The sequence below is a fragment of the Hordeum vulgare genome, chromosome 2H (assembly GCF_904849725.1).
Source record: "Hordeum vulgare subsp. vulgare chromosome 2H, MorexV3_pseudomolecules_assembly, whole genome shotgun sequence".
Lineage (NCBI taxonomy): Eukaryota > Viridiplantae > Streptophyta > Magnoliopsida > Poales > Poaceae > Hordeum > Hordeum vulgare.
In genome coordinates, this window is record NC_058519.1 from 622463766 (window position 1) to 622535026 (window position 71261).

The 71261-nt window shown below is 46.5% G+C and overlaps 5 protein-coding genes across 6 annotated transcripts in view; all 5 read left to right on the forward strand.

Moving 5' to 3' along the window:
• LOC123427974 (organic cation/carnitine transporter 4-like) overlaps window positions 1-2906 on the forward strand; it is an 8153-nt gene extending 5247 nt beyond the window's left edge. The window contains exons 2-3 of the mRNA XM_045112121.1: window positions 1514-2339; window positions 2428-2906. Coding sequence (XP_044968056.1) covers window positions 1514-2339; window positions 2428-2779 — 1178 coding nt within the window. The 3' untranslated portion in view covers window positions 2780-2906. The remainder of the gene's footprint in view (window positions 1-1513; window positions 2340-2427) is intronic.
• A 6167-nt stretch (window positions 2907-9073) lies between these two features.
• On the forward strand, window positions 9074-11958 carry LOC123427975 (organic cation/carnitine transporter 4-like). The gene is made up of 3 exons (XM_045112122.1): window positions 9074-9512; window positions 10599-11421; window positions 11501-11958. Exons 1-3 carry the CDS (start codon window positions 9137-9139, stop codon window positions 11850-11852), a joined length of 1551 nt encoding a protein of 516 aa, XP_044968057.1. The 5' UTR covers window positions 9074-9136; the 3' UTR covers window positions 11853-11958.
• Window positions 11959-19963: 8005 nt separating this feature from the next.
• Window positions 19964-36461, forward strand: LOC123427976 (organic cation/carnitine transporter 4-like). The gene is made up of 3 exons (XM_045112123.1): window positions 19964-20429; window positions 34992-35814; window positions 35906-36461. The coding sequence occupies exons 1-3, from the start codon at window positions 20060-20062 to the stop codon at window positions 36255-36257; spliced, it is 1545 nt and encodes a 514-aa protein (XP_044968058.1). The 5' UTR covers window positions 19964-20059; the 3' UTR covers window positions 36258-36461.
• A 20543-nt stretch (window positions 36462-57004) lies between these two features.
• LOC123427978 (xyloglucan endotransglucosylase/hydrolase protein 9-like) lies at window positions 57005-58849 on the forward strand. Of its 2 annotated transcripts, none has more exons than XM_045112124.1 (3): window positions 57005-57272; window positions 57378-57482; window positions 57933-58849. In XM_045112124.1, exons 1-3 carry the CDS (start codon window positions 57095-57097, stop codon window positions 58661-58663), a joined length of 1014 nt encoding a protein of 337 aa, XP_044968059.1. In that variant the 5' UTR covers window positions 57005-57094; the 3' UTR covers window positions 58664-58849. The 2 variants fall into 2 exon arrangements, with proteins under 2 accessions (XP_044968059.1, XP_044968060.1); XM_045112125.1 differs by having other exon boundaries at window positions 57378-57478.
• A 1980-nt stretch (window positions 58850-60829) lies between these two features.
• LOC123428800 lies at window positions 60830-62814 on the forward strand. The gene is made up of 4 exons (XM_045112943.1): window positions 60830-61047; window positions 61241-61574; window positions 61665-62415; window positions 62551-62814. Exons 1-3 carry the CDS (start codon window positions 60830-60832, stop codon window positions 62223-62225), a joined length of 1113 nt encoding a protein of 370 aa, XP_044968878.1. The 3' UTR covers window positions 62226-62415; window positions 62551-62814.
• The last annotated feature ends 8447 nt before the right edge of the window (window positions 62815-71261 follow it).

The window sequence follows — 71261 nt, forward strand, 5'->3', positions numbered from 1 at the left end:
TGTCTCAGTGGTCCAATGGAGTAGTCGAGCAACTCGCTTACGTACTTCTAGACGAGATCAACCCATATCCATGTGAAGCAATATTTTCCCTCTCTTTTGTGTGGATCACAATATATATACACACAATATATGATGTGAGCGACACTAGAGGAGTTGAATTGTGCAAATTATCTGAAAATAGATCAAGATGTATTTTTGTTATATTTGTACTTTTCCACGGTTGGTGCGGATGTAAAACTCTCGCTTTGGATTTCATTCTGTGTGCGATATATGCTTATCAACAGGGCGTCAACAGCCACAAAGCAGCACAGGGCATGTATCTTCGATGTTGGTGGTGTAGCTACCGGAATGAGCAGAAGTTGCACTCCTTCGTCGAGATGATTCGTCGAACAGGGCCGGCTGCATTGGCCGTGGGGAGCTCATGGCGTAGCTAACAAAGGCTAGATGAGAGCTCGGCAAGGGCTACGGAGTCCCAAACTTTTGACACGCTTCGCTGACGTGGGTTCATAACTAAGAGGACCTATAACTAGTTAGGGAGAAGAATTGGAAGTGAATGTATTTTGAGAAACAAAGAGGCTACCCAACACTAGTTTATATAAGCCAAACTTAGTGTTGGAGCTCACGAACAACGGATGACGACACTACATAATATATCATGGCGTCGTAGGACATCTAACACCAGCAATATATTTCGACTGGTCAGCTCAGCACGATCCACATTGTTGTGGCGTTACACTTTAAATCCACACCAGCACTAATTACACAAAGTTGGCGTACCAATTTAACCAACGCCATCGCTATTTGAAAAAATTAGTGTTGGCATCGCGTCAAATTTGCGCGTCACCAACGTAAGTTGTGGCTAGCCATCTCCACTAGTGTTCCTTGTCCATCAAAACCATGCCTCTCAGCCTAGCCGAGAGGCTTGCAGTCCTATCCGGCGTCATGCTTTCTACCGAGGACCTAGAAGATCCCTTCCTTTCCTGGTTGTCCGACATTCATTCCGTCGCCATGGTTGCCTTGTTCGCCAGAGTCGCTGCCGTCTTCCCGTTCGTCCTCTCCGCCATGGCTCCGCCCGTTGGAAGAGAAAGGACAATCGTTCCATGACCAGGGAGACACTGTTGTCGCCCTACTCACCACTGAATCCACACCACCCCATCCAGGAAACCCTAACCCTAGTGAAGGTCACCAATCGCCTCGTGATCACCTCCTTGTCGCCTTAGCGCTTCCTTACGTGACCCCCCGTCCAACGATGAAGCACAACCACACAATTATTAATGCTCATAATCTGAGCATTGACCTATAGTACCTTGCATCAATTTCAGCTCTGGTAAAAAAAAGAGCTACTCCCTTTGTTTTTAAATACTTGTTGTTGGAAAGAACTAGATTAGTTCTTTCCAACAACAAATATTATGGTACAGAGGGGGTAGATTACAATCCAAAATATAGTCTGGTCAAACTGTTTATTTACACATTATTGTTTCATGTACTTGACCACATCGTTGGCTTGTTGCAGGTGCCGGCGTCTTTGGACACTTGTCAGACTCTTTTCTGGGTCGGAAGGGGTCCCTCCTGGTGGTGTGCTCCCTCAATGCCATTTTCGGCCTCCTCACTGCGATCTCTCCCAACTATTGGGTCTACGTGGCATTGCGCATCCTCACAGGCTTCAGCGCTGGCAGCATTTGCCTTTGCTCCTTCGTCCTTGCCACAGAGCCCGTAGGGCCCTCCTATCGTGGCGTTGTTGGCATGTCCACTTGTTATTTCTTCTCCGGTGGCATCGCGATCCTCGCCGGCATTGCCGCGATGTTCCAGTCCTCCTGGCGCCTCCTCTATGTTGTCACCTCCATGCCCTCCCTCGCCTTCATGCTCACCATCATGCCATTTGTGTCTGAGTCTCCACGTTGGTACCTTGTGCGGAGGCGCACCAAGGATGCAATGCGTATTCTACGAGATATTGCGTCCACCAATAGAAAGAGCATCCCAGATGGCATCACACTCAAGCTCGACGATGAGGATGACATCGAGAAGAAGATCGAGGAGTCATCATCGTCAATCCTAGACGTGTTTAGGTCAGGAACGACGCGGAGCAGGCTGGTGCTCTCAGTGCTCATCAGCTTCCTTTGCTCAGTGGTATACTACGGGTTGAGCCTCAATGTGGTCAATCTAAAGATTAACATTTACATCAGTGTGGCTGTTAACTCTCTCGCCGAGATGCCCGCATTTCTGCTCACCACGGTGCTCCTCCAACACTTGGGTCGGAAGCCGCTCGCCATTGGCTCGATGCTTCTCAGCGGTGTTTTCTGTACATCTGCCAGTCTTATTACCGGCGTTGGTTCCATGAGGTAATTAAATCCTTCCTGTTTATGCATGTATATGACATAATGGGTTAGAAGTTTTTCTTTAACCGTACACAATTGCATGTCATTGTAGGGCAGTGAGGATGGCATGTGGGGTGGTAGGAATATTTGGAATGGCGGCGACATATAATCTATTGGTTGTATACACAGCAGAGTTGTTCCCTACGACTGTGCGTACCGCGGCGATGGGATGTACATTACAAGCTTCCAAGATGGGTGCCATACTAGCACCCATGGTAGTGTTACTCGGGGAGCGGATGCCTTTTGCGGTGTTTGGCATGTTGGGTATCATGGGTGGGCTACTCGTGTTCTTCCTCCCAGAGACTATGAACAAGCCATTGTATGACACTATGTTCGGATTGGAGAAAGGCGAAGGAGACTTGGTAATTAGAGGGGAAATTACAAGCGGAAACTCTGAAATTTGACAAGTTTTTATAAGCACTTCCTCTGTAAGTATTGTTGTACCCAAGGATGTTACATATGGAACCACGTTGCAGACAAATGGCGAGGCATGTTGGTTTTCTCATTTGTATTACTATTTTTGCATGTGCTAACGGATATACTCTTACTTTCAAAGATTTTAGTAGAGATTTTTTATTTGTAGAATATTTTTACTTTTGTGTGCACGCACACACTATTTTGTGGGTCTTTTTCTTTGTGTGCTAACATCACCTCACACTAATTTGTTGTTGGAAAAGGCTAGCTTCCAAAATCTGGCAAGCAAGGAGTCTTGCAATCACCCTGGGCATTTGGGTACCCTAACCCGCTACCCGAACCATAACCGAAAGGAATTACCCGAATTGTCGGGTAATACGGGTATCGTGTTCGTGTTCGGTTCTCATTTTCTGTCTATTCGGTTTTCGGGTTCCACTCTGGAAAACCCGAAATACCCATACTATCTGAATTATTCATACTAGCCAAATTATTCATGATATTATTACACTTACATGTTACCCATACTAATTAAAATACCCATACTATCCAATATACTCACATTATTCGAATTATTCAAACCAAATGTTGATGTGTGCTCCGAATATTTTGGGTTTTCTAGGTACCCGAATTACCCGAACTGAATTTTTGGGTAATTTGGGTTCGGTTCTTTTTCTGACAAAAAAAAATTTTGATTCCCATTTTTGAAAACCCGAATTATCCATAACCTGAACTACCCGAACCCAAATAACCAAAATACCCAAACGCCCAGGCTGACTTGGCAAGCAACATATTAGCTCAACAGTAAAATCATTCGATTTGTCAAATTAGAAAAAATAAATATGCTTAGGTTTATTGTCTACATAATACATGTCAAACAAATGTCATGATGCATTCATTTGTCTATGTGCTTATGTGTGACACGAAATTACAATATTTTATCAGTTAACCAAAAGGGTACTCGTGATGACTAAAAACATACTTTGTTCCATATTGATCTCCAGAGACAATTTCTGCTTCAATTTGTAGCACACTTTAAAATAAGGAAATAGGGTTTTTTAATGGAGTTTCTTTATGTCTGTAAGGATTTATGTTCAACATATTAGGGTGTTGGGAAGATGTTCTACTTGTTACGATCATAGGAATTTCCAAACCAACAACATATTATTGGACACCAAAATGAATGCTAAAATAACATATTGCAATAATACAAGGATCATTGATGAAAACAATGAAAAGAAATGTAACAAGGGTGTTGATATTTAGAAGGTACCTAAGGGCATCTATATCATATCCAAAAATAATAATCCTCATCTTGTTCCCCATCCTCTAAAATGTTATTTTTAGGGGACTAAATTTTTTTTCATTTACCAGATTCTCTCAAAGCGGCATGTGTGTGTGTGTGTGTGCGTGTGTGTGTGTGTGTGCGTGTGTGTGTGTGTGTGTGTGTGTGTGTGTGTGTGTGTGTGTGTGATAGTTACTTGTGGGCACCGGCGATTCACTCTGAATCGTATGCAAGCGTTTCGCAATCGACGTCTCTCCACATGACCCTCACTGGTCCTAGACGTCTACGGCGCCATTCGCTCCATCCTCATGTCTTGGTCCCTTCAATGGCCGAACTGTGACTCTGTTAGCATGGCGTCCTCAAGGCCAACTCCGACATGCCTAGGGTGGTGGGTATCATAACGGGGAAGATGGTCGTGTCCTGTGTTCGCGGTGACACGATCTATTCCCTCACCCACTGGTGCCTCATCCCTACACCCACCAAAAAATTACCTGGACAGATCACACCTTCAAGGAGAAGGTCAGTGACCTTTGTCACGTGGTCGACGACGCCTTCACAACCCTCAAGAGCCGATGGCATTCCTGCAAAAGTGCATGGAGGTGAAGCTCTGGGACCCCCTGGTGCTTGGTGTCAGTTGCGTGTTGCACAAAATCTATAAGGCCAAAGGGGAGACCATGTCGTCGGAGCCAAATACATCGCCATTGACAGGATTCCGGCATCGGTGAGGGTGGCCGAATGTGTGGGATCCATTTTCTCGGTCTTTGGAGCGGTGAACCTCCGACAACGTGGGTTGAGCTATGACGGCATGGTTAGACGGGAATCAAAGTTTTGGTGATTGGCAGTGTGAGTGTATCCTTCACTTTTAATGAGATGTGTCTCTCACAACAAATATAGGCAAGAGGTGGAATTTTTGGGGGACAGAAGGCAACATTTTTAGGGGGATTAAAGATTTTTGGGATATGCTAGCTGGTGCTTAATTTTTCAAAGAAAAGAATCCCCCAGCATATAAAGCTTGTGGGGCATCCACTAGAGATTCCCTAATATACTAGCCAGCCCTTAACAACTTTTTTAATGACAAGGATTAATACAAAAAAATTGGTCCTTCCTATCAAAGTTATCTAAACATTATTTATATGTTTCCAAACATGTGATAAAAAGTTATGGCCTACTTAATCGGACATATATATATAGTTTATGCATGTGTTCTTATATTATACATACTAAGCAGCTTGGAGTTCAGTTCATCATTACCAGGGTGGGGCAATGTACTATGATCTCCCCTCTCCACCCCACTCCATTGAAGCCTCGCCTAACATTTGGTATCATCTGAATTTTCAGCGATCCATTTTAATGTTGCCATTAGTTCTTCCAATTTTGTTGTGGAGAGTGGGAGAAGCATATGCCTATTGTGTTTCAATGCCCATGGCTCACATGCTACTTAGGGCTTGAGCTATGGAGGCATCATCATCCAACAGATGCACTAGTATTGTTCCCATGTTTTAAAACTTTTGACTTTTACGATTAGGTAGTGTTTTCCTATTAAAGTAATCAATGGTGTTGTTTAACCCTCCCTCATTGGATGCCTCGACACTCGTCAAGGGGGAACGAGTCTCTTATGCATGATCCATCTCCCTCTAGAAGCATCACCTTTTGCCAAGCTAAACTATCATAACCTACGTCGCATGTTGGGGAAGCCATCCATCCTGGAGTGTTGTCCAGGCCCTTAGAGAAACTCTAGCAAAGTGGTCATATATCGACCTCATAATAACGGTCACTATGGCGATTTTCATTAAAAGACCGCTCTAGCAGAATCGTCATCACACCCTCCATTGCCATATTTTTTGGAGGGCGCTACAAACTGAGTATCCGAACCTCCAGATTTTGCGGTTGGGAAGGGGGTATATGCAACACACCCCTTTTGGAAAACAGATTGGTGCGAGCGACATTTTCCCTTCCCTCTACTCTTTTTATATGCGGCCACCTCTCCTCTCTATCCATATTGCTTCCTTCAACCTCTTACTCTCGCCAAGTCCTCTCCAGCAATGGCATGGATGCCACCTCCACCACTCTCTCCGAGGATTTGCTTCTTCTCCTCATGTGCTTTCGATGGTCGACCACTACCGCCTAGGTCATAACCTCGTCCATCCTGCTGATGAAGAGTCTGGCGTAGAGGTGGCAGACCATAAGCCACCACGTGCAGGCAATGTCCTCCCCAAATTGGGACCACGTAATAAGACACGGAAGGGTCACGACGTTGCCCGTACTCGATTTGTCCCTGCAGCATGAATAACTGGGACTCCTTCCCGTATGTCAGACTAGAAATGACAATGGGTAAAAAATGCCATCATTTTCCTTGTATTTCAAGTGTGAGGTAACCATCGGTAATTGTTGGAGAATGTGCAATGGTTGTGATTTCACGATGACTTGTGATTTCGGGCAATTGGCCTTAGATGGTATATCATCTCTCTATGATATGATGAGTGATTCTAGGACAGTTCATGTCGATCTCGAGGGTGCATCATTGTCACTTTTTGATCATGTGTTCGGTCAATCCAAGGAATTTGATTAATTCGAACCCTCTGACTCATGCAGGAAGGTTGCAATTCGGGGAGCAAACTTCAAGCCCAATGAGCATATTTCTCTTGTCATGGCAAGGGAAGATATGTTTCGATGTGGTCGGAAATATCCAATGAGTGCAAAGAATTGGAAGTGCATCGAGGGGCGTTTCAAACATCATCTTGGGCGGAGAACAAATCGTACCCTCAAATCTCTCACAACCGATGAGGTACAATTCAAGAGATGTGCAATCATTGGTCGGTTTGTTTGGGGTAAGCGAACAAAAATCCTCCTAGCGGTGTCACCATTGAACAATAAGTAAGCAATATTGTTTCTTTTTTATTCCCACATTTGTATTATTTTGAGCATTCTCATCAATTTGCGCATTTGTTTGTTGTAGGTTAACATAGCCCTAGAGAAGTACCAACAAACAAGTCAAAGGGCATTTTTTTGGCCTCCAACATTGTTGTAATTTGGTTGGAAGGCCAAGAGAAGCGGAAGATGAGGAATGACGACGACAGTCCAAAAACTGAAAAGTAGAACAATTCATCTCTAGATATGGATAAAGGAGAAGATGATGCTTGTGATGAAGAGAAAAGGAAAGATGTGTCTAGAAGTCCAACTCGAGCGTCTATCATTGGTCGGCCCGTCAGGGGGAAGAAAGCAAAGGAAAAGCTCAAGAGATAAGGAGCGGTGGAGGTGACCAAAAAAATCATGAGTTGTTAAAGACAAGAAACGAGTATGTCGAGAAGAGCAAGTAAGAAAATCTAGAGATGAAGGAGAAGAAGAACAAAAAAGGGGGCGAAATAATATACTATGTAGGAGAGGAGACGACGCAGGATGAGATGGAGGGACGTAGGCTCAAAATTCCAAAGTGTTGGATGAAAACTGAGCACATAACCGAGGAGAATCGGTTCATCATGTTTGATTCGAACCCAATGGATAATGTGGCGCGAGCATTTTGGGAGAAGGCTTGAGAGGTGTTCATGCGCTTCATGAATTTCAAAGGAGGGAATAATGCACACGCCAGAGAAAGGAACGGTGAATAGGCCGGTAACTTGTGATTTGTAAGTGGTGTCGGTTAAATATTTGTGTTCATGCAACTTTGTAAAAAACTATTTGCATGTTTGCTTGATACGCTAAGCATTTGAAATTTAAAGGAATTCAAAGTGTTTGAATGGATAAACAATTTTATTTTATAAAGACTTGGATACGTCAACATTGAGTTCTTCAAATGAATGTGGAGGGCTCCATGTGCATTGTGACGGGTGATGATATGATAACTTTGCTAGAGTTGTTCTTATGATTGAATATCCAACGGCTTACTCAACTTTTATTAATGACATTGGTAAAACATAACCATAATTTGGATCTTCTGCAATCCCCAGCCCCAAGAATCCATTGTTGAGGGACGGTTATGTCGCTCCTGCATCCCCTTCATTCATTTTTCATCTTACAGCTTGGTCATTCTGCTCACGCATCTTAGATCCGGGAGACTTGCTTCCTAAATACACTACGCACAATGGGACCAAATTTACTGTTTTGACCTTTTTCGTAATGTTTAGCCAGATCTAACCACGGTGGGGGAAAAAATTAGATTTAATCCTTTTGCTAACGCCGTACCCTTTGACGATAAGGTATGACAGTCTACAGCCGAGGTCCCTCGCGGTAGGAAAAGGGAAAAAATTGGATTTAATCCTTTTGCTACCGCCGTACCCTTTGACGATAAGGTATGACAGTCTACCGCCGAGGTCCCTCGCGGTAGGAAAATGGCCTACCGGCGTAGGGGCTGGCGGTAGCGTGTATAATCCTACCGCCAAAGGATCTGCGGTAGGCACGCACTCGCACTGTTTCTGCAATTTATAATTTTTTTGCCATAGACGTGTAACCCTACTGTCAGGGGCCTTGATGTAAGTCGGCTGTAGATTGTTATACCCTATCGTCAAAGGGTCCAGGGGTAGCAAAAGGATCAGATTCAGAAAAAAAACCTCAGCTTAACGTTATGAAAAGGATCAAAACAGTAAATTTTGCCGCACAGTGGATCTGACAACTGCCATGGCAGCGGGCTCTAATGCCGGACCACGTTGCAGCAGATGGTAGATCTGGATGAGAGAGAACTTAACTGATTCTTCGATCTAGTTTCAGGAACAATGGTTGAACAAGATGTTCCTGCCTTAGGCATGGTTCCCGATATAGTTCGTGTCCTGCCAAAACGCCACTGGCGTCGTGATGCCTACAACTTGTTTATTTACACTGTACTTGCAGCGAGTCAAATCTGTGAAGTTGATTACTTGCCAAACGGATGAATATTTCGCTTCTTGTCTAATCCGCAAGATACACGCGATGAGGGCGACCGCGCCACAGTGGACTGTTGTGTGGGGCAGTTGCCTCGCTCCGCCTACTCGGCTACAAAACCAGCACGCGGCCCAGCTCACGACGAGCCCCAAGGAAGGGAAGTGAACCAGAGTACAACCAAATACCACGGTCGCTCCGCGACGTACGCGCGGCCATGTCGACGACCACCGAGGCGCTCCTCGCCGGCTCGGGCAGCGGCGGCGGCGGCGAGCGCTTGAGCATCGACGACGCGCTGGCGCTACACGCGGGGGAGTTCGGGCTGTGGCAGCTGTGGCACTTCCTGCTGGTGACGGCGGCGTGGACGCTGGAGGCGATGCACACCATGGTGATGATCTTCGCGGACCGCGAGCCGGCCATGTGGTGCCCCGCGGGGGACGGGCGGTGCGGCGACCGCTGCGCCGGCGCCGCGGCCGGGTGGGAGTGGGAGCAGGGGAGCGGCTCGTCGACGGTGGCCGAGTGGGGCCTCGTCTGCGACGAGCGCTACAAGGTCGGCCTCGTCCAGGCCTTGTTCTTCGCCGGCTCCATGATCGGTGAGTACGTCAGTGCTCCGCGCCCGTCGGTCAGCTTTGAGCGATTCCGCCGTCCCGACGGTTCGTCCATGCTATCTTAGCCGTCTTGATAGCGATCCGTGATTACTCTCTAGCCGCTTACATCACAAGCGTTGTACACCTCTTGTGGTTGTGGACTTGCTAGCCATGCATTTTGTAGCTATATTTTAGGGAGTTCAGCCCTTGTTGCACTCTCTCTGCATATTTTTCTACTACTGAACTGCAGCGGAATCTGTCAGCCCATAACGTAGTATAAGCAGGTAATGTTAACTGTCATCTAGAGTAGTAGTGTCGGCATTAGATTATTTTAGATTACTAGCAAGTTGGTGTTCCCAGTTACGGCATCATTAACTACTCATAGTCTGCTCATTGGGTTATAGGCCCTGTTTGGATCCATGGGCTAGAGTTAGTTTGAGCTAGTTTGGGTTCAACTAGCCCGGCTAGTATCCAAACATAAGGGTTAGATTGGAGCTAGTTGCATCTAACCCATCTAAAAAAATTATCCCATCCAAGAGGTGCTAATTGGAGCTAGTTTTCATGGGGTTCATTAAAAAATATTTTTTCTCTCTCTCTCCCACCAGCCAAGAGATGCTAATTGGAGCTAGTTCTCATGGGATCCTTTAAAAATCATTTTTCTCTTTTCATAAAGTGCATCTATTGTCAATCTAACTGTTCCATCCAAACACCTATTTGGCTAGAGTTAATTTAGGGTTAGACATGAGCTAGAAACTAACTCTAACCACTAGCTAAGCTAGAGTATCCAAACAGGGCCATACTATGAACACCAAGTTAGGTGACATGGCAGTGGATGGCATTTGAGTCTACATGTTAGTTGGCCCACATGTTAAGACTAACAAAGCATGTCACCTACTTTGAGTTAGAGAGGATCCCAGTCGCTCTATCTGCATGGGCTCTGACTCTTGTTCTCTAAGATTTGGCCTAACTAGGAAATTGCTGGACTATGTTATCAAATGGATTACAACACAAAACCTGGTTCAACCCAGCAGTTTTTAATTGTTGTCCTTGTTGTTTCATGTAGTTGTTCAATATATTGTTTGCGTGTTGCAGGTGCTGGAGTTTTTGGGCACCTATCGGACTCGTTTCTGGGTCGGAAAGGAACCCTACATGTGGTGTGCTTCCTCAATGCCATCTTCGGCCTCCTCACCGCGCTCTCCCCCAATTATTGGGTCTACATGGCCTTGCGCCTCCTCACAGGATTTAGCGCAGGAAGTGTTTGCCTTTGCGCCTTCGTCCTCGCCACGGAGCCCATAGGGCCCTCCTATCGTGGGGTTACCGGCATGTCTACTTGCTATTTCTTCTCCGGAGGCATCGCAGCCCTTGCCGGCATAGCCGCAATGTGCCAATCATCCTGGCGTCTACTCTATGCCGTCACCTCCATGCCCTCCCTTGTTTTCGCCCTCGTTGTCATGCCGTTCGTATCTGAGTCCCCGCGTTGGTACCTCGTGCGGCGGCGCACCGACGACGCGATGCGGGTTCTACGAAACATTGCATCTACTAATGGCAGAAGCATCCCAGATGGTGTGACGCTCAAGCTCGATGATGAAGACGACATCAACAAGAAGGTCGAGGAGTCATCGTCGATCTTGGACGTGTTCCGATCACGGGCAACGCGGGGCAGGCTCGTGCTCTCGGTGTTCATCAGCTTCCTTTGCTCAGCGGTGTACTTCGGGCTTAGCCTCAACGTGGTCAACCTAAAGCTTAACCTTTACATCAGCGTGGTTGCTAACTGTCTCGCTGAGATGCCCGGGTTCCTTCTTACTACCGTGCTCCTCCAACGTGTTGGCCGGAAGCCACTCGCCATTGGCTCGATGATTCTCAGCGGCGTTTTCTGCACATCTGCCGGTCTTATTGCCGGTGTCGGTGCCTTGAGGTAATTGAACCCTTCTTGATTTCGCAAGTGCATTACAGGTGATGTTTGCCTTAACCACACACAATTGCGGGTCCTGTAGGGTGGTGAGAATGGCATGCGGGATGGTAGGGATCTTCGGAATGGCGGCTACATACAACCTGTTGATCGTATACACGGCAGAGTTGTTCCCAACAACTGTACGTACCGCGGCGATGGGATGTACAGCACAGGCGTCACAGATGGGTGCCATACTCGCGCCCTTGGTGGTGGTTCTCGGGGAGCAAGTGCCATTCGCGGTGTTCGGTGCGTTTGGAATCGTTGGTGGGCTGCTTGTGTTCTGCCTCCCAGAGACTATGAACAAGCCCTTGTATGACACCATGTTCGGGCTGGAGAAAGGGGAGAGGGCACCTAAAAGTGGAGAAGAAGTTATATCAGGGAACTTTGAAATTTGACTAGTTTTTGTAATTATCTTGACTGAAAGATGTTACCATGGAAATGTTGCACACAAGAGAGTGTTGTATTCATGGTCATGAGAGGTCACGGAAGTTTTACTACAAACAACATGTGCCTTCAATTTGGCTATGTTCTTACAAATGGTCACACACGACACAACGTTCTTAGGCCCTCTTTGAAACCATCCAGATTATATAATCCAGTTTTTATAATCTATTATGTCTTTAAACTGGACAGCTTATGGTGTAGATTATAAAAACTAAATGACTAGATTATTAAATTATGGTTCCAAACAGGGCCTTAAATTATGAAAAAGGTACACATGTTTTTTTTTTGTTGCGGGAAAAGGGTACACATGCATATGTACGTATTGTCTTACAACACACTTAGTTTCATAATGATCTTGGGGCAAGATGGCATTCTTTACTTGATTTTCCAGCACATTGCAATACAATCAAATTGGTTGTAAATGAGCTTTTTTTTATCTCTGTCAAGAATTCAAGATTTAAGGTTAACGACCCCACAAAAAAAGATTTAAGGTTAACAGTAATTCATAAAGATATTGAAAGTGGCAACTTCTTACGGGACAAAAGTCAATGCCGAAATATTGTATTGTGGTACGACAAGGATCCCTAATAAAACAAGTGACAAGCAAACAAGACACAAGAAGTGTTTAATATGTTAGCCAACCCTTAGCACTAATTAGTATGGCGCAGATTAATACTAATAATCGTGTTATTTTCTACCAACGGTATAGAAAACCATTAGTAGTCCCGATAGGATGGAGCGGGTGACTGGAAGTATCCGAAGGGATCGCACACGAAGCATTTGCCTAGGCTCGGCCCCTCATCATAGAGGTAATACCCTACTCTATTTTGGATTTGATTGATGTATAGGGTCGCCACATATGAGGGGATTAAATGAAGATTATGTGTATGCTATCGAGACAAAGGTTGAGATTGTAGATCCTCATGCAATCCATATCCTCTTCTTATAAAGTAGGGCCCGACCTAGGGTTTCACGGTTTTCTAACCGACCTAGGATTTGTCTTGGACAAGGAGTCTCTAACTTTTCTTCAATACTGAGAGTCCTTCTGAAAAACACCTTTTATACGCCGAGGAACATGGGCCAAAATTTGACCTATTGGGCCCTGAGGTCGGCCTGGAGGGCTTGCTTCCCGGCAGTCAAGCCATCACCAGTATTATGTCTTATCACCAGTATTATGTCTCACCAGTAGCCCCCTACCCCGTCTGGAGTTTTGACCATGCCAATGTTTAAAACCATACCGCGCGTCCTCCCTGGATGGCCTAGGAGAATTATGACGGGCTCCCTCTTTATCTTGTACTCGCTCGTAAAGAAACATGAGAGTGTTTAGATCACTACTTTAGTGATCTAAATGCTCGAGGGAGTAGTGTTACTCTTTCATGACCCTTTCCTTGCCGCCAGCCTCATGACATCGACGTCGACATAGACGAGAAGGAGGTAGAGGAGGAGGATGTGGTGGAGGAGGTGGAGGAGGAAGAAACGATGGAGCCGGAGTCGACGAGGAGCTAGGAAAGAAAGAAGAATTAACGGGTGGCCAATGGGAAGCCGACCGAGCCCCGCGTCAAGTGAATGACGAAGGAGGACGAGTGCCTCGCCGAAGCATGGAAGACTCTCATCATGGACCTGATCACTGGTGCGGACGAGAACAGCGAAACGTACTGGAGGAGGATCAAGACGACGTTTGACGAGCGCAAGTTGGTCGACCCCGAGTTCACCGGCATACACATGGAGCACCACGATTAGGCCATTTTCAACCATTGGGCGAGCATTCAACAAGTGTGCAACAAGTGGCATGGGATCCAGGAAGAGGTCATGGCTCGCCTGGAGAGCGGCGCCAACGTCGAACGACAAGTATGTCCATGGCTCGCCCGGTTCGTGATCTTTTGTTGTTTTTGCTGACGCCTGTTCTTTGTCTATGCAGATGGTTCGAATGTTCGAGATGTTCCGTCGAGACAGCAGCACCGACGCCGACTTCAAGTTCCTTCCTGTGTTCACCAGAATCGAGTCGTGCGAGAAATGGGCGGAGGTCTGTCTCGCTCTCGCAAGGCCAAGGACGGCGTCTACAACCCGGACACGCCTGCCTCAGGGGCGGCAGAAGGGCGGCCTGATGTCACAAAAAACGTGAAGAAGGCGAGGGACTCAGCGCCCGCTTCCGAACGAATGCATGCGTCGATTGAACAATGCATCGCCGACGCTAAGAGTCACTCTGCCATGAGAGAGGATAAGTCCGAGACGAGGTGATCGGCGTTGATGACGAAGCAGGACGCTAAGCTCGACCTTTTCAGGACCAACGTGGTTGCAAAGAAGCGCAACGCCGACCTGACATTCCTAATGGGAGGAGGTGACACGGCGACGATGGACCCGCAGGTGAAGGCGTCGTACTTGCCGGAGCGAAACCTCATCTTGAACCTCATCCCGGGACCGACGGAGATCACGTCGACGCCGAATGCGACTACATCGCCAACGCCGACGGCGGCCACACCAACAACGAGCACTACGACCGCGCCGTGTACGCCAACCTCTCCTGCCCCTGTAGGATATGAGGAGGAGTTTTGACGAAAAAGGGTTTTCCCCCGCTTTGTATTACAAAGCAACCAACTGATACATCCAGCTTGCTGGGGCCACAGCACAAGAAAGCCCAAACAAAAAATAAAAGAAAGAAAAGAGAAACAAATGCCGACACCCGTAGATTGACTAGGAGAAGAAGACCGGCAACCGATGCACCCGCCGGAGAACTACCACCGCGTCCCAGCAGTCCGAAGCGTCGCGCACCAAACAACACCTCCAAAAAGGAATGTCGCGATGTCGTCGCTGTTGCCCGGACAAGTCCTAGGGTTTCCCCCGGTACGCGAAGGGTGGTGGAGGAGGGGGCATCCCCGACGCCCTTCGGGAAGGCCGGCGGCGCCCGCAGGCATCACCGCGTCGGTGCCGGGCAAGCCGGCAGGGATTTCTCCCGGTCCACAACCACCACCACCATCCCAGACACTTCGTCGTGCACCACCCACTCAACCGCCCACCAGTCTGTGCCACCACGATTACCGGACCACCCTCGCCGTCTCAATGGAGCTGCCAACACGAGGCCTGGAGGAGAGAAGGAAACCACCATTCGAGAGGAGTTTGCCATTGGAGTTTAATGTGTGCGACTCCCGCCTTTTTGATCGTCAAACTATTGACATGATGATCGCCGATCTGTGATGGCGATCGCCGACCTATAAATGACATGATGGTCGTCGAACATGTGTCCTTTTTATAGCGAGAAAAAACTTTAAATTTTATGCGCGTGTGGGAGTCCAAACCTAGGGGTACAACTATGAACGCGAACCACCTTTAAACTGGAAAAACCGTTGGGTGAAACGCCTTAGCGCCTACGCGGGACACGCTCGGGGCAACCATCGACGAAGTTGTCCAGTTGCATGGTGGTGGATCGCTCACAACTAGGCACCTGATCATTGGTGGCGATGCTATCCATTGGATCTAGCGTCATGCATCATATCCCCCGAATGAAGTCGTTGTCTGTCAAGCGCAAGCAGTGCACAGTACTTCCTCCGTTTCGGTTTATAAATCATTTTAGGTCATGCATCGTGCCTTACTGTTTTGGAATTATTTGATTTTCGAAAGATAACTTCTAAACCGAGACAGAGGAAACCTTGGTGCGATCCTTTGCTATCTTGTACAGGAATGCCGGTGCAAAACCCCTAAATCGCGGCAGAGGTCCACGACGCGGAGGCCCGATGCAAGGCCCGCATTGATGTGGGCCAACCTCTGAGCTCGTCAGAGGTGAAGAAGGGCCACCCCATGGCCATGGCGATCATCATGGAGGAGGCGGAGGAGGAGATGGAGGGACTCACGCAAGCGGGGTGTCGACGTTGTCCGGGTTCAGCCTGCTGCAGATGGAGCAGCACCACAATCGGATGCTAACGAAGGAGCAGGAGGAGTAGGCGCCCGCGCCGGTGGAGTAGGCGTTGGTGTCCGCGTTCAGGCTGTTGTAGGCGAAGCAACGACACAATCTGCTGCTCCCGGAGGAGCACGTACTGGCAGAGGAGAAACTAGAGGAGGAGTGTGCGTCCGTCACTACCGATGTAACCATGATTGTGGCGGACCCAGGTATCGTTGACCTCAACCGGCCACCAACAATGAAGAGGCCGGACCGTCCTCGCAGGGTGCGTCGACCTCACCTCCGACAGGAAGGAGTAGAGTAGGTTTTTTAGTTGTTTTTAGGGAGCTGCTAGGCATCCACCGGTGGATCCGTAGCAAATATCCACCACCCCAATAGCCGTCCGATTACGCGCGCGCAGCCATCCGATCTATCAGTTGGACCGCCTCTTCCGGTCAAATTCAACCTGAAACAATAACCCAGTTGCAGAAACAATCGCTTTGTTGCAAAATAACTTTTGATCCATTAATTCTTAAACAACGGTCGAGTTGCAGAAACAATCGCTTTGTTGCATAACTTTTTCTTCGTCTTTGTGCAGCAAAATACTGTTGCGTAAGAATTTTTTGCAACAAATGTCATGTTGCAGAAAACTTTTGCAACATAGGTCAGCTTGCATAATTTTTTCCTTCATATTTCTGCAACAAAGGTACCATTGCGGAAGAAATTGTTGCAACATAGGTGCTTTTGCAACTGACTTCAAGGGATTCAGATTCAGATCCTGCAACATAGGAGGTGCTGCGATACGCAAACTGCAACAAGCGCACAAATACAAGCTAGGTGAGCCTACATAAGACAAGGGTTGCACGAGCAAGAGGCGTCTGCCCTCAAGGGATGCAGATTCAGATCCTGCAACATAGGACGTGTTGCGGTACGCAATCCGCAACAAGCGTTAAGTTGCAGAATGACAAACTACATAAGCTCAAATAGGACACGTGTCGCACAGACGAGACGATGGACGGCTGTGTGCGATCCGCCGGCAGAAGCACAACGTTTCCCTTGTATTTACGGTTATTTTGCTATGTAAAATTTACAATAATCCTACACCTACGTAATCTTACTTAAGCTTCATAATCTAAATCTCCACCGCCCCTGATTTCCGTGGGGTGAGGCCCGGGCTGTTTTTTCGTTCAATCTAATCATGACAAATCAGTTGTCACATAACTTTACTTAGAATCTGTGTGTAGGTGTTGCAAAACCCTAAAATTTAATCTTGAAATGAATGAAAAATTGGCGTTTGCTTTTATTTAATGACTTCAGTAGGATGGCTTTCATTTGTGCAAACGTGTTGGCGGACATTTGATAATGTTCATTTAGTAATCGGCATTGGAGTTGCCTTATCGGCTTTTGGATGTATATAGACATATTTTAGTGTGTAGGTTTACTTATTTTGCTCCGTATGTGGTCCCCTATTAAAATGTTTAAAAAAACTTATATTTAGGAACGGAGGCAGTACGAGGTTAGTTTTATAGCTTCTTCTATTGTGTTGCCTCAACAGTTTGTATATTGTTAGTTTTTGGCAAACTGTTATGTTGCGGTTGGGAGTTTTTTTTTATGTAACTAGGTCATACCTTGTACGGATATTTCGAGCGTGTTTGCTTGACTGTATTTCCCTCAATTAGGCCGTGCAAAAAGACAGTGGTCTGTTTAATTCTTTGTGTTTATGCTGAGCTTGTATAGCACGAAATTTAAAGCATTGTTGGACCTGTTTCGCGGGAACGCTCAAACTGACAGTTTGCAGCAAGTCAAGAAGATGGGTCTCTTACACGAGAGGACGCTGGAGGGGTGTGATTACGTACACAACATGTACATGCTATCTTCTTCTACCTTCGGTAAACTCCTCCCAATTATATTTTTTCTTCATTCTTCATTCTAATCTACACAACGCTGCTTCGATTCAAGATCAGATCTATACGAAAAATATACACATCAATGTTACAGTTTCATTTTACGATCAGTTCGTACTTCATTGATTGTAAACACTTAATTTTATGTTCACGTTTGAAGTTATTTTAGACGAATTTTGTCAAATTCATCGCACAGGAACGATGGTTTAAATTTTCCTTTGACTAGTAGCCTAATGTCACAGTTCCACACGATATTTTTACTGTAAGTTTTCTAATTCGACGATTAAAGCTTCATCGCTTCAAACAACCAAACAATATAGAAATGTATTAATTAATTTGTTGCTTGTTTTCCCTCGACTAGACTCCACGAGCGAGGCTTCACCGGTAAAACAACCAAACACGCCCCTCATTGATCTACTGTCCACCGCTGCATCCTATTTTGTTGGTTGTTTTAGACTATTACTAGCAAAATAGCCCGTGCGTTGCAACGGAAAAAAAATACCACACGCTTTTAATCTTTTTATAATTATTTTGATTTATTAAAATAATAAGCTAACAAACTAATGTAGTTAGTCCTATCCTATTTTGTTGAAAAATCAACCCGTCCATTGTTAATTCCACCATAATGAGAAATTGAAGCGCGGGTTGAATAACAAAAATTACAGGTTTTTTTTTATATAAAAATGACGTGGTGGGTTTTCCGACGGAAGCAATAGCCGCTTTATTATTAGGTATAGATACACATTGTTCATCACGTTTCTTTCGCCGGAGTGTTATCATAAGTCTTCCTCGTATTAACAAAGTAGAGTTGTTTGTTTCAGATTAGATTTACTGGTACACAACGGGTAAATGCTGAAGCAAAAGAAGAAAAAACACTAATGTAAGAGCATTTCCAAATCCACGTTAAAAATCCGGACGGACGATCCAGTCCTTAACCGATCATGAAAATACGATCTAAATGGGCGTCTTAAACGGACCTCAAATGTTCAGGCTAATTGGCACCTCTCATATTCAATCCAAATATGGATGGATATGGGGCGTCCTGACGCACTAGGGCGCGTCCGTCACGTCGGTCTCAACAAGCCAACCCTACCGTAAATTGCATCAAATTCATCCAATTGACCTAACAAATCCATTTGCTCTCTCCTCTATTTTTCCTCCTTTGTGACGTTCGTCTCACAGCTCTGTCGCCGCTCGTGCTCCGCAGCCGTTTCGAGCGTTTGCGCCGCCGGCATCGGCACATCACTCTTCTCTCCCATTCTCGACGACGGGAACGTCGTCGCCGGCCCGGACGCCACCACGGAAAGTCTGGCAACTCCCGAGCTCCCATATCATTCTATGTGTTCGACCTAGTTTTTGTGATTTTTTTGGGAAGACAATGAATTCCGATGATTCATCGGACGAGGAGTATAGACCGACGGAGCTTGATCAAAAATTCAATATGAGCTCTCGGATTTTTGAATTCGGTTGAAGAAGTGGATATGATTGTGCTCATGAGCATGCAAGAGAAAATAGACAGGCAAGTGAAGCATATTCTTAACTTCAAAGGCTCAATCAAAGAAAGAAGAGTGATAAATCGGGATATCCGAAACACGGCTGTTGTAGAAGGATTACTTTGCTCTGAATCCAATTTTACCGGATCATCCATGGTTTTGTCGTCGTTTTCGCATGCAAAAATTATTTTTTTACGCATTATGAAAAAAATGGAAGCACGCGATGACTATTTCAAACTCCTACGGAATTGTTGCGGCCAACTTTCTTTCGCTGTTAAACAAGACAAAAAATTTCATCCCCGCAAAAAAAAGGCATAACATTTCATAACCTGAAAATATAGCATGAATCTTAGATCACCGGTGAACGTGGACCCTTGCACGGTAAGGACATGTACAATGGTTGATAAGATAGTCTTATCTAAAATCTTGCATGTAATTTAGAGATGACAAAAAAGAGAGTTTACAACGGATCATCTTTTAGCCTTATCTTCTATAATTAGTTATTCCTAAAAACATGATGAGACATATTGTGTTAAGAGATAACCTTTTGTCTCCTCTTAAGTAAGAGAAGGCAAAGCCTTTTTTTTTAAGTTCTTTCTCCTTCACCTCATCATTTATCCTATGTGACATTTTTAAGATAACATCATTATACATGTCCTAATAGAATGTCGTCATTCGTGAGGGGTGCTAGTTTGTTTTGGTTTGCTGCGGGTCTTGGCTGGGTCCAGCGGCTATCTGCTTTAGAAAAACAGCAGTTGATAAACACAGGTGCCTCGCTACAAGCCTACAAGCAGCACGCGGTCAAGCTCATTGCCCCACTAGCACACGCCACGAGCGCCAAAGGGAACTGAGAGAACGTAGCTCGCTCCGCGCAAGAAGTACACGCGGCCATGTCCACCACCGAGGCGCTCCTCGCCGCCTCCGGCAGCGGCGGCGGCAACCGTGTGAGCATCGACGACGCGCTGGTGCTGCACGCGGGGGAGTTCGGGCGGTGGCAGCTGCGGCACTTTGTGCTGGTGACGGCGGCCTGGATGCTGGAGGCGATGCACACCATGGTCATGATCTTCGCGGACCGCGAGCCGGCCATGTGGTGCCCCGCGGGGGACGGGCGGTGCGGCGACCGCTGCGGTGGCGCCGCGGCCGGGTGGGAGTGGGAGCAGGGGAGCGGCTCGTCGACGGTGGCCGAGTGGGGCCTCGTCTGCGGCGAGCGGTACAAGGTCGGCCTCGTCCAGTCCTTGTTCTTCGCCGGCTGCATGATCGGTACACGTCTTTTTATTCTTAGTTAAGTAAGAGAAAAAAAATCCTTTTTCGTTTTGCTCTTCCTTTCAACTCAGCAATTATTGTACTCCCTTCATCTCAAAATAAATGACTTCAAAATAACTTTACACTAAAATAAAGTCATTTTTGAGGCGCTTATTTTGAAATGGATGAAATAGATAACAATGCTAAAATAACATCATTATACACGTCTTAAGCCTCCTTCCAATCTATTATTAGAGATGGTGTTAGCAGACTGCCGTGTAAGACTCTAAACAATGAAGAATTGACATGTGATAGCTTATACTAGGATTTTGGCTACGCTAATAATACAACACTCCCAACTATCATTGGGCTGTTGCTTGGTTTTTTAACAAGACAAGCGTGTCTCCATCAATCATGTCTCGACCGTAATAATTGCCAGCTCGCATCATTTGACCGCCTGGACAGATGCATTACTAATTGAGTGAAATGCACTACAGGTGCTTCAACATGCGCCACAACCTTCACTTCTTCTTCAGCAAACACCAGCTTCGTTTTTTCATCAGCAACATGACAGAGAGCACAGCAAGAATGTTTCAGCAGTAGCAACATCTCCATTCCTAAAGTAAGAAATGCACCAGCTTGTGCCCTGGTGATGTTCATGGTACCTCCAGACCCAACCATGAAAGCCCCTTCTTCTTTCTTCTCTTTCTCTCTCAAGCAGTTCCTTCCTATCCTCTGTTGCTCCTATGACATCAACAGCTTCATGACCAACAACATAGTGATGATCTACAAGGTAGGCCATGTATTCCCTCTCCCAATGCTAGAAATCACATCCATTCTACAAACAAATAGATGAAAAATAAAAACATTTGAACAAACAAATCAAGAAAAATCAGGTCGGTCAGCAGATGCTTATTCCTCCCTGATTGACAGAACTATAGAACACCCTGTTAGATTGATCTCTTTTTCAATGGGCCCAACGGTCCATTGGACCTTGACTCACGCCCTGATCGGGGGCGTCCAGCCCAAGCAAGGCTGGTGGGCCCCTATCGCGCAGTGCTATATATAGAGAAGGTGGGGACCATGGCACGGGTTACGAGGTTCGCCGTCGCCACTGGTTCCCCACTCCTAACCCTAATCCGATCCAGAGGGTAGCACTGAAGCGATGGGAAGTCCATCGCCGCCGCTACCGCATCTCTCTCTCCTTCCCCACCGTCGTCACCACCTCACGACGGTAGCCGGAGGGAGCTCATCGAGTGTACAACAAGGTATTAATCTACTACATCATCCCGAACACATCTAGCCTAAGATCCACGGGATCTATCAATGGTATCAGAGCCACGAGGCTTTAGATGTGTTTCCGGTGGAAAGACACAAAGCAAAGAAACCCCCCTTCCCAAAAGCACCCTAGATGGGCAAAGACACCGAAGATGGCCACGGGCCTCGTCGGCAAAGAAGCGTCGCCGCAAGGCCGCGCCTGTTCCTCTCGATCCCCACATGCATCGGCATGCCAAGGTGTGGGGAAGAAGAACCAACCTCCTCGGAGGCAAAGATCGGATCCTTTGAGATCCAAAAGGCATATAGAAAAAAAAGGCAAAGAAGAAGGGGAACATGCCAAGCAAAGAAAAGCCACTCCTCCGGGGGCAAAGTACATGCACCGCGACCACGCCGTTCGACGGCGGCGCGCTTCCGCTAAGGGAAACGCGCCACCGGCGAAGGGGAGGCAACGGCGCAAAAGGAAAAACCCCAAACGGGGCAAAAGACAGCAACGACGCAAAAGGTGCAACGGTGCAAAAGGAAAAACCCCAAACGGGGCAAAAGGGCATCAACACCGCTCCCTTGACGGTGGCGCGTTCACCTCGAAGGTGCTCGCGCGCGCCGGCAAAGGAACGGGCATGATAACGCGGTTTTACCCTGTCGAAGAAAACGAAAAGAAACGGCAGGGTAGTTGGCACCCCAACACCTCCCTTGATGGCGGTGCACTCTCCCTCGGGAGAGGGCGCGCACCGGCAAGAGGAGCGGAGGGGGCCGCCGCTGCATGAAAGAAGAAGGGGATCCCTCGGCGGGGCATGGCTGCCACCACGCAAGGAAGGCAACACGCGGCGTGGGGTTTCTAACCACCACGGCCAGCGGCCACAGGAGCATGCATGAGCGGCGGCGCGCTGCGCTCGGCGGGGCAAGAGGGCCACCACACGAGCGAGTGGCTCGGCCGCCGCGGACTGCTCGGGAACGGCCGAAGGAGCTCCTCGGTGGGTCCAGGGCGCCGCCGCTCGAGGGCAAGGAACGGCCGAGGGACTCCGCGTGGGGAGTCAGGAGCCGAGAGAGGAGAGCGCGTCAAGGCGACCGCGGTAGGGCTCGTCGGTGGGGCAGACTGCCTCCACGCGAGAGGAGCCGTCTGGGTGCCGAGAGGAACAACAGAGAGAGCGGCGCTAGAGGGAAAGAAAACGAAAATGGCTAGGGTTTCGGTCGGGAGAGGTTTCTGCCCCGGTTTTGATGCCCCGATCCTAACGCTTGACCGTCGGATTCAATCCGACGGCCGAGGCTAAAACCCTAGGGCCAGGGCGGGCCTTCGGGCCGTAGTGTGCGCCGCCCGCGCTGGGCTGTCCCAGGCCGCCAGGAGGGGCACCAGCGCCTGGCCGCACGGCTTTCTACCCAGTCTCTCGGCCGCTGGGGTAAAGGGCCTTTCGGGCCGAAAGTAGAAAAGGCCTCAGGCCGGCCCAGCCAGCCATTTACTCCTTTATAAGTGATTTTAATTATTCTGCCTATTTAGGCAGATTTAAAAGTTGTTCTTTTTCTAGGCATTTTTTCTTACGAAAATATGTTTAGAAAATAGCAAACAAAATGTTCAATGTTTCTGACAAGTAATAGACATTTTTCTGTAAAGGAAAATGAAAAGTTTTTGAAAAGAAAGATTTTCAGAAAAAGAAAAGTTCATGGATTTTATAAAAAGGATTATAAAGTTCATGAGTTTTTAATTTTAACAGAATATTTTTCTGTAAAGGTGTATGAATTTTTATACTCACGTATTTCCGCTGCAAAGTAAAAAGGTTTAGTCCTCCAATTAAATTGGAACAAACGGGAAAATTTAATTGGAAGAAATGTTATTAGCAAAGTTTTTCCCTTGTGGGTGAAATAAGATTCAAACAGTTTCCGCTATGACAAAAGAAAAATGTTTGTTTTAAAGTTAAATATGGTATTGTTGTTTTCTCACCAACGTTGATGATAACAATACTATAATTCTGTGAGTCATCTTATGTTCAAAGCTTAAATCTGTGATAAATCTTGTATCAAAGTGATCAATTTTAGAGCACAGATAAAGAAATGCATATTTCGCATATTTCTGATGCAATATGGTTAATGATGATGATTATTTCTTAGCAAAGTTGTTCAATAAGAATACTATATCATATTGTTTATGAGTTTAATTGATTATTTCCATTTCTGCCCAACGGTGATATGGAATTAATGTAGAAGGATGATGTTTTATTCTAATTCTGGCATTACGGTGATTTAGAATATTCCAAAAAGTTTTAAAAGGTTTAATGTGCATGATTTTAATCAGACCAACGTAGGGTTATTTTTATGCTCATTACCGTTATTTATTGGCTAAGTTTACTCAGACTAAAAGTTATTCAAGCTTTCACTCATGAAAGCGAATGTTTTGGGTACTAGTGACCCGAAAGATGGAAAAGAAAGGTCATAACTTGAGGGAATAAATTCTCTCTAAAGAATGGCTTCACAAGAAAAGAACTCTTGGATATTAATTCAAGAAAAAGAAGAGAGATAGATCATTGAGAGTCTTGGTTGACGAATGTCTTTCATGTACTCTCTATGATGAAGTCTCCTTTTTCAGTCAACATGATTGAAATGAAACAAGCAACACGCATGTTTAATTTGACCAACGTCAGATCAAACATGTGTGACAAAGATAATTCAGATTTATTTTGGATTTGATGGAGTCAAAAGAGCCAATTATGGCATTTATGTCCCTTACAGGGAATTACCCGCATGGCGGGAAAAGTCTGGAAAGAATGCCTACGTAACCGGGTAAACTTGACATTGTATTATGTCAACAATCCGTGTATGGCGGGAGAAATTTTGGCAAAGGCCTTATCCTGTATGACAGGAGAAAGTTATGATGACTCATATGCGGTTAATGTCCCACTATGGGAGAAAAGTATGGAGTAGCTATTAAGCTTTCCTACTATTGACCGTACACCTTATGTGTAATGGTCATTATGCAATCACTAAATCCAGAAAGGATAAAAGTAACAAAAGAACCTAAAAACAAGAATGATATGCAAGTGTGACTTGCAAAAGAGACAATGATAAAGAACTCTGTTGAGTTTCTGAAATGAAATGAGGAAAAATTACTCCCATACTAGTTAACTTATAACTTCATTTTACATGAAGAGATAAGATGAATGAGCTAGATAATCGAAGTTTCCTCATTTCACAAGAGCTATGAATGGGTTTCGAAATTGTGGCAGAAAAGTTCTTGCCACATTTCGAGGGGGAGAAAGAGACATGAAATACATTGTAATGTATTTCATGACTCCTCTGTACTTTAGATGATGTGATGCACATTATGCATCTAAAGTGATCCATTAATGAAGAATGTGATTGTCAAGGGGAGTACGACAGTCATCTGAATACCGTCATATGATACCCCTAAAGAAAAGAAACAGTTGTATTTTCGGATCTTTTGTAGTTCTGAATGCAGACTAAGGAATACAACGGTGGTGCTAAAAGTGCCATAAAGAAGAAAGTTTAAAGATACGCCATTTCTTCAGTGAAGATGGAGTAATCTGGGGGAGCATGTTGTATGACCTATACTGTTGGGGAACGTCGCATGGGAAACAAAAAATTTCCTACGCGCACGAAGACCTATCATGGTGATGTCCATCTACGAGAGGGGATGAGTGATCTACGTACCCTTGTAGACCGTACAGCAGAAGCGTTAGTGAACGCGGTTGATGTAGTGGAACGTCCTCACGTCCCTCGATCCGCCCCGCGAACAATCCCGCGATCAGTCCCACGATCTAGTACTGAACGGACGACACCTCTGCGTTCAGCACACGTACAGCTCGACGATGATCTCGGCCTTCTTGATCCAGCAAGAGAGACGGAGAGGTAGAAGAGTTCTCCGGCAGCGTGACGACGCTCCGGAGGTTGGTGATGATCTCGTCTCAGCAGGGCTCCGCCCGAGCTCCGCAGAAACGCGATCTAGAGGAAAAACCGTGGAGGTATGTGGGAGGCTGCCGTGGAAAAGTCGTCTCAAATCAGCCCTAAAACCTCCGTATATATAGGTGGGAGAGGGGGGGCCTTGCCTTGGGGCTCAAGGAGCCCCAAGGGGGTCGGCCGAGCCAAGGGGGGAAGGTCTCCCCCCCCCCCCAAACCGAGTTGGACTTGGTTTGGTGGGTGGGAGTCCTTCCTTCCCTTCCCACCTCCTCCTTTTTTTTCTTTCTCTTTGATTTTTATTTCAATGCGCATAGGGCCCTTTTGGGCTGTCCCACCAGCCCACTAAGGGCTGGTGCGCCACCCTCAAGGCCTATGGGCTTCCCCGGGGTGGTTTGCCCCCCCCCCCCCCGGTGAACTCCCGGAACCCATTCGTCATTCCCGGTACATTCCCTGTAACTCCGAAAACCTCCCGGTAATCAAATGAGGTCATCCCATATATCAATCTTCGTTTCCGGACCATTCCGGAAACCCTCGTGACGTCCGTGATCTCATCCGGGACTCCGAACAACATTCGGTAACCAACCATATAACTCAAATACGCATAAAACAACGTCGAACCTTAAGTGTGTAGACCCTGCGGGTTCGAGAACTATGTAGACATGACCCGAGAGACTCCTCGGTCAATATCCAATAGCGGGACCTGGATGCCCATATTGGATCCTACATATTCTACGAAGATCTTATCGTTTGAACCTCAGTGTCAAGGATTCATATAATCCCGTATGTCATTCCCTTTGTCCTTCGGTATGTTACTTGCCCGAGATTCGATCGTCAGTATCCCCATACCTATTTCAATATCGTTTACCGGCAAGTCTCTTTACTCGTTCCGTAATACAAGATCCCGCAACTTACACTAAGTCACATTGCTTGCAAGGCTTATGTGTGATGTTGTATTATCGAGTGGGCCCCGAGATACCTCTCCGTCACACGGAGTGACAAATCCCAGTCTTGATCCATACTAACTCAACGAACACCTTCGGAGATACCTGTAGAGCATCTTTATAGTCACCCAGTTACGTTGCGACGTTTGATACACACAAAGTATTCCTCCGGTGTTAGTGAGTTATATGATCTCATGGTCATAGGAACAAATACTTGACACGCAGAAAACAGTAGCAACAAAATGACACGATCAACATGCTACGTCTATTAGTTTGGGTCTAGTCCATCACGTGATTCTCCTAATGACGTGATCTAGTTATCAAGCAACAACACCTTGTTCATAATCAGAAGACACTGACTATCTTTGATCAACTGGCTAGCCAACTAGAGGCTTGCTAGGGACAGTGTTTTGTCTATGTATCCACACATGTAAATGAGTCTTCATTCAATACAATTATAGCATGGATAATAAACGATTATCTTGATACAGGAATTATAATAATAACTATATTTATTATTGCCTCTAGGGCATAATTCCAACATATACAACACCTGTTGTTAGCTCTACAAGGGATCTTGTGATACAGGTCCCTGTAAAACCTATTGCCTTTTGGAAATGGGTGACTATAGAATGAATTTGCCTCTTGGCAATGACAAAGCAACGACAACCCCATATGAAATAAGTGCCAGTAACTGAGATTTTGATGGTCTCTAGGCATGTGAAAATCAGATACTTGTGACTACTATAAAGTCTATGTTAGTGGAATTCCATCATTTGAATTTCACTAACATAGACTTTATGAAGGGTCTACAAGGCAAATGTGACTCCAAAGGAAATATGTAAAGGTGTAAAACATGACTTAAATCGAAAGATTTTTGTGTAAAGAAAATGAGAGGACAATTGTAATCATGCAAAGTTATAGAATGGGAAATTTGTTTCCCAATTCCTGTGCATGTGGATGACGTCCTACTTGCAAGTGGTGATGTCATTCTACTGCTGGAGGAGAGAAGAAGTTCTTGTCCTCAAAGCTCAAAAGAATAAAAAAGGGGGTATTAGGAATGTCACATGGACATACTAACAAAGATCTCTAAAGTATTCATACGAGAAAACCTACGCATGTTCTTATAGTCAAGGGTAATGGAACTGGAAACTATGGTGTTTCAAAAGTTAATAAGAAAAGATTGTAAACGAATATGGTACCATATGCTTCAGTTGTTGAAAGCTCAAGATATTACCCTCACACGGTTCACGTATATATCCGGGTTGTTTTGGCAATTTCCAGTCCATAGATAAATCAATGGAATGGAGTCAAAGATATCGTCCTCATGCTAAAATGAATAAGTGCTCTCAAAAGATTGTGAGTACAAAGGCAGGACTTGTGATATGTATAGCGAAATCCACAATTGTCGCTAACTTTCATACTCGGAGTTTTGTGTGGAAAATCTCCAAATGAGTAAAAACGATTGTCATCAATGTGATGCAATGATATGTTATAGCTTGATATGAGGCTGAGGGACGGGCAACATGGTTAAGGCTACCTGTACCCGGAGTGGATAATGGTTGACAACGACGATTACCATTTTAAGTTCTTTCGCTCCTGTCACAACGAGTCAAGTGTTGATGCCAAACACACTAACAAAGAGTTACGTGTTGTGAAGGAGAAAGTCCGGAATTATGGAGACATGCTTGAAGCATAAAAGCAACAAACAAGTGTTTGCAGATCTGCTTATCAAAGGCTTACCGCCCAGTGTGTTCGGAGAACACATAGTCGACATGGGTTTTATGGTATAGTCTAATATTTCCGGACAATAAAGGGCCCAAGGTTAAAGAATCTGTCTCAAAATAGAGAGGTACATTGTGGCTGTCTGATTCCATCGGCAATTGAGCCGCGACGATGAAACATGCCCTATGTATTGATCTGTTACGAAACGGGTAAAGTTAAAAGTATATGATGAGATCAAAGGGGAGAATGTTAGATTGATCTCTTTCCCAATGGGCCCAACGGCCCATTGGACCTTGACTCACGCCCTGATCGGGGGCGTCCAACCCAAGCAAGGCTGGTGGGCTCCTGTCGCGCAGTGCTATATGTAGAGGAGGTGGGGACCATGGCACGGGTTACGAGGTTCGCCGCCGCCACTGGTTCCCCACTCCTAACCCTAATCCGATCCAGAGGGTAGCACTGAAGCGATGGGAAGTCCACCGCCGCCGCTACCGCATCTCTCTCTCCTTCCCCACCGTCGTCACCACCTCACGCGGTAGCCGGAGGGAGCTCATCGAGTGTACAACAAGGTATTAATCTACTACATCATCCCGAACACATCTAGCCTAAGATCCACGGGATCTATCACACCCATCCATCATGATCCTTCATGCTGGACATGTAGAACTTCACTTTGCAGCGGCAGCGGGGGCATGAAATGAGCGGCACAACCACTGTCCGCCCGCGACGACCAGATCGGACAGAGTTGCTGCTGGACATGGCGGCGATGATGAAGACGAGGACGAAGGCACTATGGAGAGCGGTGGGCCGTGGAGGCAGCGACAACGAGCGGTGGGCGGTGGCGACGAGCGGTTGGCGGCGACAACGAGATAGACGAGCGGTGGGTTTCGGATAACAGAGGGGAAGCTAGGGATTTTTACACATAACACCCCCAACCTTCATTTGTTAACGACACCTAGTGCTCCCATGACTACGTGGCGCTCGTGGAGTGGTCAAACCGGCGGCGTACCGACCGGCGTACGTGAACAGTGACCATACAAACACGTCCCATCATACAAAATGACCGTAATGACCGTATTTTGAAGTCGGGTGACCAAAGCGAGCTCGCGTCCCAAGTTGAAGCACCTGTAGTGCATTTTACTCTTTCTAATTCAACGGGGTAGGGCTTGTTGTTGTATTTCACTTCGTCCTTTTATTAGGTCAACTCCAACGCTTGATTCCGAACGAACGTCCGTTTTGCTTGGATTTCATCCGCTTCGACAGGGCAATGGAGCGGCACCCGGACTGTTTGTGGATGCGTTGGTGGTGCGCCCAACGCGTGGATGTATTTTGGCCGCATCTAGTCCACCGTGGTCAGGTGTTCACCGTTTTGTTTTGTTGGAATTGAAAATTTTCTTTTATTTCATCAAATGTACATACATTCATCAACTCTTTGCTATAAATGCAAGATCAAAGAAACAAGAACCATAATTAGGTATTTTAAAAGATGTCCGACTTCTATAACTTCTTCCACTAGTTGGACTAATGTCTTTTCTATATCTTTATTATTGATCTGCGGATTCTTGAGCTTGACAACTTCTTTCTTTTTTGATTCTAAATAATAAGATATTGCTTTCCATTTGGTCTATTCTTTAGTCTCATTTCTAGCTTCAATTCTAGCTAAAAGTGCATGGAAATCTAGTAAATTAAGTTTAATCAAAAGACAGATCTATTCTTTTTTCCAATATGAATATTTGCATCCCTCCTATACATAATTTTAAGAAAATAAGATATCAAAATTTTGTCAAAGCATAAAGGACGACCGAACTAAGAGAAGCACGTACCCCATCATTTTTGCATCTAACGAACACCCACTAGGAATGTTCCAGCGTCGTGGAGACGAGACGCGACGCACGACCTTCCGCGGGCAGTCATTGTATTATATGAGCAACAACGATGAGCCGGCAAGCCTCTAGGCCAGCGTCGAGCCAGGGCTGCGGTCGGCCATGGCTTTGCTGGCAATCGACAACAGGATAGATCTGAGCGGCTAGAGGAGGACTCGAGACCTGCACGAGGCGTCGAGGTGTTGTCGTAACTGTGTGGTATGGTATCCGGCCAATCCATGGCCAGGCGCAGTAGCCAGCGACTAGATGCGGCAAACCCGACCGACAGAATGTTGCAAATCTCGTCGTCGCAGATCTACCAGTTGGTCGACGTGTTGGTCCGAGGGGAGCACCAAGCCGGCAACTGTGCTACGAGGAAGAGGAGGGAGGGGGGAGGGGGGAGAGCAAGGTAGAGAAAAATGGGCGGCAGCGCTACGGGGAAGGGTTTGCTCGGGAGGCGGCGGGCGGGGAGAGGGGGGAGAGAAAAGGGGGAGCATGTGTCCCCGACGGGCGGGTCGGGAAAGGGCATGGGCACACGTCTCATTTCTCCTCCGTGTCCATTTCGACGCAAACGCGACCCAAAGGCCGGGATGAGGCGAAAGCGAAGAAAATACGGACAAATGTCCGTTTGCTCACGTGAATGGGCTGGATTTTGTGTGTGGGTGTTCCTTCAAACGGATGCAACTGCACGATTTGGGTTGTACTTTGGAGTAGGCCTTAGAGCATCTCCAACGGCCGCGCCAAAAGACGCGCGCGCGGTAAACCTAGCTTTTAGCGCGCGCAGGAGGTTTTGGGGCGCTCCAGCGGCGGCGGGAAAGTCGCGCGCGCGGGAACCGCGCGCGCGAAAAGGCGGCAGCTCGCGCGCCAATTTTGCCGCGCCGCGTCTATAAAATGCGGAGCTCGCCACGCGCGCCTCCGGCGCTCCTCCACCGCTCGTCTTCTCTTCTTCTACCTCCCGCGCCTCCACCGCTCCAGCGCCCCGCCACCAACGCGTCACCATGCCGCTGCGCCGCCGAGGAGCATCGGGCTACCGCGGCGTCCGGCTGCGCCCCAACGACGGGTACTACTCGGAGATACGCTCCGGCGATCTCCGGCTCAGCCTCCGCACCTACGAGACGGCGCATGAGGCCGCCCGCGCGTTCGACGCGGCGGCGTGGCGCCTAGGCAGGCCGCGCCGGCAGATAAACTTCCAGGACGTCCACACGCTCCAGGAGGCGCTAGACGTCGCCCCGCCGCCTCGTCTTAACTCCGCACAAGACCGTGCGGAGCACACTACGCGGCAGCGCCGCCTCCTCGTCGCCCAGGAGGACGAGCGGGTCATGGCGGAGTGGCGCCGGCGTCACCCGGAGAACGTCGCCTACGAGCAAGAATATTGGGCGCAGCGCCGCGAGGAGGACATGCGAAGGCGCCGCGAGGAGCGGTTGGACAGGCGTCGGCGGAAGGCATTGGCGAGTGCGCAGGCCGATCTCGTTGCTGCAGGCGGGAGGTCGTTCTTCACTGAGAACGACGATCGTTGGTTGGACATATGGCTGTCAACCTTTGACGACACCAACGACGATGATGATGGTGATGATTGGAGCGACTCCGAGTAGTTTATATGTTTTCGAACTATCTATCTACTTGCACCGTACTCTTATCTATGTTTTTGAACTATTTATGTTTTCGAACTATCTATGTTTTGGAACTATCTATGTTTGCAATCTATCTATAGTTGTTTAAAAATGTTGTGCACCGATGTAAAAATGTTTTGCGCGCGCTGCATTTTTGCGCGCTGCTGGAGCGGCGCACGCGCTCTGCATTTTAGCGCGGCTACTAGAGCCAGCGCCTATCCCCGCGCTAAACCAGCCGAAGCGCACGCGACAAACATATTTTTTGAACGCGGCGCAAAGCGCGGCTGTTGGAGATGCTCATGCTGAGCATCTCCAACAGCGGCGCAAAAAGGCGCGCGCGCTAAACATGCATTTTACCGCGCGCGGGACAGATTGGCGCGCTCCAGCGGCGGCGGGAAAACCACGCGCGCGGGAACAGCTTGCGCGCGCGCGAAAAGGCGGCAGCTCGCGCGCCATTTTTGCGGCGTCGCGTCCCGCGCGCCTATAAAAGGCAGCGCGCTGCCGCTCCCTCGCGCCACTGCTCCGCGCGCTCTCTCTCCCTCTGCCTCTCGCGCCGCCGCCGCCGCCCCCGACGCGCCACCATGCCGCCGCGCCGCCTTTCTGCGTCGGGCTACCGCGGCGTCCGCCAGTGCCCCAACGGCGGGTTCTACGCCGAGATACGCTCCGGCGATCTCCGGCTTAGCCTCGAAACCTACGACACGGCGCACGAGGCCGCCCGCGCGTTCGACGCGGTGGCGTGGCGCCTAGGCAGGCCGCGCCTCCAAATGAACTTCCCGGACGTCCACACGCTCCAGCAGGCGTTAGACATCGCCCCGCCGCCTCGTCTAAACTCCGCACAAGACCGTGCGGAGCACACTGCGCTGCAGCGCCGCCTCCTCGTCGCCCAGGAGGACGAGCGGGTCATGGCGGAGTGGCGCCGGCGCCACCCGGAGGACGTCGCCTACGAGCAGGAATATTGGGAAAGGCGCCGCGAGGAGGACACGCGCCGGCGCCGCGAGGAGCGGTTGGACAGGCGTCGTCGGAAGGCATTGGCGTGTGCGCAGGCCGACCTCGTCAATGCAGGCGGGAGGTCCTTCTTCACTGAAGAAGATGAGCGTTGGTTTGACATCTGGCTGTCAACCTCTGACGACACCAACGACGATGATGATGGTGCAGATGACTGGAGCAACTGGGATTAGTTTTTTTGTTTTCGAACTATCTAGCACCGAACTATCTATCTATGTTTTCGAACTACCTATCTAGTTGCAATCTATGTAAAATAACTTTGTATCATTTTTATTTAATGCAATCTACTTATTAAAAAATGTTATGCGCGCACTGCATTTTTGGACACTGCTGGAGCAGCGCGCGCTGCATTATAGCGCGGCTGTTGTAGCCAGCGCCTATCCCCGCGCTAAACCAGCCGAAGCGCGCGCGGCAAACGCCTTTTTTAAGCGCGACGCGTAGCGCGGCTGTTGGAGATGCTCTTACGCTCGCACTGCACCCTTCTGTTCTAAACTGCAGCCACAAAGCAGTACGTGTGCAGCAGAATTTGTCGGAACCATCTTATAAATTAATAATTACTATGTGAAGAAAGCAATGTTAGAGTGAGCCCGAGCTCAAATAAGCCTGCCTTGGGAGTAAAATCAAAAAGAAAATTAAAAAAATCTGAATTTCTTTTAGAAACATTGATAAAAAATTTAAGTGCTTGTAAAATTTCACCATGAAAACATATTCGTGGAAGTCACAGCAAAATAAACAAAATTGATGCTACAAAATTGCTTTTTCGAAAACATTTTCAAGTGTTGACTTTGTTTCTTTTTTGTCTACGACTTCCAGGACTGTCATTTTGATGTGAAAATTTGCAGGCTCTTAAAACATTTGTTAAAGTTTATCAAAAAGAAATTGGAATTTTTTGATTTTGTTTTCAATTCTTTTTAAATTTACTGTTCATCCAAGCTCATTTGATCTCGGGAGTTCCATGTCAGAGGTTTTTTTGCTTTATGTTACTAGCACGTTGGAATCAACTACACCAATTATTAGCTACTCATAATATACTCGGTGGCTTACAATATGCACACTATTGTTATTATACGTGGAAAACATAGAACTTCTGTAGGCGGAACTGGGATCCGGGTTGGGTGGCAATGGGTAAGGTATGGATAGATACAACCCCCTTCTACCCAAACTCATACTCAGTAGAAATCTTCTATACCCACCCACTTGAATGTTCATGGACACAATTTGACATCCATGCCCATACCCATCAGGTATTCTATACCCAATCGGTATCCAATAGCTACAATGTATAATGTTTATATTTTCAAAGGTAAAAAATAAGTTTAAAATTCAAGTGATGATGTGCAAACAGTCTAGCACCAATGCGGACTCCTCTGGTGGGGTGGTCTTTTGGAAGAAGCAATGGGTACGAGTCCAACAGAGTGGGAGTCAGCAGTGACCGGGGATTGCTGGATCGAGTGTTCGGCAAGAGTCCGGTGACAATGAGTAAACATTTCATCATTTTGAGGAGTCACATAGGACGTAGAAGTAGTGGTGAGCTGGTGGATGTGGGCCTATGATCTATGTCCATTTAGGGAATAAGGGATTTAGAGTTGGGTATTAACCCCACATGTCATTGTGTTATTTTTATTTATTAAATTTTTCTAGGTATCCATTGGGTTACCATGGGCATAATTTCATATCCATGGCATACCTATTATTTAATAGGTATGGATACCAATTACCCGTGGATAGAAAATCTTGCTAAGTATTGCCCATGTGTGGTATTTTTGGGTAGGGTGCCCGCGGGTCCTCTTTTTCCTTGTATTTCTCTATTTTTTTTCCTTCCACCTCTAGTTCTTTTTATTGTTTTGTTTTCTTCTCAAAACCACCTCAACTGCCTCATCTTGTATCGGCTTATCAAATAAAATCATGCTTTCTTTGATAAGCCAATAAATATGTATGCTTCCCAAATAAAATTCTATTTTTTATGCAATCAAATTATATTTGAGTTATCGATAAATCATGGCTAACCTACAAGAATATCTATACCCTCGTTGGAATGCACGGGGAGCTTGCAGGCCCTTCTAAAAAAATAAGTTATAATACTCGCAGCGTTACCTCCACATAGGCTTTGACTTTTCTTTATTAGCATATGTGTTAATTAGGAGATCTCTGCACACAGTTATATGTTTGCTTACAACCCAAAAACATAGTTTAATCGAGTATTTGCTTGTTTTATCATTGATGTGTCGTGTGAGTAATCATATCGTTGGTTGATTGCAGGCTCCGGTGTCTTTGGACACCTCTCAGACTCTTTTCTAGGTCGAAAAGGGACCCTCCAGATGGTGTGCTTCCTCAGTGGCGGTTTTGGCCTACTCACCGCGTTCTCCCCCAACTATTGGATCTATGCAGCCTTTCGCCTCCTCACAGGCTTTAGTGCCGGAAGCATTTGCTTTTGCTCCTTCATCCTTGCCACAGAACCTATTGGGCCATCACGTAGAGGCGTCGTTGGCACATCCACCTGCTATTTCTTCTCGGGTGGCATAGCAGCCCTCGCAGGCATTGCGACAATGTTCCAGTCCTCTTGGCGCATGCTTTACATCGTTACCTCTATGCCCTCGCTAGCCTTCGTGCTCACTGCCATGCCATTTGTCTCAGAGTCCCCTCGTTGGTACCTCGTGCGCGGGCGTGTGGATGACGCAATGCGCGTCCTACGAGACATTGCATCCACCAATGGTAAGAGCATCCCAAAAGGCGTCGGCCTCAAGCTCGATGACGAGGACGGCTTCGACGAGAAGGTCGTGGAGACGTCATCTATCTTGGATGTGTTTCGATCACGGACAACACGGGTTAGGCTCGTGCTCTTGGTGTTCATCACCTTCCTTTGCTCTGTGGTGTATTTTGGGTTGACCCTCAATGTGGTAAACTTAAAGATCAACCTTTACATTAGCGTGGTTGTTAACTCTCTTGCTGAGATGCCTGCATATCTTCTCACCGCGGTACTCCTTCGACACTTCGGACGGAAGCCACTCACAAGTGGCTCGATGCTTCTTAGCGGCATCTTCTGCACAATCGCCGCTCTTATTGCCGGCGTCGGTGCCATGAGGTAACTAAAGCGTTACTATTTTTTGCATGTGAGTGCCAAGGTGTGTTTTGAGGGGTTTGTTTTAACCGCATTGAATTGCATGTCATTTTAGGGTGGCAAGGATGGCATGTGGGGTGGTCGGGATCTTTGGAATGGCTGCAACATACAATCTATTACTCGTTTACGCGTCAGAGTTGTTCCCTACAGTGGTGCGCACCGTCGCACTGGGATGCAAGGCCCAGGGGTCGCAAATGGGAGCTATACTAGCACCCATGGTGGTGTTGCTCGGAGAGCGAGTTCCATTTTTGATGTTCGGCGCTTTGGCGATCATCGGTGGGCTATTGGTGCTCTGCCTCCCAGAGACTAAGAACCGGCCTTTGTATGACACCATGGCTGGTTTGGAGAAAGGGGAGAGATCATCTAAAAGTGAAGAAGAAGTTGCAACTGGTAACTCTGAAATCTAATCAATTATCCTAAAGCATTGGCATACTGAAAGATCAAAGTTGTCCATTAAACCATGTTGCACACAAGAATGAATCGCAAAAAATGCCTCATCTACTTTTTTAGTTGGGAAAGGTTTGTATGTTATTTAGCTTTATGATAAATCAAACTACTATTTTGTGTAGTCCAAACTATTTTTGGGATGGTCAAACACACCTGTTCATTCATTGATTTGATCTCTGCAACACGTCTTGCAATTATAAGATAAATTGTGGTATATCACTAGCCGAATGTACGTGTGATGATACAAAATCAAGAACAAGTCGAGGAGTTAGTTGCCCATCTTGGAATATTAATGGGAAGTGTATGAGTATAATGTGACCGCTCGATGAATCCAACAAGAAAAAAAAGAGTTGAATGACAAGGAGAGAGTTGAAAGTAGTGATGCCTTTAAGCTACCGGAACAACCACAGGATGGTTCCAAGATTTGAATCTATGAGAATCACAAATTTTCAAATGAGTAAGATAGGCATGAGCAAAAGTAGGTGATTGGGGGGAAATATAATAACGCAACTACGATTTTCATTGTGTTTGAATAAGTAAATTTGTTTGATTTATATGGCATAGATGCAAATAGTTGGTTGGTTAGAGTGGAGGCGGCTAAAACCCATAGCAACATTTTTAGTTCAAGGCTCGTTCTATTCTATTTATTTGTGTGTTTTACAACAGGGATGGCCCCACGTGAGCATAAGAATATTTGCTCACCTTGTAGTTGTACATATGAGTAAGTGTGCAATTGTAATTTGTACATGTGAGTGTGGAGTATCCTAGGATCATCACCATGAACTTGGCTGTGTCGCCAAGGAACACACGCATTACATATATCAAGATGAATTTTCTCATTTTGACATATTTACTTGGGCTTAACTACAGAGCGGCGCCGCATGCAAGTCTTCTTATGCTGCGGCTAATTCTATCTTCCTATCATGCATGCATGCAATGACGTCATCAAAATTCTCTCTATTGACTTCAAATTTAAAAAGTTTTATCTCTAAAATCGTTAATTTAATTGACAATCCGTTTTCACCGTTGGTTTTGTCGCGACGAGATCTTCAAAACTAGATCCCATATCGACATGTTTCGAGAACTTTTTTTCTCCGTCCATAATTGCCACATTTTTAGACTTACTTGTCATATTATTAGCCACTTACTTGTCCAAAAAAAATAACTTAATTGCCATTTTTTATGTGAATCATGTGTCGCATGTATCCATATTGCAGCACACAGCAGCGTGGGCTAGAAGGATAGGCAGATGGTATCACAAAAATATGCATTGCATGCAAAGCGTTACACAGAAAATCGATAAAAAAAAGTGTCTCACACAAAACATGTGTTGGCAGACCTTATTCACTAGCTAAATGCATCTGATTAGTACTACTACTACTAGTAGTAATTTAAAATTGCATAGTTGCCAATTTTACAAAAACTTAGTTGTCAAGATGCTAGTTTAACTATGTCGAGTTGTCATATTTAGAAACGATGACCAAAAAAGATTTTTTTGTGGTCATCGGTTTTAAATATGTTGAGTTGTCATATTTTTGGGTGTGATTGCCTCAAAAAGTTGTTTGTCATGCCATTTTGATTATGTCAAGATGTCATATTTATACGCAATTTTTAAAAATTTGACGATTAAGTTATTTTTTTATCAAACAAGTAAGCACTTACTAATATGACAAGTAAGTGCAGCAAATGTGGTAATTGTGAGCAAAAAAAAGTTGTCGAAACATGTCGACATGGGATCTAGTTTTAAAGATTTCGTCCAAACAAAATCAACGATGAAAACGGATTATCGATCGAATTAACGGTTGAAGAGATAAAAGTTTTTGAATTTCGGTCATTTAAAACGAATCTGATGACATCATTACATGTATGCATGCAAGAGAACGCACAAGTCGTTGCATCAGATGTCCACGGTGCGACGCTTCTAGATAGAATTTCCCTATTTACTTTCCCCTAGGATGGTGGTATCCTATTTGATCCTCCTTCGACATTTTAGAGGTCCAATGCACTTACACTCTCTCTCCTCAATCATGTTATTATTTTTTACGCACCATCCAAAGACACTTCTTACAAACATTGGCATAGACAACATGGGGTTCTTGCAGCTGTTGCGGTGAGGGTGTCGTTGATGGTCGTTTGCTGGAAGCTAGACTTATTGGCTCAGAGAGGACTGATAATGACGGCGCTTGCAGGCAACCTTAGTGCTCTTCTAGGCAGTGTGTGGGGGTGTGTGCTGGTTGTCTGGTCGGCTACTGGTGTCGTGAGCGGTTATGCTCCATGACAATGGCTTCGTGAACATGTTGGGACGATTTTGCTTGGTTTCTGCCTAATTAATTCGATGACTCTCAAGCGGTTTTGGGAACTTCCTACCTAGACGTGTTTTGGAACCTTATGTCGACATTTTGTTTTCTATGTTTTTCTTTATTCTTTTATCATTTTATTTCAGTTTTATAATCTTTCTTCTCCTGTTCATTTATATGATTTCAGTTATTTATCTCTTTTTAAATTTTTTGAATAGTTTTTAAATCCTTTTGATTTTAATTACACACTTTTTTGCATGTGAAAGCATTTTATAAAAATTGCAGGAACAAACTTTTTCATTTTAAAAAACTTTTGTTTTTCATTTCTTGTATGGGACGAACATTTTCCAAAAGCAGTAAAATATTTCTTTTACATTTTATAAACGTTTATTTAATAGTTCAAGAACATAATTTTGAACAGTGAATATTGTTATGAATGGTACGAATATATTCCTTTAATATCCTAAACAAAGTTCTACATTTCGTGTTTTTTAAAATGTGATGATTCTTTTAAATGTTAAGAATATTTTATTTTAGTTATCCGCATATTTTCTTAAATACAGTCTGAATGTTTTGTTTTTTTATAACCAGTCTGAATGTTATTTAGCACATGAACAATAATTTTCAAGTATATGATAGACAATTTAAAATAAATGGCGTCCATTTTCTCCAGATTATAAGCATTTTCATTATGTATGGTGAATATTTGTTAACATATGGTGATATTTTTAAAATAAATTAAAATCATATATGAAAAATAAGTTGAATAAATTAGATTTTCCTAAATTTATTTTCAGAAAAAAAAAATTAATTAGTGAAAAAATGAAAAGAAAAACTTGCGAGAAAATATAACTGGAAGAAACTACAAAAATATGTGCACGACCATTAGCTTCCCACAGACGCAAGTCTCGTGTCACATTGAGCCTGAGCCAACTACGAATCGCTCAGAGCAATATGTGACAAATGACGCACTGCATGTCTGTCTTAGAATATGACAAATGACGCACCGGGGCTTTATGGGAGGGCTATATCAAACGAAATTATTAATCTAGGAGTATTCCTTTCAAAACTCATACTCATCTTCTTAGAATATGACAAATGTCTGTCACTTGTTCTAACCTGGGTATTTTTCCTTCTTCTATAGATCCATTTTTCCAAAGCATTTATCTTTTAAATTGTGCGTGCAAATCTTAAATCATTTTCAATGTCCAATTCTTCTCGTCGATGTCTTGAAAACTAGATTCTATGTTGATAGGTTTTGATGAACTTTTATTTCATAAAAAACGGATAAAAAAGAGACGACAAACTGTGCCTTCTGCAATAGACAAAAATACATTTTTTCGTTTTCGAAGAGGCAAGACCGTGCCTCTTGCGAAAATAAACATGTGCCTCACGCAGAAACAAAACCGTGCCTCTCGTAAGAGAAAAAAAGAAACATGTTTTTTCCATTTCCGATAGACACGGCCGTGCCTCTCATGAAAATAAAGTCGTGCCTTTCGCGGAAGAAAAGAAAATAAAAAACGTATTTTTCGTTTTCAAGAGGAACAATCGTACCACTCGCGAAAACCAATATGTGTCTCTCTTGAAAGCAAAATCGTGACTCTCCTATAAAAGCAAAGATGTATCTGTCATGAAAGAAAAAATGCATGGGAAAAACTATTGAAAACCGAAAGACCAAAAACCAGAATAAAACAACCTATAAAGCCTAAACATGTGCGGAAAGATAAATAAAATAAAATTCAGAGAAAATGCTCGGAACGCGACATGTAAGAGCGTTTAAAAACATGTCAAATAACAACGTCTCAAAGTGATTGTTAAAAGGCAGCCGGAGAAACGCTCGTCAACTAGTTACTCTAAACATATTCAAACTTCCTTCCCTCCATAACTCCGTTCTGAAACGGAGCGACGTCCTATTATAATTTATGAAGCAGCTAAACTGATGCTTCGCCCGCTCCACTCCGTGATAGAGGAGTGGGGGTTGCCGAACGCGACTTCTAGCTCAACACGCAATGGAAGCAAGTCACGCCCAAATGTTCTCTAGCATGCTATACTATGGGGCCAGCCCATATTAATGTTCCCACCTTCACTCTTCGCTTGTCCGCTGTCTGCGTCATTTATTTTACATTTCTTTTCATTTTTACTTCTGGACTTTTCGTTTCTTCACTAATTTATTAGTTTTCCCACTTATCTTTGTTTTTCATTGGTTCTTTTTATTTCTAGGATTTCAATATTTATTTTCCTTCTTTCTTCTCTATTTCTCTTCGGATCTTTCTTTCTTTATTTGTTTTTATATATTTTTTCTTTTCGTTCCTAACTTTTTATTTCATTCTCTTTGTTTTTGCCATGGTATTCAGGCTTTTTTTTCACTGTTTTCAATCTTTTGACTGGTTTTCATTGGTTATTTCTTTTGTTTCGTTTGTCAACTTTCATTGGGTTTTTATTTTCTTTCTGTATAGAGCAGGAATATTATTTTATACATGTCCAAGATGCTTTCAATTACATGTTGTAGATGTTTTAGATACATAATTAATGTCTATTTTAAAATATATACTTTGATGTTGACCTTTTTACATATAAATTTGACATTTTTTTATAACATAAATATTTTGATTTACAAGTTTCAGTTATTTAAATTTGTAATAAACATTTTTGGAAAAAACAATATGTCTTCCTCTTTTATACGCAATGTTCGCTTTTTCTGTACATCAAGATCATTTCTTGTATACACTTCCAAATTTTTTGAATCCATGATTAATATTCTTGCAATCATACATTTTTTCATACACATTGTATATTTTTTGTATACATCGGAAAAATAATAATGTACATAATGAACTCTTTTAAAAAAATTATTTATTTCTACTTTCCTGTATACAATTTATATATTATGTATACATTAATGTTTAGAAAATTCAAATACATGATTATGATTTTATTATCATACATATGTTTTGATATTTGTTTTTCATTCACATTACTCTATTTTCATATACACTATAAACATTATTTTTAATGCATGATTAGCATTCTTAATTTTTATATAATGTTGTTTTAATAATAGTTATATTACCAATGTTTTGAAATACAAGCAAAGACTAAAAAGTATGACTGTAAAAATTACAAAAAACGGAAAAAAAGTGTTGAAGGCCTTTCAGCGTTGGACCAGCCCGGTTTGGCAGATTTGAGGAACGCTCTTCAGAGCCTCCGAAGGGTCACTCTCACGCGCCACCATTTGGCGCATTCTCACCTTTCACCACGTGTTATCCTCGGGATGCTTTTCTTCGAGTTTTGTTTCTTTTTTATTTTTTCATGCACATTTTCGGCCGTTTTAATTTATTTTCTCCCGGTTTTTTCAGCTTTCCATCGGTCTTTCTTAGCTTTTGGAACAATTTTCTTTAAATGTATATTGTTATTTTTTTCAAGAGGCACGGTTTTGCATCCACGTGAGGCAGGGCCATGCCGATTGTCACCCTGGCTCGGCGTTGGCCCAGACGCCTGTCGGCTCACCATAACCTTTCGTAAAGTTCGACGACGGCCCGCTGCATGTCGTCCGACGCGTTTCTTGGACGCCGGAACATTCTAGTTGGATGTGCGTCAAGTGCAAAAACGACGGGATGCTTTTCGTGCGCCCTTTTGCTCTTTGATTTGACGGAATTTTGGTAGCTTACTTTTTCAATTTTATGCGTAGGCTGGATGCAACTTTTGGTATTGAAAAAAAGAATACATCAATCTATTGACCTCGCAAAATTTCCTAGACTTTCGTGCATTTCTAGCTAGAGTTGAAGCTACATATGAAAGTAAAGGAGAGACCCGCTGGCAAGCAACGTCTAATTCTTCAGAATCAAAAAATGAAAGATGTTGTTAAGCTCAAGAATCCGCATATCAACAACAAAGACATAAAGAAGATATTAGTCTAACTAGTAGGAGGAGTTATGAAAGTTGGACATCTTTTAAAATGTCTAATTATGATTCTTTTTTTCTTTGATCTTATACTCGTAGGAAAAAAATGATAAAATAATATATGTATTTGAATGCATATGATGAAATAAAACGCGTCCGCTTCGCGTCCGCGTCGACCCATTTACGGTCCAAATTTCGGATTGAAATGCGTCGGCGCGGACGCGAAGCGGACGCGCGCGCCCCCTTGGTGTCCGCCCCCAACCACCGCAGTCGACATAATTTATGACGGCCACCATCCTCGGGCCCATGCGTCGGCTACCGTTGTCGGCCTTTTTTAATCCGACCGAGCGATGGGTTCCGCCATCTGCTTTCAGAACCCGTCCTCGTCCCCATCTCGCCAACTCCTCGGCGACCAAGCGACCGAAACCCTAGCCCACCATGGCCGGTGGCTTCCCAAACAAGGGCAAGGCCCCGCTATTCCCCCACGCCACCTCCCTGCCTCGTCTTCCCACTGGCCTCGCCAGTGCGTGAGCGTTCCGATGCACCAAGTGCGGTGGCACTGGGAGCACTGCGTGGCACTCCCTTACAACGATGTCATGCTACCGCACGGCTGGCATGTGGATCCGGAGAGAATTCCGGTGCCGGCCGTGCCGCGGTCGACGCGGGTGCATGCGGAGGAGGTGACCAAGTGACGACTTCTGCTGACGGCGGAGCAGCGGTGGGACCACACATACGCGGCCGACTCCCCTAACTAGGAGGTGTGGTTCGCGATGGAGCACGAGGAGCAGCGCCAACATAGCGTTTTTCAAGTGCAGCCAAGAGGCCCTCCGTCGCCCCCGCCTGTTGTCAGCGACGAGGACCAGGAGGCTGAGGCCGCCTACCAGGCGGCGCTCGTTGGTGTCCTCCGCGACAGCGAGGAAGAAGCGCAGCCATGGCCGAAGAGGAGGCGACGTACCAGTAGCAGCTCGCGGAGGCCATGGCACTGTCGGTCGCCGGCGACTGCGTCGTGACACCTCCGCCGAAGCCCCAGCCCAAGCCCGAGCCCGCGCTTGCACAGGAGGTCTATCAGTGGATCGACGTTGTCCACGAGTTCGTCAGCGTGCCACCCATCTGGCTGGGCATGACCCCGCTGCAGGAGCAGGCCTACCTCAAGCAGTGGAGGTCGGTGCACCCTGCACGCGGAGCGCGCCGAAGGCCTGTGGCTCATGGAGCTGGAGAAGGAGGAGGAGGAGCGACGGGAGGCGGAGGAGGAGAAGCGTGCTTGTGCTGCTGCGCTGTCATCGCCACCACCACAGCCCGCGCCGGCGAGACAGACGATGGAGGCGCACGCAGATGCGCTCTGGAACTCGGTGTTCCCCTGGGTCGGCCCTGCGCCAACGTTGGTCGACCTCACCGGTCCCGACGACGACGATGACGATGCCTAGGGCTGCATGGACGAAGTTTTAGGTTTTTTTTTGATATTTTTATTTAATATAATATGGACGCGACGCGTGGACTATCGCCGGCCTTCGTGGCCAGCTTTTAATGTTTAATTATGTATTGTATGTCTTTTTTTTCTCGCCGGCAAAAAATGGGTCCGGCCAGCGTTGGACGCATGAGCCGACCCATTTGCCAAAGCGGGCGTTCGTGTCCGCTGGCCGACCCAAACGGACAAAATGCGAACGAAATCGCTCTCCGTTTGGATCGGTCTGTTGGAGTTGCCCGAGATCAGGCCAACTCCACCGCACGACCCCATTCTGTCCGGCCCACTACGGGAATCACGTAATTTGCCGTGTGCTAAGATCTTTGTCGTCAGCTTTTCATCGTGGATGACGGCAAAGAGCACTTGTTCCATTAGCTACTCACGGCAAAGAATGACTGATGGCATAAACATATTTTGCCGTCTATAATAAAAATTGCAGGCGCCAAAATTATTTTGCCGTCTGTAAAAATAGACGGATGACGGCAAAGACATAATTTGCCGTGTGTAATAGAAATTGATGACGGCAAAAAAGAAGCACAACACACGGATCGATCACGCGGTTCGATGACGTGGCAAGATCTGAGACACACCAACCTACCCCATCCCACCACGCACGGACGTGGGTGGAATTTTTTTTTGCCGTGTGTAAAAATAACTCGATTACGACAAAGACATAATTTTCCGTGTGTAATAGAAGCATGTCACACGGATCGATCACGCGGATCGATGACGTGGCAGTATCCACACCACACATCTTCTCGCACCCACCACACCTTCAGTTCCCACCTCACCGACGCACATCCCACCACCCCACGTCTCCATCTCTTCTCTCCCCCCACCAGCCACGATCTGCCACCCCCGTGCCCCCATCTCCGCGCCCACCACCACCCACTCGTACTCCGACGCCCACCACCCCCTCCCTCCGGTGCCCGACAACCCACCCGCTCCGTCGCACCACCAACCACCCTCCTGATCAGGTCGCCGGCGACGGCGCCCCTACCCCCCGCGCCCACCACCACCCACCCCTGCCTCCGGCGCCCAACCGCCCCCTCCCTCCGACGCCTCACTAGCCACCCTTACCTCCCGTGCCCCACCACCCACCCACTGGATGAGGTCGCTGACGGCGACGCCCCCACCCCCGCGCCCCACCACCACCCATTGCGTCAGATCCAGCGACCTGAGACACAAATCCATCGATTCGGCCCCAGATCCGGCGACCTGAGCCACCATGACACTCCCCGACGCCACCGCAGCTCGCCTCTCACGCGACCCCGCCTCCTTCGAGGGCCTCCATCAGCTCGGCCTCGGCGTGGCCGGCCCCAGATCCGGCGAGATCCGTGTGGCGCGGCTGCGAGAGTCGGATGGGGTGCCCGAGGAGCTACTCTCCGCCTTCCGGCCCTGCACCCGCTGCCTGCACGCCCTGTTCGACGATGTGCTGCGTCCATGCAGTGGAGAAGAAACCAAGGGACCTTATTGTTTTTTTATCTTAAGTTCTAGGGTGCTTTATGTAATACGCGAGGACTGCTTTAGGAGTTGTGCTAATGTCAGGGTCCTTTATGTAAATTTATATCCACTTGTTGGCTGATGTAGTTTCCACGCCATTTTGTGCCATTTTGGTTCACGGAGTGAGCGACGATGGACTATGTATGTCTTACGAAATCCGCTCATAAAAGATTCTATCTATGCCTTTGACCAGATCTGCACCTCACTGTTGTTTATATATTTTTTTACAGAAAAATTCTTTGTCTTCTGGTATTGATAACAACTGACGACAAACCCGTAATCTTTGCCGTCTTGCATTCCGGTTCGGATGACGGCAAAGAGTTAACGACGTCCGGGTGGTTCTGTTAGGTTTTTTATCGTCTTCCTCATAATATCTGACGACAAACCATTTTCACTGACGGCAAATTTTTTGCCGTCTGCGAGAAAAATGTTGCCGGCAAAATTAACCTTTGCGGGCAAATGGGTTGACGACATTTTTTGCCGTCATGGGCTGACGGCAAATTTTTTTCCTGTCTGTAATTCTCTCTTTGCCGTCTGTGGCGTCCTGACGGCAAAATGCCCGATTCCTGTAGTGGCCCCGTTTGTTTGGGGTAAAAGGGACAAACACGTCGACCCAGCGCGAGACGGCCCGGACCCATCTTGTCTGTTTTGTGTCCGGGGCGACCCATTTCAAGCGCAAACTTCCGCGGGTTTAGGTCGCGGCGGACATCAAACGGATGCGCGCTCGTCCGCGTCGAGGCCGCGTGCCCTACCTCCCACCCGCCCACATCGATGCGCACGAGCGGCCGGGCCCGTCTGTCATCCGCGCAGGGAACGGTCGCGGTCCTTCTTAAATGGGAAAGTCGTGGACCGGTCGTCGTCCACACTTCCCATCGCCACCCCGCAGCCTCCTCGAAACCCGACAGCCAAAACCTAGCCTCCTCGATCTCGTCGACCGGCCACCTCGCAGCCTTGGGGCTCTGGAACTACGGCCGCAAGGGGAAGCACGACCGCGAGGCTGGCTCCTCGTCGGGACGCCGCCGCGGCTCCATGAAGGAGGAGGCTGCATCGCCACCGTGCGAGGCCAACGCTCCCTTCACCATCGGCCCTAGGCCCGCCGGCCAACGCGACCGGCAGTACCTCAGCGCTGAGGTATTCCGCCGCTACTCGGAGACGAGGACGCCGGTCCCCTGGAGCGACGTCCACCTCCCCAACGCATGGCACCTCTCCTCCGACCGGGTCCCGATCCCGCCGGTGCTGACGAGCGGCCGTGGCGCCGCGACGAGATCAAGGGCCGCCGGCACCTCCTCCCCGATGACCTGTACTACGACGACATGTACGCTGCCGACTCCATCCTCTGGGACACGTGGCTCAGGGACGAGCACGACATGCGGCGCTCCTCCTACTTCGCCGGCACGGTCTCGGGGCCGCGGCGGACACGGGAGGTGCGCGGGCGTACACGGGTGCGCTGCCTCACGCCCACGTCGTCGCATTCCCCATCTCCGTCACCACCTCCACCTCCTCGCATGACGGAGGAGGAGGAGGCCCGTCTCATGCAGCGTGTCATGAAGGACTCCATGATGACGCATGACGAATGCCAATGGTCGGGCCTAGACCGCGCGATGGCCCTCTCTGCGTCCGGCGACGTCGCCATCCCCGAGCAGATGGAGGAGGAGGAGGTGGTCGCGTTCCCTCCGGATCTGGTGGGCCAGCAATGGAGCTGGTCGTGCACGGCGCCGGAGATGGCGCAGGCAATGTGGGGGCGTGAAATGGTGCTCCACGCCGACGCGGTCACCGAAGCGGGACGCCTCGCCACGGGAGGAGGTGCGGCACACACGTGCCAGCTTCCAGCCCGCCCCAGCTTCCAGCCCGCCCCAGCGCACCAGGGACCGCCGGCCCACCTCTGGACGCCGCCGGCCTACGTCGACCTCGTCAACGACGGCGACGGCGACGACACTGGCGACCAGTGAAGACGGTGACGGTCACGGCATCGACAAGCTTCTTTTTTTATGTTAATTATGTCAAACTGAACCGTTTTGTGGACGTGAAAACTGGACCGTTTGTGTTATGTTAATGTTATTATGTTTTACGTTTTTTAACTGTGTTTATTCACTTTTGAGTTAAGTTTTTCTATTTTTTTTAATCATGTCCAACACGAACATGATTTGGGATGCGGCCACGGCCACGCAGTACGTGCACGCATGACCCAACGGACATAAGCGAACATGAAAGAATCCATTACGATCTCAAACGAACAAAATCCGGTCATAAAGGTCTTGGTGGTGCGGTGGAATTGGCCGAGGCACGACTATCGCGAGAGGCGAGCCACGTTTCAGAGCCATAGGTCGTCCGTATCCTCCTCCTCCTCGGAGCCTCTCTCATGCCATTGGCGTGCGAGGACTACCGGAGTTTATGGTGCTGCTGGCCGAAGCAATGCGACGTGACATGGCCAGAGCAATAATTTGGCACGCGCGCCCGGCCGGGATCATTCATTCATGGCTTCTGTCACTTCACTGCACATCCGTCCCCGGATCCCATGGGCCATCATTTCATCACGCATCATCATGCATCATGCACCATGTCATGTCCGAAACTGCCATTGCCCGAAAGATACCCGGAACCTGCCACGCGGGCCACTCGTCATACTACTTACCGGATGAGCGATCCAAGTTACCGGGGCATTTTACTGCAGGTGCACACACGAGACGAGATCGGTCGATCCACACACGACGATGGGAATTTATCTGGTCACGGAAACTGAGAGAACGACGACGGAAGTGGCCACAAACCAACGCTGCAGGCGCCCACAAGTCGCTGTCGATCGACCGAGCGCGCGCGCGCGGTGGAGACGACGAGTCCGTGACGACGGGCGCAAGCTGCTGCCTCCTGCCTAGCTAGGGCCCGGCGCTAGAGGTAGAAACGGGAAACTTTTACCCCAGAGGAGGACACGATTCGAGGCATGGCGCGGGCGTCCAGACCCGGAATCTGGCAAAGGGTCACTCACGTCCGTCGCATGGCCGTTGATGGTTTCTCATACGCGGCCATGCCCCCGACACGGTCACAGGCCCTCGTAGGCAGATGTCCCGTCTTTTACTTTTACTGCGTTTTCAAGGACTGTTTTCAGACGGTAGTAATAATCTTTGTACAGCGTGCGGCTGGGCAATTACCCACGCCACGGGATGGCTGTCGTGTGTGTATATGCAGTACTGTTGCACCGGAGATCGTTACAGTGTGTCTCGGTGTTCGCATTAGTAGGGAGTACGTGTAAGCGTAGGTACACTCATTTGTCGCACTTGTAGCTAGCCCACTGGTGTGCTGGCCGCAAGTAGGGCTGGAGCGCTAGTATGTTACAGAGTAGGAATACGATTCAGCAGTGTTGCTGTTCGTTCACAGGTACGTACGTAGTCTGATCGGTCGCTGCCGATCAGTGCAACTGCAAAACAAGGCGTCTTAGCCGAGCAACGGCACAATTTTTAAATTTGAAAACATGACCTGCCCAAAGGTTGATCGGGGCCAGCAGGAGCTGTTGTTGTCTCCGTCTTAAAAACTTTTTTGGACGCAAAAGATGAGTCCAAACTCCGAGACCCTTTCCCTTTTCACCTTTTCCAGGACCGGGGCGTAAAAGGAGCTGGTATGAACACGTTAATGTAGATGACGTCAGCCGCAAATGGCAGTGGCCCACACGCCAGTCGCACTAGATGGTCCTTGCCCCATCACGTCCTTCACTTCGCTCCGAAAACAAAAGGAGGCACGAGCATCTCTCGTCCGCCAAAAAGGAAACGAAAAGGAAGAGAGCATCTCTCCACTGATAAAACGGTTTAGCACAGTACAATTTGTTTTAGCAGCAAGTAGTTGGCTCCGAAACACGCTCTGTTCACGGGTGGTCCGACTGATGCCGGGTCAAACTTCGTGAGTCCGAGCAACCAAAGTGTGAGCCCGAAGTTGAACGACGAGTGCCCGAGCGTGTCCGTGGCCACGGTTTATTATTATTATTATTATTATTGTAAGTTTTTGTTAGTAGCTTACCAAGCTAGCTGCTTGGTGTGGCCACGGTTTTCTTTCTCTGTGGTGTTCCGCACGAGCACGACGGCTGCTGCTCCATGAACTCGCGCGTGTGTCCATCGCAACCGAGCGCTCGCATCACGTTATGTGCACCAAGTCTCCAGCTTTTTACAGATTTGTTAATTTGTGCGCCGCGCGAGAGTCGACAAGGACAAGGATTATGCGCCTCGGCATCGGCGTCCCAAGAGCCAAAAGAAGAGAGCTCGTGGAATCATGCCTCGTGAGTTTTCGTCCGTTCCACCAAAAGACACAGCATGTGTGCGTGTGATGTTATCATCGTGCTTTGCACCCAAAAAATGGGAGGACTATTTAGTGAGGCGTTTATATATTATGTACAAGTCATCTTAAAAAAATCAAACAATCTTAAAATACTCAAGCACGATGCATTAATTTTCATCTTATTTTTTGTTTTTTGACATGAATGAATAAATAAATCACTCAAAGACATGGGACGTGTATGTTTTTTATAAATTGAGACCAACTAACACGACATGCATTGATCAATTCACTGCATGTAATTGATTTTATTAATTAGTAAATTGACATTAATTACTTTCATTTTCCTTTCCGTCCTCGTCACGGTACATCGAGATTGTGTAGAATTACAAATTAATTAATTTATTGACATATGCATGACACATAATGGTACTGCTCCATCACGGTTTATAAGGCGTATTTAAAAATTACCTCGAACCTAGGTGGTTATTGATTGACTGTGAGATTGACTGAAAAATAGTATTCGACTACGCATGCATATATTTTTTTAGAAAAAAGAGGATCGCCCCCGGCCTTTACATCTGGACGATGCATGCAGCCATTTTATAAATTATTCACACAAGACCTTACAAAGAAATATAACAATAAGTCTGAAGCCATCGTCTAGGCGACAACCGTCACTACTCCTATCCATCTGATGAAGGGATGCTGATAGTCCGGGCCTAATACCACAGACCTCGCACACAAGTCTAACATCTAAGACTTGAGGCCCCAACCAAGCCACTTACCGGGTATGGGGCACCCACCGGTCCGGCATGCTCTCACAGGCCGCCGTCGCCAACTCTCACTACTCCATCTTCAGAGTTGTATTGACGCATCATCCTTGCTTGGTCTATCTACCGTCAACGCCACCACGGCGCCCAACGACACCACCACCCTGCGCGCGAACTGCCGAGCACGTCGCGGTCGCCGCCGGTACCACGAGCCAACACAATTTGAAGTCTCTCGAAGATCTGTCGAGCGTAGCACCTGCCGACCAGGCATGACAAAGCGTAGCACCTGTCGGACATGCAGGACTTGACATCTCCATCGAAGCTCCATGCAAGACGAAGGCGCTCCACCTCCTGCCTCTCACCACCAGCGCTGCTCCATAAACGATGCTCATAAGAGAGAAACGCCACCGCAGTACCGTCATCGTCCGATCTGGAAGACCAGATCCTAGGGTTTCCCCCAGAACAGTACGAATGGGTCGACATAAGTCACACAACGATGTCTTCATCAAGGTAACGACGTAGAACGCCGCCGTCGCTCGCCGTTGGTTCGGTTTTCACCGGCAACTATGTCTCCCCGACTCGCAGCCAGTACTGGATCACGGATTCGGAGATCCGAACACCCAGCCTCAGGCCGACCACCTCCGACGGAAGAGATGACCACCACCGCCAGTCGCATCGGCCAGAACAAATCTGACCGGATGTGCTGCCGACGAAACCACCAAGCCCTCCACGCCGCCGCTGCCAATCTGAAGAAAGTTTGCACGTCACCGCAGCCTAGAAAGGTCGGCCGCTGCGCCCGCTGCTCACACCGTCGTCCCTGACTGGGCCGCCCGCCACCGTCCGAGGACGGGCCGGCCATCCGCCACACCGCATAATCCAATTCTACCGCGCCGCCACATGCCTAGGGGTCCCGCCCCAACCTCACCACCGCCGTCGGCCCCCGGGCTTAGCCCGACAGCGTCCCGCGGCGGCGGAGGAGGAAGAGGAGGAGGGAGTGCTTGGCTGCGGCAGCTAGGTTTCCGGGCTCCCCCCGAGTCACCCTAGGGGGAGGGCGACGCGAGGGTTGCGAGAGTTGTACGAGATCACATCTGTATTTCGACTACGCATGCATATAGAAGTAATAAAAGTGAGTACTAATTAGCTGATATGAGTAAATGCAATGCGTCATAAACCTTGTCTATTTTTGAAATACACGTAAATTTAACCGTACCTTGTAAACTATAACGAAAGAAGTATAACGTTTATTATGATACTCGACCATTTTTTCATTTAATTATATGTTACCTTATTAAAATTAATTAGTTGGCATGTATGATACTTTTCATTTGCAATAGATCACCTCGCGGTCGCTTGCTTTTATCTTTTTCTCAAAAAAGGATGTTGCCGTTGGAATCAAACCTTGTACCTATTGAGTGCGTTTTCCTCAAGCTAACCAACACACTAACTCTGTTATGTGATTAGCTTCGATCTGATTTGACTCCTTTTTTTTTGTTTCGTCGAGTACTTTGATTGAAGTGCAAAAATATTGTGACGAGCATGATACGAACCTTGTACCTCTTAGCAGGGTAGTCGGCTAGTGAGCAACCTCACCTACTTTCTTTCTCTTAAAGTAACAAAAGCAAATATGATATTTAACCCATTTACTCTACTGCATTTGCACACGAACAACTTAATTTTATTTCCCATTTTTCGCACTTAAGTACTCTCTCTGTCCCGTAATATAAGATTGTATTTTATACTACAGCAGTATAAAAAACACTTATACTATGGAATGCGGGAGTACGTTCCTATCTAAACCTAGTGAATCGGTGAACCAACAACCCTCGTCTATTCACCCCTTTGAATTTGAGAAGTTATTTGACGAATGTATTGATTTTTACGAGCTTTATTGAACATCTTGCTAATTTCTGCATGACAAACAGTCAAACGTGATAACTTAGTCACAAACACCGCGACAACTTTCACCTGAAAGGAAAAAGTCCTGAAAAATATAGCCGGTTACATTTTGTATAAACATCATGGTGATAACGCATCATATACATCATAACTTAGGTACAAACACCATGATAACTTGGCCTTGGGGAAAATTATTGAAAAATATAACCTTGATAACGTTCGCGTAAATATCATGGTAATTGAAGCACTCCATACCTTTTGACCCCGAGATAACACGATATTTTCGGTATTTTTTGTGCAGATAACACGATATTATACACAGAATAAAGTTGATAACTCACTACAAATTCCAAATAGTTTTTGACCCCAAGATAAAAGTTTGTTGAGAAACATAGTGTGGTAACTTGCATTTAAATAAGATAGTAATATACATATAATAGAGCTCATAACTTACTTAATCCAGTCATGATAATTTTTTATCGGTGAAAAACATTTTCAAAAAATACCTCCCAATAACTCATGTGTAAATAAAATAATAATACGCACACATGAGAGGTGATAACTCATATACAAATACCATGGTAATTGTTTGACCGAGAGAATGAAAATTAATGAAAAAATTGCCCCGATAATTTTTGAGCAACGTGGTAATATACACAGCAAAGCTGATAACTCACTGCAAACACCATAATCATTTTTTGACCCCATGATAAAAGTTTATCAATAACATACCCACGATAACCTCTGTGTAAATGACATGGTAACTAATGTATGACAAATGTGATAGCTTACGTAGATCAAATGTGGTAACTTTTTGATCCGAAAAAACAGTCATCAAAACATATCAACATGATATCTAGTTTTGAAGATCTCGTCGAGTCAGAATTTTTTTAGAAATTTTTTCAATCGAAGCGATGATTTGAGCTACAAAACATCTTGACGTTTGAAAAAAATAAAGATTCTTGGATGACATCAGTTTTTCTTCCTCTAGTGCATGTATGCATGTAATTAGGGGGAGAATGCACGTGAAAGAAAAATTAATCATTGTAATGCATTCTTGTATATAATTAGAGTGAAGTAAGGATCTTTTGCCTATTGCATAACTTCAAACATTTGCTAGTTATAAAAGTCAATAATGTTTCTTTCGATAGTACAACTATTTTCAACCTAGATAATAAAAGGACAAAAAATTGGCCCAACATAGGTGGGGAACCATTTTAATCTGTGTATTTTCCTCTTTGTGTACATGACATATGGCCATCATATATATTCATGAAAACTGTGCATATTTTTCAGATTTTTCTAAAACTATCTTGAATGTATTTTTGTGATGAAAATAAAATAAAATTCTTGAGAGTCCATCCTCCAAATGCACTTCCATAATCCGGAGGTGTATTAAACTTCAATGGGAAGACATATTCCGTGGACACCTACACGAATGCTTAATTATAATTTATGTCGGGAACTTTAAGGGTATGGTTAATAATATAGCCAACTAATGGATATAAAATGTTATAATATCGTTTATGACCAACACATACATTAACTTGTACAACAAAGTTAGTTATAAGATGGGCTATAATATTGATATTTTTTTCTCATATTCTCTCTATCTCATTCTTCACATTTATTGTATGCGCCTAGGAACACACATATAATTAAGTTCTTCCATAGAGCCCACTATGCAAAAGCCTAGCTATATATGCATTTCTAGGTAAAAGCAATAAATGTGAGGAAAGGGATAAAAAGAAGATGAAATGAAATACTAGTATATAAGCCAACCTTATAGACAATGTCAGGAAAGGAAAGGAGTATCATACCAGTGTCTATAGATGATGACTATAGATCATGTTAGTTCTTATGGCCCTCAGCTGGCTATATTATTAATGATGCTCTTGTTTTTCTTAATGTCTATTTTCTTCACATAAGTAAAATTGTCATACAAACGGGCTTGTAGCATAGTTTAAAAAACCAAACCGTAAAGGCTGTCGGTCCAGATTTTTAATAATAAAATAATACATATTTATTATTAAATGCACCAATTAATAGAAAATTAAATCACACAAAAAATTAAGCACTAAGTTAGTACTCCCTCCATCATAGTTTATAAGACGTGCACGTGTACCTATATTGTTAATTTAACTTATATAAAATATATTGTTTAACATAAAATTTATATCATTAGAAAATAGAACATCTAAAGTTTCTAATGATATATATTTTATAATATATGCCTCTTATTAAGTTGGTCAAATTGACGACCTAGATACACATGTCAGACTTATAAACTGAAACGGAGGGAGTACCAAATACATGTTAAAATCTGATTCGCATACATAATACTTTCACAATATCGAAATTCACAATAGCACCTCTGCTAGCAGCAGCAAGCAGCATCACAAATTCACAATATTATACTTGATGTAAGAGTATCTATAGTCGGACCCCTCAAATGACCCATCCTACGTCTGTGGACGCGCCCGGTCGGTGACCGGACAAGAGACAGAAGAAAAAAGGTGACCCAACCGGACCCCTTATATCGTCCCTATATGCCCGTACTATTCGTGAACCCCTCATATCTGATAAGGATAGCAATACCATTGTAACACCCATAGCCCGAGCTGCTATACATACTGGAGATCTTACTAGAGCTCGCGCACGCCAATTTGATTATCAGGTAATTTCGTTTTTTGAAAATCCTTCTAATGTTCATGAACATATGATGTTGTCTAAGTTAGATCATTTTGTTGTATTTATGAATGAAGGATCTAACATGGACAAGAAGGATATCCGTTGGAACGTGATCAAGCATGGAGAAGAAGGTGCACACGCGGAAAAGAACGACAAAGCTTCCACTGATGATTTTTGCGCTTTGAAGCCACCATAAGGAGAGCCTAGAACACTTGGACGAAATATTCAAGACGACACTTTTTAAATTTCGTCCATAGGCTAATATAGGTGCCGCGCCACCTTAATTTTTGGGCCAGACCCATGTAATTTTGAAATACCATATTATAGACTATTTTTAGAATCCGCATGTGTGAGAAAATTGAGTTTGGGTCGGTTTCAGACCCCTCCTCCAATGGGTCACGAAAACCCTCCTCTATTCCCCCATATATACAGCCCTTAGGACGCCGTTTAGACTGGGATTTTGTTTAGATTAGAAGTGAGCCATAGCTGCAACTTCGCGTTCTTCGTTTGTGTTCCACGATCAAACAAAGACGTCAGAGAACCCCACTTTCATTCATAAATCCTTTCTCTTATATTCACATTGCAATCTTAGTTTCTTGCTTGTTCTCTCGGAGTTGGTTTAGCTATTGATAAGGCGCGATGTCCTGACACGTTCGTAGTTGGATCATCAAAGTCTACTCCATCAAAACGATAACCACCATCTCATCGAAAGGCACGAACAACTTTGCCTCTATCAATATCCATCTCAAATATGGTGAGGTCATGGACGCGTCTAGTTAGTCCGGCACATAAGATGCGACCCCACCTCGGACCACCTTCATTTTTTCTTTATTCAATCTTTTCTTTTCCTCTTTTTCTCTTCATCAATCACGTACAGGTGATCGGACATATGAAAAAAAATAAATAGGATTGCAGCTACACCGACGGATAAATAGAAGACACATTCGGTCATTGGTCGGTCGCACCCGTGAGTGTTTGAAAGACCGGATTTGCAACTTCCAACTGTAAATGATCAAATGAGTATAAATAAAGTAGAGATGCCCTCTCGTAGTAAGTATGACTCAACATCCACAGCTGGAACCAACATAATACTGCTCCCTCTTGGGGACCCGTTCCTAATCCAGCACTAGTACACCATGAGTAGATTATTAAGCGTAAAGTAGTGTACTCTAAACACGACACGGCAGTGGCATCTGCGGGGCGTCACTGTTCGATCTGCTCACGTAAAATATTCCTCGAGACGCTAAAGATGCCCCTTCCACCCTCCGTCAATGCGGCCATATATGCTTAATCAACGACTTAGGTTAGGTTACCAGAGCACCAGCGTTTAGCACCTACTCACGTACGTAGCACTAGCGGAGACGAGACGAGACGAGACGGGCGTGCGCAACGTTTTTGAATGCACACTCGCCGCAGTGCAGTGTTTGTCCATCACGCTCGCTAGCTTCTCCATCAAGCCGTGCTGTGCCTGGTACGTACTCGATGTTGATGGGAAATCAAGGCCACTTCCCCCACATCTTTACTCGACGGACGCTACACCGATCTTAAGCTGCTGCTGCTGTACTCGACGGTACTGCTGTGCCTGTGTTTGTTTAACTCTCTTTTTCTGGTACTCTACTACCTTTCGCACTTTGCTCTTTATCGTGTCACGTACGCCCGCTCCCGAGCCAGCTGTGTCCAGCCAGGATCGTACGGCGGTCCGGTTCGAGTAGAGTGACCAATGCCGCAAAAGTTGCCAAAATAATTACCTACAGGGCAGGCCGGCCCCACCACCCAACGGCTACCTTGGCATCCTACGTGGCCCGCGCCCTCGTGTCACGTGCCACCCTTCCCCCGCAAGCCGACTCCCTCCCACTCTACTCTACTGGCTTGCCCCCGCCCCGCCCTCCTCTATATAACGCAAGCCAAGCTCCTCGCCGGACCAACCACACCTCACACCGGCGCACGGCGAGCTCAGTTACAGGGGAAGGAACAACAACACACAACACAAGTGAGAGTAGCGTTGCGGGTTGCCGGCGATGGCGTGGTGGAAGAACGTCGCCCTGGTCGCCGCGGCGTCCCTCGCCGTGGCCGCGGTGGTGTGCGCCGGCGTGGCGGCGGCGAGCAAGTTCGACGACGTGGTGCAGCCCAGCTGGGCCAACGACCACGTCCTGTACGAGGACGACCTCCTCAAGCTCCGCCTCGACAGCTCCTCCGGTACGTACGCTCCTCGTCTGCAGACACGCCCCGAGCATCTGTTCAGCTGACAATGGAGCTCTTTCGCTGACGGCTTGTGCATTCCTGCATTGTGGGATTGGACAGGCGGCGGGTTCGCGTCCAAGAACAGGTTCTTGTACGGCAAGGCGACCGCCGACCTCAAGCTCGTGCCGGGGGACTCCGCCGGCGTCGTCACTGCTTTCTATGTGAGTGAGTGCAGGCCCCCTCCATGTTCCTCTTGGCATTGCCATTTTCAGCTGCTCCTCACATGCGCTCGGTGAACCGCTCGCTGCATTCATCCTGCATCAGGGAACAGTGGCAGACTGATAATATCTCCATATGCATCAGGCAAAGCTTGTTCCGTTTGTATAGGATTAAAATGAGTAAAATGGGGAGGGATCGATGGGACATGCTTGCTATGTCTGTCTGTCATGGTCAGGGGATGGACGCTGCCAAGCACCTGTTTACACAGAACACAGCACGTGAACAAGCTCTGCAACAGAGCAACTTTCTTGAAAGCTGCCACTTTTAACAAATTAACCCTGAAATATTTTTACCCCCATTAAGATTTACTACTGGTGCTTGACAGTATTATTTTTTTGCATCTTCAACCTCGAGAACGAGTCTTTGTGATGATGTGGGAGCATGATCGATTTGCAGCTGTCGTCGGCGGGGGACAAGCACAACGAGTTCGACTTCGAGTTCCTGGGCAACGTCACCGGCGAGCCGTACCTGGTGCAGACCAACCTGTACATCGACGGCGTGGGCAACCGGGAGCAGCGCATCGACCTCTGGTTCGACCCCACCGCCGACTTCCACACCTACGCCGTGCTGTGGAACCCCAGCCAGGTCGTCTTCCTCGTCGACGACACCCCCATCCGCGTCTACGACAACAAGAACGCCACCGCCACCAAGCTCAAGGGCCACCACCGCCACCCCAACGCCACCGCCACCACCCAGGCACAGACGGTGTCGGCCTTCCCGTCGCCGCATCCCATGGCGGTGTACAGCTCCATCTGGAACGCGGACGACTGGGCCACGCGCGGCGGGCTGGTGAAGACGGACTGGTCGCACGCGCCGTTCGTGGCCACGTTCCGGGACGTGCGCGTGGAGGGCTGCGCCTGGGCCGCCAACGCCACCGACTCGGACGCCGGCGAGGTGGCGCGCTGCAGCGGCAGCTCGTGGGGCAAGGAGGGCCGGTACTGGTGGAAGGAGAAGGACATGCAGGAGCTGTCCGTGCACCAGAGCCACCAGCTGGTGTGGGCGCGCGCGCACCACCTCGTCTACGACTACTGCGTCGACACCGACCGCTTCCCCGTCCAGCCGCCCGAGTGCGCCGGCCGCTGATCCGCCGCGTCGTCGCCGGCCGCCTCCATGGGAAGGAATCTTGATTAGTGCTCGTAGAATGGGGATCCATGACATCGATGGATCGTTGCAAGCTGCTCGTTTCAGTTTCGATTTAAGTAGGTCCCGTGCGTGTCTCCGTTGAACTTCGATCGTGTTTGCTATCTCTGCCTTGTAGTAGTTCTCTTGTTATGTGGAGGTGTCTTTTGTATAAAATTCGTCCGTGTTTGTTATCTCTGCCTTGTGGTTCCATCTTTCGATGACAATGCTCGAATTAGCCCCTTGATACTGCGTTCGTATATGCAATGTTGTTCCATGTGTAATGATGCACTGTGGCCCTCTAATCAAGGTTCGATCCAGTACACGATAACAAAGGGGTACAGTCGAGTAACTGGTGGTCCATTTTAGCGAGTACTACGTACGTAGAAGCACTGCTTGGTTGCAGCAAAGGCCGAAAAGGATGAGGCGTCAGTACGAGTCGATAGAGAATCGTTTGGATGCATCAGCTTGGGTGAATCTCCCTTCTGGTCACTCATCTTTTTACTACCTTGCTGCTCATGATGGTAGCTTTGGTCAGAATGGACCAACCCTTTTACTATCTTTTGCTTTGGCACAGCCGCCTGAGATGATGGGAGCTGGCCCGGCTCGCCTTTCTTTCACAAACTTTGAAGCGATGCCGCATTCGAGTGAGTGCACTGCATAGTCCCTCCACGGATGGATGATGGATCGTTTGTGTCTCGACTTTATGCCATCAAAGTGTTAAGGATTAATTTAATCCTAGTAATCAATGCTTAAGTCGGTTGTTTACGTCGGTTGTGGTAAATACCCAGTTTTTAATCAATGAGAAAGACTGTTGGGTCATTTGCTTTTATTCTTTCACATGTTATCAGCACGCTCGTAACCGAGAGCAATTTGCCCATAGGAACGAGAAGAGCGCGACTTGGAAGAGGCGAAACAGCACAAGGGCAGAAGGATTTTTCCCCGCATCTGCAGGAGAAACTGCCGACGCGGGACACTCGCCCCACAACGAAGTCCTCGGATGCGAATCTGTAGCAAACCACAGAGCGCCCTACAGCCCGCGACGCCATTGTTGCGCCCGGTGAGGCCACCCTCACGCGCTACGGCGCTAGACTCTTGCTTGCGCCACTCGTCGGCGTTAAGCAACCAACGACACCAAGCAACTCTGGCGATCTTCAACCATGGCCGCCATTCACATCACTGGCCTCAAGAAATAGAGAAATCAGTGTCAAACAAGGTGATTCAGTTTGAATTTATTCCTGCAAAAATCAATTGCTCTACCAGGAACACCAAGAATCGAGAACATATAGGTCAACCACAGGATAGCATCAAATCCAGGACCTGTAATTCTTCTCTGAAGCAATCAAACACAAGAGACCTTACCAAGAACAGAAGAAAATCATATAGAACCGCTATTAGCGGAGGCGACACACCCCGGCGGCGCGGCGGCACCCTCCATCCGCCTAAATCCTCAGCGCACAACGACGTGCACGCCACACGGACATTATCCGAGGCCCTCGGTCTCAGGGCGGCTCCCAAGGAGCGACCAACCATGAGCGGCAATGGATGCGTCGTCCTCCGGCAAAGCGCGGAAGTGACGAACGGCAATGCCCTCCGCCGCGCGGCACTGCACGAGCAAGCCATCCGGCTACCACGGGCGACGCCATGAACTGCAACATGGGTGTCCTCTGTGCAAATCCGAATGAATCGAATGGATTAATTCGTTTTTGCATCCATCAAGGATGACGATAAGGAACCTTATCCGTTCGCTCATTTGCTTTTATTCTTTCACACAAAGCACCAATGAAAGCACGCTGCATCTTTCTTCTCCAGGGACTAGAGGAGGACCGTGGGGGCATGCGGAATCGATTGATTGAGGCTGGCCCCAATGCAGGTAACTTCGGTGGTAACTTCACGTCCAGCTTAGCAAAATTTCCTACGTGGCAGTGAGTTAATGAGGAGAGAAGGAATTGGAGTAACCACCGTGGTTACCGTACCTTCGCGCTTTGTACGAGACTTTTTTAATGCTAGAAGATCTCGTGTGCGCTGTGAGCGCTTCGCGTGGAGAGAAAAGAAATTCCCATCGAGAGACACCACGCCTGCACCTCCATCCTCATCCAGCTCGCCCCGCTCTCCGTCGGGCCGTCCGTCCAGCGGCGCCTCTGGCCGGCGGCGCCACCTTGCTAATCCTAATCATGGCCAAATCCGGTGCCCGTAAGGAGGCGGCGCCAGTCCGGTCACCGGCGACCTCGCCGCCGCAACACTTCCCCGGCCCGGCAAGCTCGTACGCGAGCGGCTCGGCACAACAACTCTTCTACCCGGGCGCCCCGACGTGCTCCTCCGCCAATACCTCGACGCCGCCGCCGCACCTGTACCCACCCCTCATGGAGACCTCCTCTCCCAACCCTACATGGTAAATCTCTGCTTTTGATTCAATCTTGGGCAATTTTGGATTCAAGTCTGTAGCCGTTTCTATCCTGAATTGATTCAGTGTATAGGTAATTTCTATCTCCGTTCAAGTATATCTTGTTTTAAGCCTTTGTATGTTGTTGTACAAAATTGCATTGTTGTTATAATATGCTCATGAACTCTGATATTTGTAACAGGAGGCCAATGTACACCGCTGCACCTGAAAGCTTGCTAAATTTTGGGCAATTCGCTCCAATGCATCCTTATAATTTTCGACCTCCGCCGGTCCACTATCCAGAACAAGGACACGGCAATTTGGAGAATTTGCACTTTGTTGGGGCTTCTCCACACGATTCCTTTTCAACACCACCACCGCCACCGCACCCTAAAGTCGCATCTCGGTCTGGTCCTGCAAAAGTGGATTCGACATCTTCCAAAAAGAAAAGGAAGACCATCAATGTAGATGAAGAAGAATTGGGAGAAAGGACCGCATATCGTCTGCCCTATACACCCGAGGAACATGACAGACTGGTAAGCATATTCGTTGCTCAAATCCATATTATGTGCATGTAATTTCTTGATGCTTGTTGGGCTCAACTAAATTAAATGTGAACAATGTAGGCTGGTGCTTGGCTAGAGTGTTCACTGAATCCCATCGATGGGAACGTAAAGAAGGGTGAGCAGTTCTGGGATGACATTGCTGCTCTCTACAATGGTGCCACACCAAGTAACCGGAAGAGAGATCGCAATCAGTTGAAGATGGAATGGCAAAGGACCAAGAAAAAGCTCGGTGCTTTCCATGGGGAGTGGATTGCTGTTATGGGAGTGTATCATAGTGGTCACAACAGTCATGACCTACAAAAAATGGCCTTGGAGAAGTACGAACGCAACTATCATCAGCCTTTCCAACATTTAACTATGTGGGAAAAACTTAAGGATGATAGCAAATGGCTAACCTCTTACAAACACATGACTGCAAAAAAAGGTAACATGACAGATAGCAATACCACATCAAATATGATCAACTTGGAGGCTGAGGAGCGCCCAAAAGTTGGCCGTGATAAGGCTAAGCTTGAACGTGCTGGTAAAGGCAAGTCAGGAGGGCTCTCGCAAGACTTGGAGAAAGATTGGTCAAATTCATCGAGGTTAACAATCAATCGATGGAGGACCGTCAAAAGGTGATAAATAGCCAGGTTCTTTTATCAAATCAACAACTTGAAACTGCAAAGATCAACAACAAGACAAAAATGTTGGATGTTTATTCCAAAATGCTTTTAGCGGACACATCTAAGATGGATGATGGTGAAAAGGCCCGGCGTGCAAAGGCTTTGAGTAATATGGAGGCCATGTTATTTTCTTGAAGGAGATGCAGGTATTTTTACTATGAACTTGAATCGCTGCTCTATTTCATGTCGAAACTTCCTCTATAATTACTTGTGTCCTCACTCTTACTTGAGAAAATAATAATTACATCTACTGATTATTTATTTATCTACTGTTTGGCAAGGTGATTGAAGGGAAAGAAGTGGTGCACTACGAAGCATATTAGAAGTTAGCTCGGTCAGTTTGTTGTGTGAACCTGATGGATCGTTCATCACTTTTGGTGTCGGGTCAGTTTATTTTGTAAACCATGGATTGTTATTGTGTGTACCTGGTGGATTTTTAATTGTGTACCTGATGGACCGATCAGCTACTCTAGAATTGATGTGAACGTGGTGTTTTGCTGTTAGCTTTTGGACTGATCAGCTACTATTGCCAGTTACCTTTTTAATCATTGGTGAGGCTCAATCGTTTCAGTTTCTATCTACACATGAACCGTTGCACAATACTGTGCTATATATACAAGCCTACGCCTTCTCTTTTTCTTACTCCTTCACCACTATATTTATCTACTGTTTGTCGAAGGCGTGATTCATATATTTGGTGATGAGTATATGCGAAGACCCAATGTCGACGATGTGCAGCGATTACTTGATATTGGAGAGAGTCGTGGGTTTCCCGGCATGTTAGGAAGCCTCGATTGTATGCACTGGCATTGGGAGAAATGTCCCACGGAGTGGAAGGGGCATTTCACTAGCGGGTATAAAGGAGCCCCTACTGTTATTCTAGAGGCGGTTGCATCTCAAAATCTTTGGATATGGCATGCCTTTTTTGGTGTTGCCGGATCCAACAATGACATCAACGTGCTTAACCAATCAACGCTGTTCACTGAGCAACTGAAAGGGCAAGCTCCTCGAGTGAACTATACTGTCAACGAGAAGGAATATCAACTTGGTTACTACCTTGTAGATGGAATATACCCCGAGTGGGCAGCATTCATGAAGTCAATACCCATGGCTCTAACAGAAAAACACAAGTTGTTTGCGAAACATCAGGAAGGAGCAAGGAAGGACGTGGAGCGTGCATTTGGTGTGTTGCAGGCGCGATGGTCTATTTTACGTCTTCCGGCACGTTTATATGACCGGGGTGATCTCAATAATATTATGTTGGCGTGCATCATTTTGCACAACATGATAGTCGATGATGAACAAGAAGAGGCTGGAAATATTCTTGATTTAAATTATGAAGCGGGCTCATCAATTGTCCTTCCTTCTGTATTTACGCACGGTAACATACCAGAATTTGCCGAGGTACTTGAAAGAGATGCTAGAGTCCGCGATCGTCCGATGCATAAGGCTCTTAAAAATGATCTGATTGAGCATATATGGAGAAAGTTTGGGCGAGAATAGATTATATTCAAGTCTTGATCAATGTACTGCTAAATATGTTTTATATATTTTAATAATATTATATTTTACTTTATTATTTATTATGATCTAAATTTGTGTTTTTTTTATTTATCCATGGGTACCTGAAAACACAATTTTTATTGATACATGGCACATATAGATCACAAAGTTGAAATGCTACTATAGATCCCACAAAAGCAATAAATGAACCCTCTAAGTTACCACCCCTAAGTTACCACCCACTATGAAGGTAGTAACATAGAGTAGTAACATGCTTATGTGTCATGTATGTTACTACTCAATGTTACTCCCCATTGTGACCAGCCTGACATGGCCGTGAAGAAATGCTGCATGTGTACTTGTGTAGCACCGAAAAGGATAAGCTGATTATTTTTCCAACGGGCCTCACACCTCTTTTTATTACTTGCATAACAAAAATATAAAAGGGTTCACCGAAGAGGATAAGCAGATGCGTTAGAGCAACTCCAACCGGCCGATCCAAACGGACGGCGATTTAGTCCGCTTTTCCTCCATTTGGGTCGTCCGTCGGTTCCGTGTCCTTCCGGGTTATGATTTGCTAGCCGTCGGTTTTTGAACAAATATAGAAAAGCAAATGATATAATATAGCTTCACAATCAAAAATAAAATATAGCAAAGTTTACAAGCCCAATAAAAATTAAATTGTATAGAAATACACCTATTGGTTGCCAACGTGATTTCACATATGCTCAACGAAGTCATCTTGCAACTGAATATGAGTTTCTAAATCACGTATTTTATGATGAAATTGAGAGAAGTGTGCAAACGATGTCGCTTCTCCGCCATGCCGAGACACCACAATGTCACCCTAAAATTCAAACACTTGATCATGTTGATGTTTCGGGCGCTCATCCTGTACGATCATATTGTGCATGATCACACAAGCAGTCATCACTTCTCACAATTTCTTGGCGCTCTAAGTTCTAGCAGGATACCAAACTATGTCCCATCGAGATTGCATAACACCAAAGGCACGCTCGTCATCCTTCCTAGCACTCTCTTGCTTTTGAACAAATATTTTCCTCTTCTCTCTGACAGGGTTGGAGATTGTCTTCACAATAGTGGTCCACTCTGGATAGATTCCGTCAGCTAGATAGTATCCTTTGTTGTAGTTGTGACCGTTGACGTTAACACTGACCAGTGGGCTGCTGCCTTCGGCAAGCCTTGCAAACACCGGCGATCATTGAAGCACGTTGATAGCGGTCATGCCAAAAAAAGAATGCCAGATCCAGAGATCTTGAGAGGCCACGGCCTCAAGTATGACGGTGCAAGCCTTGACATGGCCCTTGTACTGCCTTGCCAAGTAGAGGGGCAATTCTTCCATACCCAGTGCATGCAGTCTATGCTGCCAAGCATCCCTGGGAAGCCCCGGTTGGGATTGGTCGCCAACAAGCGGGCTGTGTCTGCAACAGTCGGCTCTCTCAATTACTTAGGGCGAAACACTACAATCACAGCCTTGCAGAATCTGTATAACTTCTCTAAGCATGTAGAGTCACTTATACGGATGTACTCATTAATAAGATCACTAGGTACTCCATAAGTAAGCATCCGGATGGCAGTAGTGCATTTCTGATAAGATGAGAAGCCAATCCTTCCGATGGCATCCTCTTTGCACTCGAAGTAGTTATCGTATCCGACCACCCCCTCTCGAATCCGGTTGAAAACATGCCTAGCCATACGAAAATGACACAAAATTTCTGATGTTTGAAGAGCGGATTGCTTGTGTCAAAGTAGTCCTTCCATAGAAGGAAATGGCCACTCTCTCAGTTGCGATTCAACGCTGGAACATGTCCCGGAATCGAGCCCCGAAAAAGTGACCGCTGCCTATTAATGTGGTTATGGACCAACACGACAAGCATCATCTCCTCATTGTCAGATGAGGAATCGTTTGAGTCGGACATAACATTATACCAACCGGGGCTTGGGGTTATGGACGTGGACGACGAAGCTAACCGGAGACGGCAGGTTGAGGTCGGGGAAACTGTGGTGCCCCGGCGGCGATGCGGCCGACGGCGTGAAGTAGGCGCTGCGGTACGGGAGGAGGCAGCCGGAACTGGGGCATCGGCAGCGTGGGGGCTGGGGGCGAGGCGAGGTGAGGGGGTGGAGAACGAGCAATGTGCCATCGACTGGCGGGCCAGGGAGTGGTGGAAGCGCGCGTTGTCCGCGTCCGCTTTGTGTCCGCGATGACCCACAAGTATAGGGGATCAATCGTAGTCCTTTCTGTTGGAAATATGCCCTAGAGGCAATAATAAATTAGTTATTATTATATTTCTTAGTTCATGATAATCGTTTATTATCCATGCTATAATTGTATTGATTGGAAACACAATACTTGTGTGGATACATAGACAAAACACTGTCCCTAGTAAGCCTCTAGTTGACTGGCTCGTTGATCAAAGATGGTCAAGGTTTCCTGGCCATAGGCAAGTGTTGTCACTTGATAACGGGATCACATCATTAGGAGAATCATGTGATGGACTAGACCAAAACTAATAGACGTAGCATGTTGATCGTGTCATTTTGTTGCTACTGTTTTCTGCGTGTCAAGTATTTGTTCCTATGACCATGAGATCATATAACTCACTGACACCGGAGGAATGCTTTGTGTGTATCAAACGTCGCAACGTAACTGGGTGACTATAAAGATGCTCTACAAGTATCTCCGAAGGTGTTAGTTGAGTTAGTATGGATCAAGACTGGGATTTGTCACTCCGTGTGACGGAGAGGTATCTCGGGGCCCACTCGGTAATACAACATCACACACAAGCCTTGCAAGCAATGTGACTTAGTGTAAGTCACGGGATCTTGTATTACGGAACGAGTAAAGAGACTTGCCGGTAAACGAGATTGAAATAGGTATGCGGATACTGACGATCGAATCTCGGGCAAGTAACATACCGAAGGACAAAGGGAATGCATACGGGATTATATGAATCCTTGGCACTGAGGTTCAAACGATAAGATCTTCGTAGAATATGTAGGATCCAATATGGGCATCCAGGTCCCGCTATTGGATATTGACCGAGGAGTCTCTCGGGTCATGTCTACATAGTTCTCGAACCCGCAGGGTCTGCACACTTAAGGTTCGACGTTGTTTTATGCGTATTTGAGTTATATGGTTGGTTACCGAATGTTGTTCGGAGTCCCGGATGAGATCACGGACGTCACGAGGGTTTCGGAATGGTCCGGAAACGAAGATTGATATATAGGATGACCTCATTTGGTTACCGGAAGGTTTTCGTGCATTACCGGAAAAGTTTCGGGCTCATCAGTAGTGTACCGGGAGTGCCGGGAGGGGTGCCGGGGACCATCGGGAGGGGTGTCACGCCCCAAGGGGTCTCATGGGCTATGGGAAGAGATAAACCAGCCCCTAGTGGGCTGGAATAAGTTCCCACTAAGGCCCATAAGGTTTGAGAAGGAAAAAACACAAGGTGGAAAGAGTTTCCAAGTGGGAAGGTGGAATCCTACTCCAAGTAGGATTGGAGTAGGACTCCTCCACCTCCAATTTCGGCCAAACCTTTAGGTTTTGAGGCTGCCTCCTCCCCTCCCTCCCACCTATATATACGGAGGTTTTAGGGATGATTTAAGACGACTTTTCCACGGCAGCCCGACCACATACCTCCATGGTTTTTCCTCTAGATCACGTTTCTGCGGAGCTCGGGCGGAGCCCTGCTGAGACAAGGTCATCACCAATCTACGGAGCGCCGTCACGCTGCCGGAGAACTCTTCTACCTCTCCGTCTCTCTTGCTGGATCAAGAAGGCCGAGATCATCGTCGAGCTGTACGTGTGCTGAACGCGGAGGTGCCGTCCGTTCGGTACTAGATCGTGGGACTGATCGCGGGGCGGATCGAGGGACGTGAGGACGTTCCACTACATCAACCGCGTTCACTAACGCTTCTGCTGTACGATCTACAAGGGTACGTAGATCACTCATCCCCTCTCGTAGATGGACATCACCATGATAGGTCTTCGTGCGCGTAGGAAAATTTTGTTTCCCATGCGACGTTCCCCAACAGTGGCATCATGAGCTAGGTTCATGCGTAGATGTCTTCTCGAGTAGAACACAAAAGTTTTTGTGGGCGGTGATGTGCGTTTTGCTGCCCTCCTTAGTCTTTTCTTGATTCCGCGGTATTGTTGGATCGAAGCGGCTCGGACCGACATTACTCGTACGCTTACGAGAGACTGGTTTCATCGCTACGAGTAACTCCGTTGCTCAAAGATGACTGGCGGGTGTCAGTTTCTCCAACTTTAGTTGAATCGGAATTGACCGAGGAGGTCCTTGGATGAGGTTAAATAGCAATTCATATATCTCCGTTGTGGTGTTTGCGTAAGTAAGATGCGATCCTACTAGATACCCATGGTCACCACGTAAAACATGCAACAACAAAATTAGAGGACGTCTAACTTGTTTTTGCGGGGTATGCTTGTGATGTGATATGGCCAACGATGTGATGTGATATATTGGATGTATGAGATGATCATGTTGTAATAGTTAATATCGACTTGCACGTCGATGGTACGGCAACCGGCAGGAGCCATAGGGTTGTCTTTATAACTAACGTTTGTGCTTGCACATGCGTTTACTATTTTGCTAGGACGTAGCTTTAGTAGTAATAGCATGAGTAGCACGACAACCCCGATGGCGACACGTTGATGGAGATCATGATGATGGAGATCATGGTGTGACGCCGGTGACAAGAAGATCGTGCCGGTGCTCTGGTGATGGAGATCAAGAAGCACGTGATGATGGCCATATCATGTCACTTATAAATTGCATGTGATGTTAATCCTTTTATGCACCTTATTTTGCTTAGAACGACGGTAGCATTATGAGGTGATCTCTCACTAAAATTTCAAGACGAAATTGTGTTCTCCCCGACTGTGCACCGTTGCTACAGTTCGTCGTTTCGAGACACCACGTGATGATCGGGTGTGATAGACTCAACGTTCACATACAACGGGTGCAAAACAGTTGCGCACGCGGAACACTCGGGTTAAGCTTGACGAGCCTAGCATGTGCAGACATGGCCTCGGAACACATGAGACCGAAAGGTCGAGCATGAATCGTATAGTTGATATGATTAGCATAGAGATGCTTACCACTGAAACTATTCTCGACTCACGTGATGATCGGACTTGAGATAGTGGATTTGGATCATGTACCACTCAAATGACTAGAGAGATGTACTTTTTGAGTGGGAGTTCTTAAGTAATATGATTAATTGAACTAATTGTCATGAACATAGTCTAATGGTCTTTGCGAATTACGATGTAGCTTGTGCTATAGCTCTACTGTTTTATATGTTCCTAGAGAAAATTTAGTTGAAAGTTGATAGTAGCAAACTTTGCAGACTGAGTCTGTAAAACCGAGGATTGTCCTCGTTGCTGCACAGAAGGCTTATGTCCTTAATGCACCACTCGGTGTACTGCACCTCGAGCGTCGTCTGTGGATGCTGTGAACATCCGACATACACGTTTCTGATGACTACACGATAGTTCAGTACAAAAATACTTAATGGCTTAGAAGCAAGGCGCCGAAAACGTTGTAAAACGTCACGGAACATAAGTGATGTTCTAAAGAGATGAAATTGTGATTTCATGCTTGTGCCCTTGTTAAGAGGTACGAGACCTCCGACAAGATTCTTTGTCCACAAAGCACAGGAGAAAAGGCTCAATCGTTGAGCATGTGCTCAGATTGTCTGAGTACGACAATCACTTGAATCAAGTGGGAGTTAATCTTCCAGATGAGATAGTGATGGTTCTCAAAAGTCACTGCCACCAAGCTGTGAGAGCTTCGTGATGAACTATAACATATCAAGGATAGATACAATGATCCTTGAGCGATTCGCGATGTTTGACACTGCGAAAGTAGAAATCAAGAAGGAGCATCAATAGTTGATGGTTTGTAAAACCACTAAGTTTCAAGAAAGGCAAGGGCTAGACGGGATACTTCGTGAAACGGCAAAATAGTTGTTGCACTAATGAAGAGACCCAAGATTCAACCCAAACCCGAGACTAAGTGCTTCTGTAATGAGGGGAACAGTCACTGAGGCGGAGCAACTCTAGATACTTGGTAGATAAGAAGGCTGGCAAAAGTCGAAAGAAGTGTATTTGATATACATGATGTTGATGTGTACTTTACTAGTACTCCTAGTAGCATGGGGGTATTGGATACCGGTTCGGTTGCTAAGTGATTAGTAACAGGAAATGTAAGCTACGGCATAAACGGAGACTAGCTAAAGGCGAGGTGACGATACGTGTTGGAAGTGTTTCCAAGGTTGATATGATCAAACGTCGCACGCTCCCTCTACCATCGGGATTGGTGTTAAACCTAAATAATTGTTATTTGGTGCTTGTGTTAAGCATGAACATGATTGGATCGTGTTTATTGCAATACGATTATCATTTAAAGAGAATAATGGTTACTCTATTTTCTTGAATAATCACCTTCAATGGTTTATTGAATCTCGATCGTAGTGTTACACATGTTCATGATATTGGTGCCAAAAGATACGAGTTGATGATGATAGTACCACTTACTTGTGGCACTGCCGCTTGAGTCATGTTAGTATAAATTGCATGAAGAGGCTCCATGCTGATGGATCTTTATACTCACTTGTTTTTGAATCACTAGTGACATGCAAATCATACCACATGAGCAAGGCCTTGTTTTCATTGAGATGAAACAAGATAGTAACTTATTGGAAGTGATACATTTTGATGTATGCAGTCCAATGGGTGCTAAGGCACGCAGTGGATATCATTATGTTCTCACTTCACTGACGATTTGAGTAGATACAAAAGTATTTACTTAATGAATCACAAGTCTGAAATATTGAATAGTTCAATTCCTTTTCAGAGTGAAGTTCGTCGTAACAAGAGGATAGACTGTCTACGATATGATCATGGAAATGAATATCTGAGTTACGAGTTTTGGTACACAGTTAAGACAATGTGGAAATTGTTTCGCAGTTCATGCCACGTGGAACATCATAGTGTGATGATGTGTCTGAACGTCATAGCCACGCACTATTTGGTATGGTGCATACTATGATGTCTCTTATCGAATTACCACTATCGTTTATGGGTTATGCATTAGAGACAACCGCACTCTCTTTAAATAGGGCACCGCGTATTTCCGTTGAGATGACACAGTATAGACTGAGGTTTAGAGAAATCTAAGCTGTCGTTTCTTGAAAGTTTGGGGTTTCGACATTTATGTGAAAAAGTTTCAGTCTGATAAGCTCGAACCCAAAGCGGATAAATGCATCTTCATAGGATATCCAAAACAGTTGGGTACATCTCCTATGTCAGATCCGAAAGCAAAGTGTTTGTTTCTAGAAACGGATCCTTTCTCGAGGAAAGGTTTCTCTCGAAAGAATTGAGTGGGAGGGTAGTAGAACTTGATGAGGTTATTAAACCATCACTTCAACCAGTGTGTAGCAGGGC

Coding starts and splice junctions, on each gene's coding strand:
- LOC123427975 (XM_045112122.1), top strand. CDS start 9,137: ATGTCGACGACCACCGAGGCGCTCCTCGCCGGCTCGGGCAGCGGCGGC. Junction 9,513..10,598: donor CTTCGCCGGCTCCATGATCG/GTGAGTACGTCA, acceptor TGCGTGTTGCAG/GTGCTGGAGTTTTTGGGCAC. Junction 11,422..11,500: donor GCCGGTGTCGGTGCCTTGAG/GTAATTGAACCC, acceptor CGGGTCCTGTAG/GGTGGTGAGAATGGCATGCG.
- LOC123427976 (XM_045112123.1), top strand. CDS start 20,060: ATGTCCACCACCGAGGCGCTCCTCGCCGCCTCCGGCAGCGGCGGCGGC. Junction 20,430..34,991: donor CTTCGCCGGCTGCATGATCG/GTACACGTCTTT, acceptor GGTTGATTGCAG/GCTCCGGTGTCTTTGGACAC. Junction 35,815..35,905: donor GCCGGCGTCGGTGCCATGAG/GTAACTAAAGCG, acceptor ATGTCATTTTAG/GGTGGCAAGGATGGCATGTG.
- LOC123427978 (XM_045112124.1), top strand. CDS start 57,095: ATGGCGTGGTGGAAGAACGTCGCCCTGGTCGCCGCGGCGTCCCTCGCC. Junction 57,273..57,377: donor CCGCCTCGACAGCTCCTCCG/GTACGTACGCTC, acceptor GGGATTGGACAG/GCGGCGGGTTCGCGTCCAAG. Junction 57,483..57,932: donor CGTCACTGCTTTCTATGTGA/GTGAGTGCAGGC, acceptor ATCGATTTGCAG/CTGTCGTCGGCGGGGGACAA.
- LOC123428800 (XM_045112943.1), top strand. CDS start 60,830: ATGGCCAAATCCGGTGCCCGTAAGGAGGCGGCGCCAGTCCGGTCACCG. Junction 61,048..61,240: donor TCCTCTCCCAACCCTACATG/GTAAATCTCTGC, acceptor TATTTGTAACAG/GAGGCCAATGTACACCGCTG. Junction 61,575..61,664: donor CCGAGGAACATGACAGACTG/GTAAGCATATTC, acceptor TGAACAATGTAG/GCTGGTGCTTGGCTAGAGTG.